Below are 72089 nucleotides of genomic sequence, written 5' to 3'. Positions count from 1 at the left end.
ATTCACATTCAGGCATATGCCGACGACACCATTATCCTTGTACCTGGTAAGACAAGTCGCGAGTTATCTACAAGGGCAACCAGCGTTCTGACTTTAGTCCAGCAATGGTGCACCGAAAATCGTGTTCAGTTAAACGCACAAAAATGCTCTTATGTTTTATTTCATAATGGAGTACCAGCATTAGATAAGCGTAAACCCACCATCAGTCTTGGATCTCACAGCCTTAAGTGCGAGCCAACTATCAAATTATTAGGGGTCGTTTTTGATTCGTACCTTACCTTTATTCCCCATGTAAATCACTTGCAAACTAAAACTTTGGCCTGTACCACTAAGCTCCTTAATTGGTTTAATTTACACTTTCGCGTTTCACCTTCTCATTTGCGTCAAATTTATCACCAAGTCATTCTCCCCTCGATTACATATGCTGCCCCTGCATGGTGGTATCACTGTCCTCTTTCTAGACTAAGAGATCGCGTCCTATCACTACAGCGAATACCACTCCTCGCTCTTACTGGCGCCTACGCTACCACGCGAACAGCCGCACTTTGCGTGCTTGCAAATGTTGTTCCGTTGCCTATTCATCTAGACCAGTTATGTGCCGAGTTCAAGCTTTTTACACTCCGGCAACCTATAGTTTATGGCAACGTTACATACAACCCTTCTAAAATACAGCCATTGTTCAATCCCTGGGCTGATCATCCCTCAATCAAGTTTAAATTTCATTTTATTAAACTCACCTACCAGGAAGCCATGTTTTGTTCTTCCCAACGCGCACTGCATATCTATACTGATGGGTCCTTCACACTTCACTCCGCGGGCGCAGCTTTTGTAGTACTTAAATCAACCCAAAACATACTATTTGTTCATCGCCTTTCTTTGCAGCCACCTTCCAGTGCGTATGAAGCGGAACTTGTAGCCTTTAATTCTGCGGTTGAATATGCTCTTAACAACCCTCCCACTACGCCTATTCATTTCTATACAGATTCTCTGTCTCTGCTCTCTGCCATCTCTTCAGTAAATTCGTTTAACCCCACAATTCTTACCATTAAAAAGAACCTGTCGCGCTTATCGTCTCTCGCTCAATTCATGTTATTCCATATCCGGGGCCACTCCGGCATTTATGGCAATGAGTTGACCGACCAAGCAGCTGGTAGCGCAGGACAGTACGGCTGTTTACATCCTTCTAATCTTTCAAAACGTTATGTCCGTTCACGCTTACATCGTTCTTCCCTTGTTTTGTGGAGCACATATTGGCGCGAAAATAATGGCGGCACAGAATTATTTAATTGGATACCCGATACCCTCAATATACCACGCATTTGTCCGCCCCGTAATGCGATTTCCTTTTTATTTTAAAAAAAGTACGTCTATCCTCCTCTTCACTTTGTTCCTGTCGCAAGATGTGTAATGACGTCCGTCACTACTTCCAAGACTGCTCTCTTACTGCACCTTTTGTTTCTCGCCTGAAGTCTTTTTGCTCATCAGATATAACAACGTCTTAATACCCGACGTTGCTTCGGAATCCTGTCGCTTGTGCAATTTTAATTCAAATGGTTAAACACATAAGCAGCACTATACCTGACTATTGTCGCTGACATCATTCTGTTAAGTAAACCATTTGCTTGTTATTTCGCATTCTTTAAATTATATGCCGCAGGGTTTATTTTTCTACGTATCTCCTCTGAAAGGTTACCTATGCGTTTTCTTTTTCTCTTTATTTCTGTCCTAATAAATTATATATATATATATATATATATATATATATATATATATATATATATATATATATATATATATATTGTAGTGAACTACACGAGGATATACGAAGACGAGGATTAAGTGGGCGAGAATATCACGAAGACGAGGATAAGGACGACGAAGTGCCGCTGCGCTTCTCGTGCTCGCTTGTGGAGACTGAGACTGGCTGTGTTCTTGTGTGGTTCGCCGTGAAACTTCGACAGGGCTATTATCCCTGTTAAAGCACAGTAAAAAACCCCTTTCACTTGGTGGAGGTGCTGGGCATTTCCTGCCGCCCTGGAGCTCCGCAGCCGCACACTCCCGACACAAGCAATGACCGACGCTACCACCCCCAGTCCAACCGGCCCCTCATCCGCGGTGTTCTGCGCTGGAGCTTTGCGCCAGCGTGATCCTCCTATCTTCAGCGGAACCGGCGACCATGACGTGGAAGACTGGCTGGCCTCATATGAGCGGGTCAGTATTCACAACCACTGGGACGACAACCAAAAACTTAACAACGTCATTTTCTACCTAACGGACGTTGCAAACCTATGGTTCCGCAACCACGAGGCCGATATCACATCGTGGTCTACTTTCAAGTCTAGTTTTGCCGATATTTTCGGCCGGCCTGCAGTGCGCAAGTTGCGCGCTGAGTAACGCCTGCGCGGCCGTGCACAGCTTCCTGGTGAGAATTTTACCAGCTATATTGAAGATGTCGTAGACCTGTGCAAGCGCGTGGACGCTTCAATGTCAGAGAGCACCAAGATTGATCACATTATGCAAGGAATTGATGATGGCGCGTTCCACATGCTTCTGGCTAAAAATGCAGCCACCGTCGTCGACGTTATCAACGCATGCCCCAACTTTGATGAATTACGCAAGCGCCGTAACATCACTCGCTCTTCGCTCTCAAACCCCGCGCCGCTTGCAGCTTTAACACCTGAAGCAGACCAGTCCACCTTGCTACCACAAATACAGCAGTTCGTTCGAGAAGAAGTTGCCCGTCAACTATCCCTCGTTCGCCAACGTCCTGACGCTCCCACTCCTTTAGTGCCAAAGCTGCAGCCAGTCATCCGCCAGCAAGTTGCGGAAGCACTCCCCACGCTTCCTGAAGCTCCTTCTGTTGCTCCTTTGACATACGTCGAAGCACCAGTCCAGTATAGCCAACCTGCTGTTCCAGCCCCTTTGACCTACGCGGCTGTGGATGCGCGGCCACCGCCTGAGCCGTCACAACCCATGCAGCCTGTTCTACGCCCTGCACCGCTTCCTCAAACGGCCCCGCTTCATCCGCCCACTGCGCGCTATTACAACCCTTGGCGTACTTCGGACAATCATCCTATTTGCTACTACTGTGGTTTCGCTGGACATGTGGCCCGCCGATGTCGTCGTCGCATGGCCGAGCCTGCGTCTTCTGATTACTCGCCACCGCTGCTTCGTTCTGCCCACTCTCCGCCTGCGTATGCCCCAGAACAGCGTTCATATACAACTCGTCATTCTCCTTCTCCGCGTCGCCGGTCACTGTCACCAATGCGCCGGCGCCCACCACCTGCTGACGAGGGAAACTAAGCTCCGCGGTTCCTGAGGCAAGAACTGCGTACTCTGCGAAAAGCTCAAGGCCTCATATTCCGCCCACGAACATTATAATGATTTCCATCGATGGTCTGTCCGTATATGCGCTGGTCGATACGGGTGCTGCTGTGTCAGTGATTCATGAGCAACTCTGCCGACGATTACGAAAAGTTACGACGTCATTTAACGGTTTGTCGCTCCGCACTGCCAGTGAAGAGAGGATTGCACCTTTAGCAGCATGTACAGCGCGTGTCGTCATTGAAGGTATTTTGTACACTGTCGAGATCGTAGTTTTGTCATCTTGTTCTCACGACGTGATCCTTGGATGGGACTTCTTGTCTAAAAATAACGCCGTGATCGATTGCACCCGAGCTGAAGTAGAATTTTCTGCACTGTGCGACGCACTGCCCGACGACAACCGTTCAGTGTGTCCTCAAAAGCTGACCATCGCTGAAGATGTCGACGTAGCACCAGAGGCTTGTACCCTTGTGCCTCTTTCGTGTCCTGCCGTGTCAGACGTTAGTGTTTTATTTACACCGTCTGCATCCTTCATCCACCGCAAGCACCTGCCGCTGCCATCTGCTGTTCTCGATATTCACGGTGGCTTCACGAAGCTACTCATCTACAATCCGTCCCCACGCCCGATTACTCTGCTACGTGGGGAATCTCCCGGTTCTATTCAACCAGCCCACGTTCTCTCTGACCTGGATGCCTCCGAGACCTACCGCAGTAACTACATTGATGCTCTGCAGTCCGATTCGACGCCTGATTCGTGCCAGACGACTTCTTCCGAACCGCCATCGATGACGCTCTTCCTTCCACCTACCGGACTCAGCTCGTGGCCTTTTACAGACATTTCGCTTCGCTTTCGACGCCGCCCACACACCTCTCGGCCGCACTTCCACAGTCGCGCATTACATTCAGACCGGCTCTAACTCACCTTTTCGACAGCGCCCCTATCGTGTGTCAGTGGCAGAGCGTCGCGTGATCAATGAACAAGTTTAGGACATGCTACAACGTGGTGTAATTCGTCCATCACAAAGCCCCTGGTCTTCACCAGTGGTGCTAGTGAAAAAGAAAGATGGCTCGTTTCGCTTTTGTATTGATTACTGGCGCCTCAACAAAATTACCCACAAGGACAATTACCCCCTTCCGCGTATAGACGACGCTCTTGATTGCCTCCAAGGAGCCGAGTACTTTTCATCTCTTGATTTACGTTCAGGTTACTGGCAAGTACCAATGGCCGCCTGTGACAGAGAGAAGACCGCATTTGTGACGCCGGATGGCCTCTATGAATTTAATGTGATGCCCTTCGGTCTGTGCAATGCGCCCGCCACATTCGAGAGGATGATGGATAACATCTTGCGGAAGTTCAAGTGGCACATCTGCCTCTGCTACTTGGACGACATTGTTGTCCAAGTAGCTTCCAAGTAGCTTCATAGGTCTATGCTCCTATTTTCGGCGCTTCGTGCAGAATTTTGCTTCGATAATTGCACCCCTGACGAAACTACTCGGAGGAAACAGTGACTTTAACTGCGTGGTCGGTCGAGTGCGACGAAGCGTTCAACGCATTGCGCCGTCTTTTGACTTCGCCACCAATCCTTCGCCACTACGACCCGACAGCACCCACCGAGGTCCATACTGATGCGAGTGGCGTTGGCCTCGGAGCTGTCTTGGCACAACGGAAAAACGGTTTTCACGAATACGTCGTCGCGTACGCGAGTCGTACTCTCTCTAAAGCTGAACGCAACTACTCAGTAACGGAAAAGGAGTGCTTGGCAATTGTGTGGGCATTAACAAAATTCCGACCCTACCTTTACGGTCGCCAGTTTGACGTCGTCACGGACCACCACGCGTTATGTTGGCTGTCCTCTCTTAAAGACCCGTCCGGCCGCCTCGCACGATGGGCTCTCCGCCTACAGGAATTTGACATCCGCGTTATATATCGCTCTGGCCGTAAACACATGGACGCCGGCGCACTATCTCGTTCTCCCGTCCCCAACGAACCTGCTTGCTCTACGGCGGCTGATCCCGTCCTCTCCTCTCTAACCATCGCTGACATGCCTGCGGAGCAGCGAAAAGACCCGTGGCTCGCATCTCTTATCGAGATCGTGTCCACTTCTAACGCTGCTGCGCCTTCTCGGGCTTTACGCCGTCAAGCACCACACTTTGCCCTACGAGACGGTCTTCTCTACCGCCGCAATTATATGACTGATGGTCGACGGTGGCTTCTCGTCATTCCCCGCCATTTACGACATGAAATTTGCACCTCTTTCCATGCCGACCCTCAGTGTGCCCATCCTGGTGTAGTGAAGACGTTTCAAAGGATCTCTCAACGCTACTATTGGCGCGGCATGTACGGGTATATTCGCAAATACGTCCGCTCCTGCATCGCCTGTCAGCGCCGGAAGTCATCCACACCTCGTGCTTCTGGCCCCTCACAACCACTTCCATGCCCGGCCCGCCTTTTTGACCGCATTGGCGTTGACCTTTACGGGCCACTTCCCTGCACGGTTTCTGGGAACCGGTGGATTATCGTCAGCATCGACCACCTCACCCGGTATGCCGAGACCGCCGCTTTACCCGCCGCTACTGCCCGTGAAGTTGCCCTGTTCTTGCTACATCATTTTGTTCTTCGCCACGGCGCGCCGCGAGAGCTGCTGAGTGACCGAGGACGCGTCTTCCTTTCCAACGTCGTTTAATCTCTATTGGCCGAATGTCGCATCATACATCGGACCACAACAGCCTACCACCCTCAAACAAACGGGTTGACTGAGCGCTTCAATCGCACTCTCGGAAATATGCTGGCGATGTACGTTGCCGCCGATCAGACTAACTGGGACGCTGTCCTTCCTTTCGTGACATACGCTTATAACACCGCCACGCAGTCAACTACTGGATTTAGCCCTTTCTTCCTCCTTTATGGGCGTGAGGCGTCGTCCATGATGGACACTATTTTACCATATCGTCCCGACTCCTCCGAGTGTACTCTCCTCTCAGACGTTGCCAAACATGCGGAGGAATGTCGCCAGTTGGCCCGGTGTTTTACATCGGAATCTCAAGGCCGCCAAAAGCATCACCGCGACAAAGATCAGACGCCACACGTGTTTCCTGCAGGATCCCTTGTTTGGCTTTGGGTTCCCGGCACCCCACAGGGATTGTCATCAAAATTTCGAACCGAGTATCACGGCCCCTACCGCATTGTCCGTCAAACCTCCCCTGTGAATTACATCGTGGAGCCACTCACTACCTCTTCGGACATGCGTCATCGCGGCCGCGAAACTGTGCACGTGAGCCGCCCCAAAACGTACTACGATCCGCTCCTCTTGCCCTCACCATAGGTCGCCAGGATGGCTCCTCCTCGCTCCGGGGGAAATTGTAGTGAACTACACGAGGATATACGAAGACGAGGATTAAGTAGGCGAGAATATCACGAAGACGAGGATAAGGACGACGAAGTGCCGCTGCGCTGCTCGTGCTCGCTTGTGGAGACTGAGACTGGCTGTGTTCTTGTGTGGGTCGCCGTGAAACTTCGACAGGGCTATTATCCCTGTTAAAGCACAGTAAAAACCCCCTTTCAATATATATATATATATATATATATATATATATATATATATATATATATATATATATATATATATATATATATATATATATATTCTTTTCGAAACTTGCGTTCCAATTATGTACGTAATCATTTAGAGTTGATTTCCTTTTCTTTTCTCTCTAATATTTTCCTTGAATTCTTTGTTTTTCTTATCAGGTACCCTTAATTTCTCTTTTTTTTTTCTGGCTGCCTTATTATTTGGGTGCAATTTTGACCTGTTTCCTGTTGTGGCGTGCACGCTGCTGCTGCCAACAGTCCATCCCTGGCTCTACAAGCACCAGTGGATTTCCGTTAGATCCGTACTGTACATGAGACTGGGGATGAGGGACTCCTCGGAGTTTCCTGCCGACCCCCAACCACGCTCAGTACAGAGGAGGACGATTGCTCTTCCTTTCAGCCCGTCTGATTCGGACACGCCCACTTGATTGCATGGAGGCGCCTATGGCTGTAGTGCGCAGGTCACTTATGCCTACTGGATCACGTTTCTACGTGTGCATTGGTATTTCGTCGTGGCGTGCCCTTTGATGCCGCCAACTATCCATCTTGGTTTTTACAAGCACCAGCGGATGATCTGCTGATCCTGTGCTTGAGCCTGACGATGGTGGAGGCGAGGGTCTCGTCGGAGGGTCCTGAAGACCCCCTACCACGCTCTGCACAGGGGAGGGCTCCGTGCTCCTGTGTTGAGCAGAGTGCTTAAGGCATGCCTTTCAGTTTTCCTGGATGTGCCCGTGACTGCAGGCACTCTTGCCTACAGAACCAGGTCCTTATGGGCAGCATGCATACTGCTATGAAATGAGTAGAGTTATTTTTTGTTTTCTTATTCCTCTGTGATATGTGACATTTTACTTATTTTGCCTTTTCTGCTGCGGTTGTCACACGAGTCCGGTATAGTGGTGCAGTAGTTTTTTTTTTTTTTATGAATCTTCCTCCATCGTTTCTCTTACCCGTGCATTTTGCGGTTAATATAATCTGGCATAGCGACGGACGTCTTTTCGCATCAGACTAGATTTAATAGTTTTTTTTCTCTCTTAATGTTTTGTCTAGGTTTTGCCATTCTTTCTCATCCCCTACCTCTTGTCTGTGGTGTCGGCAGTTAATTTTTTTTCTTTTGCTTGATTCTTCTATTCCTAAAATCAGTATTTTCTGTCTTTAATTTGTGGACCAACGATTACAATGCCGTAGGAGACAGCAATTCTCTATTGTTCACCCGATTTTTATTTCTTTGTTGGGGACTGTCCTGTTTACTTTTCTACCCTAGTCTATCTTTTTTTTATGCTTTCAGTTTCGTACGTCTGCCTCTCTCCCCGTATTGTTATTTGTCATTTTGTGTGACGGTGGTTTTGCTGCTGTTCTCTTCTTTTCTGGTTCTGGTTCGTGTTTTGTTTCACTTGCAGGTCTGGATGCTACCTTCTGGGGTTTTCCTTTTGTTCTTCTTAAACCAGCGTGGACCACCTTTCGACATAAACCTCGTTTGTTTTTTGTTTTGTTTTTTTTTTAATACCTTCTATCGCTTTTAAAAAGTTTTTTTTATTTCGAGCTGCTGCTCGTTTTTATTTATTTTTAATTGGTTTAAGCCTGGCAAAGCTTTTGCTGGTCCGGGCTCCCCCTCATTTTTTTTATGTTTCTTTTTTCCTCAGTTCGAGGGGACGAATAAAATGGTAAAAAAAATGGAACAGGATGTGGGCGAGGGTGGCGTTGGGGTTGTTAGAAAGGGTGCAGGAGGGATTGGCTAGGGTTTGGTGGTAGCGAGACGCACTATACAGGCCGGAATACATGCGGCGTTTTTTTCCACGATTTTCGCGCGTCGAAAACTGCCGCGCCGACGCGACGCCCAGCTCGAGATACATGGAACGACGAAGCGGCGCCAGCGCCGCCGCGGATCCCCCGATGCGAAAGCAAATGCAGCAGCGAGCGGAAATAACCGCAGAGCGAGGTACGTGAGAGAAGCGACGCTGTCCCTTGTGGTAAAATCAAGAAAGTGCTCATTCGAATGCTACTGTGCTAAATGTAGAAAGCATACATAGATGCGCAAGGATTTGGCTCGCTCGAATGAACGAAGATACTTCGGAATGCTCGCTCGGATACCAGCGGCACGGTTTTCTTTTTTATTTTTACAAATTTCGCTCCAGGAAGCAAACACACAGCGATCCGAGAGTAGGTCGTATACTCACAAAAAAGCGACATTCCGTGCTTGATTAAGCTTTTATTTTTACGATAATCACATTTCTGCGGCCAAACTGCCCCATACCTCGTCGGCCATGGCGGCCATGTTGACAGCGACCGCTCAAACCGGAAATGCCAGCTTTCCGCGATCCTATTGGCTCGCGTCGACAGTCGTTTCCGGTTCGAGAGGACGCCACCCGCGCGTCAAATATCTGGCAGGGCCAGATCGGTGGCGGCGGGCGTTTTTTCTGACGCGGGGCGTCGAGTGCGCGCCGTCGGGCGTAAAACGCCGGTTTGACGCGGCAAAAACGCTCCATGTATTCCGGCCTTAAGGGGACGGGAGGGTGCGCGTTTGTAGTCGTCGCCAGAGCGGCTGGTGGTAGTTGTCTAATGATGGGTGAGGTGTAGGATAGAGTAGTCGCTCGGCCCGATAGGCCTGCGTTAGCTCACTGAAGGAGTGCATGCGATCGCGCGTGAATCCCGGATCGGAGGCCGCCGGCGCCCGGTTTAAAGAACCTCGGGCTAACGCATTGGCGGCCTCGTTATAGGGATTCCCGGAGTGCGCAGGCACCCATATCAGCTCCACACAGCGGGGTGGGTTAGCGGCGGGCGAGTTCAGTATGCTGAATGCAGAAATGTGAACTCTACCACGCGCAAAATTTAGTAGCGCAGTTTTTGAGTCTGAAATTATGTAGCATGCTTCCGTGTGTGCAAGAGCGTAGACGATGGCTGCTTCCTCGGCTGCCTCCGAGGAGGTGACCGAGGGGAGGGGGACAGTAGCAACAGGCTGCAGGAAGAAATTTGTGACGGCCAATACGCTCCCTCATTCGTGCATGCGGCGTCCACCCATACGGCGTCCGTTTCGGAGCCGTAGTATTTGTGGAGCGCCGCTGCTCGGCCTCGGCGGCGTTGCTCGTGATACTGGGGGTGCATGTTGCGAGGGAGAGGCTTGATGAGAAGGTCTTGGTGGAGGGGGCGAGGTATGGGATGGAGGGCAGGGTCATTCGCTGGGACACGAATGTCTAAAGTCTCCAGGATATGGCGACCGGTGGAGGTCTTGGTGAGACGCAAGTATTCGGCTTGGCGATGGGCCTCCACAAACTCCCCAGTTGTGTTGTGGAGGCCAAGCTGTAGCTGGCGTTCTGTGGAAGTATTAATTGGGAGATGTAGGGCCGTCTTGAATGCCGTGCGCAACATGAAGTCCAAGGCGTCCGTTTCCTGCCTGTTGAGTCGGAGATAGGGGACTGTGTATAAATAACGGCTGAAGACGAAGGCGCGCGAATTAGACGACATAGGTCGTTCTCCTTCATGCATCTGTGATGGCCCGAAACTCGTCGGATGAGGTGCGATATCACGCCTGTCACCCGCTTTAGTTTCTTGAGAGTTAAGGTGTTTTTGCCATTGTTCTGGATGTGAAGTCCCAGAACCCGGAGTGTATTCACCTCTGGGACGGGACGGCCATCGACTTCGATAACAATCGGTGTGGTGGGGCATCCGCGGGTCGTGGGTCGAAGTATAAGTAGCTCAGACTTCTCTGGGGAGCATGAGAGTCCGATGCTATGGGCGTGTTCTTGTGTGAGGGACGCGGCGCTTTGCAAGGTACCCTCTATGTCGCCATCACTACCGTGTGTGGTCCACAGTGTGATGTCCGCATAAAGGGTATGTCTAAGATGAGGTATCGTGGACAGTTTCCGGGCGAGTGGAATGAGCGTGGCGTTGAATATTAAAGGAGAGAGGACGGAACCCTGTGGAGTACCGATGCTTCTGAGGGTGTAGCGTTAGGAGATAAGGGGGCCGAAATGAACCTCAGCCATGCGGTTCGTTAAAAAAGCCCGGACATAAGTGTACATCCGTACACCTATCTTCAGAGGAGAAAGAGCAGTCATGATCGCCTGACGTTCGACGCGATCAAAAGCTTTGGACAGATCCAAAGCCAGGACTGCCTTTTTGAGGCCCGGGATAGCCGGGTCGAAGATGTGAGTGAGCGGAGAGAGGGGGCGGAATCCCACCATGCTGTGTGGCTGTCCGCCATGTGAAGGGTCAATCTCGCAAGTGCCACGTGCTCGAAAAGTTTCGCGAGACACGAGGTGAGCGAGTTTGGGCGCAGGATTTCTAGTTTAAGAGGCTTGTTCGGTTTTGGTATAAATATTACCTTGGCGTGTCGCCAGGGCTGGGGGAGGGTGCCCTCCGCCCAGCATTTGTTGAAGTAATCTGTAATCTGTGTGACTGATTTGTCATCAAGGTTGCGGAGTATAGAATTGGAGATTTTGTCCAGTCCCGATGCTGAATTTGTGCGGAGCGTCAGAAGGGCCGCTCTTATCTTCGTTTCCGAAATATCAGCGTCTAATTCCGGGTTCTGTTTTCCTGAGTAGGGGGGCATGGAGTCGGATGTGCCGGGTGAGGTGTATGTTCGCTGAAGTGTGTCAATGAGAGCGTCCGGGTCGCTGTTGTGTGTGTGTAAGAGGCGTGTAACATGTTGTTGTGTAGCGGATTTGGACTGTGTTGGATCTATGAGATGTCTCAGAAGTTGCCAAGCTCGCTTGGTGTACAGTTTTCCGGCGAGTTCGTCGCAAACTTGCCTCCAATTAGACCGGCAGACCTCCTCTGCGTGTTGTTGTATCTGTGTCTGCAGTGCGGCTAGTCGCTTTTTAAGCGTTCTGTTTAACTTGTTGCGTTTCCAACGCTCGAGTAAGCTGTGGTACGCCTCCCAGAGGTGGGCGAGGCGGGAATCTAGAGTGGGGGTGTCCTTTGTGGTTGTAATTAGCCGGGTATTGTGTTGGACATCGGTCATAAGTGATTCTACCCACTCTTCGATGTCTGTGATAGTTGTGTTTGTGTCGTCCTTCCGTAATGCACGGATGGCGTCCCAGTTCACCAGTTTGTGGGTGATGTGTGTGGCGGGATTGTTTAAAGGGGAGAGAGATGATAATGATGTAGTGATCGCTTTCCAGCGTGTGTTGTGTTCTTGTCCAGGTGACGCCACCGAGGAAGCTACTGAGCGTCAGGTCCGGACTCGTGTCATGCTGACGCTGGTGCCGATCCGCGTGGGTGTGCGGAAATTGTTGTGTGTTGTGAGGCGCAGCTCCTGGACTAAGGACCAAAGACATCGACCACGGCCCGTAGTATAACTGTACCCCCAGTCGGTGTGTTGGCAGTTGAATGCTGACGCTGGTGCCGATCCGCGTGGGTGTGTGGAAATTGTTGTGTGTTGTGAGGCGCAGCTCCTGGACTAAGGACCAAAGACATCGACCACGGCCCGTAGTATAACTGTACCCCCAGTCGGTGTGTTGGCAGTTGAAGTCCCCTCCGATGAGGAGAGGGTGCTTGCCAGCGAGTCGGTGGAGGTCCCGTAAGAGCGTCTCCAGGGAAGACATTGGATGAGATGGGGGGTGGTATATATTGGCAATGAAGATGGAGGGCACTGTGTGTGGGTGATGCATTATTTCCGTGATAACGCAGGGTGTCTCTGACGTAGTAGTGTGTGTTTGGTGGGTGATTGAACGGTGAATAAGAGTGGACACCCTGGGCTTGTCCATGGTACCTGAGTGGTAGGGCATAAAACTAGACAGTGATGATCTAGTGGCCATATCCTGGAGAAGGATGATTTGGGGGGGGGGGGGGCGGGGTGAGGATGGGAACGAGTAATTGGAAAGGCGCACGCTTGCCCCGGAAGCCGCGGCAATTCCACTGGAGAATGGGTAAATTAAGTTGCTGCCCCGCCATAGTGGAGAGATTGGGAGCCAAGTGCGCTAGGCGTTGAAGAGGGTGGTGGTTGCGAGAGATGAAGAGGAGGTAGTTGAAGATTGATGTGCTTCAGGATAACGGTTTGCGTGTGCTCTAAGGTTTGAATTCGGGTGTCTATGCTGGTCATTCTCATGTCGAGTGTATGAACCAAGCGTGAGAACATCAAGTCAATTTTGTTCTCGAGTTGGGTGAAGAGGGAGTCGATTTTGGAATCTATCCGGGCTCCTAAAGCCTTTAGCTTTGATTCAAATTTTGCCTCAACTTGCTCAAGAGCATCATGTGTGACAGATGGGGGTTCTGATGTACGTTTCTTTTTGGGCGGTGGTTGCGTGGCTGGGGATGTTGGAGAAAGGCGGGAGGTACAGCTTGGGAAGGGAGGGTGGATTAGGAGGATTGGTGTGGTGTCTGTATAAGGGAGGAAAGGCGGCTTACCTCATCCCGCAGGGCCTTGAGCTCCTTGTCGCCTGAATCCTCCTGATGTGGCTGGGGTGGCGGGGTTTGTTTAGAGATGCCTTCAGCTGCTTCGTCGGCCCATGACATCTTTTGTGGGTCCTTTGCGCGTTCTCCTTTGCGAAGCGACGTGGATCGAGTGGCGTTGAGTGCTATCTTCCGAGTAGCGTCTCTGGGCGGCTTGTCCTTACAAGAGAGGTGTTGAGTTGCAGGGTTGGTTGCAGGTCTTCGCCCTTTAGCCTTGCATCTCCCCGTACCCGTCATGTGTGCTTCTCCGAGGCATAAAATACATTCCGGAGTGCAGGAAGGGATAGTCTCCTTGGGATGTGGTTTCCCACACTTCGGGCAGTTATTCGTACGTGGCAGCATGCACACATCTGTCCTGTGGCCTGGCTGTCTGTAGTTGATACAAGCGTCCATGTGGCCTCTGTAAGGGGTGCACCTGTGGAGTCCCTGGCCGTAAAGAACTGTGCGAGGAACCGGTCCTTCTCTAAAAGTAATTAATATTGATCAAGTGGCACCCATGCGTGGAGCGTCCACTATTGGAGCACGGGGATTGCTGTTCACGAGATCCTCCAGTAGCTCCCTGGGAGTTTCATTCCAGTAAGCGTTCGAGATTACTCCTCTCACCGCGCCGTCCGGGGGAGCGATGTAGGCTGCTACGGCGTAGTCGGTGTCTTGGTAATTAATTTTGGTGATTTGTACCAGCATAAGTGCGTCGGTCTGATGTGGCGTGCTCATTGTACACGTGTTATTGGTGGGATGAACGCGTAGCTGGGTGCGGGTGGGCTCCTCGAGTGAAGAGGTGGCGTTCAAGATTGAGACGCGCAGCTGTCGTGGCGGTACTGAGGTGAGGTGAAGCCCTCCACGGGAGCGGAAAATCACCTTGTAATTTTCAATCGGTAGTGGCGGCTGCTGTCGTGACCTTTTTGCGGCAGCGCGGGCGGCGCGCAGCTGCTCGGATGCCTGGGCCTTGTTAGTATTTGGGGTGGCAGATGATGCCGCTCTAGCATGTGTGGTAGGCTTGTCTGCCTGATCGGTCTGCATAGCGAAGATCTGGTGAATCTGCTGTTGCTCCTGGGTGCGTGCGGGAACGCTGAGGATGTGAGTCCAGTCCCGCGGATTGAAGTCCCGAGGGTCAATAGCTTCGCCTGGCACTTGCACCTTCATGATGGCTTTGTACTTGGAGGCCGCTTTCAGAGTAGGCCTAGCTCCCAGCGGAGCGAGGCCTAGCTCGGGCGACGGGGCGGCTCAAGGCGAAATGGACAGTGGGGGCCCAAAAACTGGCCAGATCGGGCCGAAAATTGATATGGGCGTGGCGCTCACCTTCACAGGGCTATTGTTGGTAAAAAAAAAGGCCACTGGTTCGGGCTACTGGCGAATTTCGCCGTCTTTGCACGGAGCCGACGTGAAGCGCATCCGCACTCCACGCAAGGCGGAACCGGAAGTCGCGAGGAGGAGGAGGATATGAAGAGGCCTTGTAGTCTAGGCGATGTTGGCTGAGCCACCTCCGGTGCCTCGTGCTGACAGAAGAAAAATAGACATGAAAAAGAAGAGCGAGCGAAAGACGCGCGTACAACAGCCGTCGTCCACCATCTAAGCGACGGCGGGGGCAATGACGGCCTACAACAGATAAACATTCGGTGGCAGGCAAGCGGCAGGGGCTAGGCTGCCACTGGTGTATTTGGTAGTAGTCTGGCATAGTTGGTAAAGAAAAAAGTGGAATGGTTGGTAAAGCGCTAGGCTGGGGATCCAAGGAATGAAGGTTCGATTCCCGGCGGAGATAAGGTTTATTAATATATTTTGAAGCAAAAAGCTTCACTACGAGGGTTAGAGCCAAGCTTTGTGTGGGCCGTATGCTGCAAAAACCATATTCTGCGCATGCGCAAAATCGAGGGACGTCACGCGCAGTAGAGGTGGTCGCCGTCGCGATCCTCTAAGGCCAGATGCGCAGCCCCCTAGCCAAGCTCTGCCAGCTTTGCCTAGCAACGCATAAGAGGTGTGCGGCTCCTCTTCATTAAAAAAAAATTCGCAGTGGCTTAGCTGTAGTTATGCCTAGGAGATTGCGAAAGCAAGAGAGGCGAAGTGTCTGAAATAGAAGATGGCACCACCTGTTAGGGTGCCTCGATGCGCACGCCCTCGCGCCCTCGAAGGGTGGAGACAAGCACCTTTCCTCCAGAAGTCTCATCTTGTCTAGCGTTCCTGCCATCTGCAATCCCAAACATGAACGCGCGCCAAAGAACGCCACAAGACAGCCGCCGCAAAAGCGGGACACACTTGCGTGGGCTCAAATATGGAGGCGTAGAGGTGGTGGTGGTGGTGAAAACGTTCATTGCATATTTGGAGGTTTGACGCGGAGCCTTAAGAACTTCGGCCTTACAATACTGGGTGGAGACCCTAGTCAGGGACACCATTGGCGGTTGCCGCCGCCCGCGCACGCCGCGTTAAGGCCCTTTGGGCCTGTAGGTCGCAGCAGCCGAGCAGGGTCGCCTCCCAGTCCTCCCGGTAAGGATTAGGGATGGGGGAAGGGATGGGTTTCGTTGGCAGGCCCATACCATGTGGTAGGTGTCAGCCACCTCCCCACAGTACTGGCACTGGCCAGTGAAGTACTGCCGAGCACAACATCGTGTTAGTGAAGAGGCGCAGGAGCAGCCTCTCGTTCGCTTTTTCTAACGCTTTGCAGGGGTTAGGGTATTTGCGATGCGAGTTTTGATAAACAATTGCAATATCTTTGAATGCGTTGGCCGGATTGGAATCAATTCAATTCAATTCAATTTATTTTCAACTCAAGGTTGAAGGCCCTCAGGCGAAAAAAGCTGTTCTAGAACAGCTTGAAGAGTGCCTGAGGGCCCATACACGGCAGCAGTTGTCCCACAGTAAATTACAGTGTAGACTCACATAAATTTAACATCCGTTCAAACAAACTCTAACAAAAATTCAAAGTACAGTAGTTAACAAAACAGTAGTTATTCACGGAAAGTATAAGAAATTTGCGTTAGGCCTCAATTCACAATGAAACTTATAGAGCCCTACAGAATTCTAACACGTCAGTACAACTCTAATCACAAAGTGAGCATGGTTATTGAAACATAAGTAGTTCATTTGGTTACAAAATAATGTCGCAATCTTTTTTTATTGAAAGTCCCGAAATATATTGCCCTCTTTTCATAGTCATTGAGAAGAAGCGGAAGTTGGTATTGTAAGGATTGACAGAGATATTCGGTACGCCGATGCGGAACAAACCACTTGTCACAGCTGCGGGTGCGGTCGTCGCTTTTTTGTTTGCTTAAACTTGCGGAGCTCTTTAAAAACGTTTGAAGATCATTGCTTGCAAAAAAGAAAGTATATATTAAGCGATATGGTAGGTGATATTGTGCTTTTATTATATGATACTTGAGAAACAGTGCTTCTGTCGGATGGTAATACGATACATTAGCAATATTACGAAGAGCTTTTTTCTGTAAAAGAAAAATTGCGTTAATGTTGCCGATCGTTGTTGTTCCCCAAACAAGCGAACAATAGTTTAAATGTGATGTGAATAATGCGTGGTAAATTTGAACTTTTATTTTTTCAGGCAGATAATAACGACATCTGGCAAGTGCTCCCACAGCTGATGACAGTGACTTGCTCAAACAATCAATGTGGTGCGACCATGTCAGGTCAGCTGAAAATGTCACTCCTAAAATCCTATGTTGGTTAACAACTTCAATAGCAGCTGTACCGTGCGTTAAAGGACGATCTATTGCAGCCTGTTTGTTTCTTGGTTTAAAAATTATGGCTTTAGATTTATTTGCGTTGATCTTAAGACCATTGGCGTTGGACCAATTGATTATCTTAGACATCTCAGTTTCCGCTTTTGCAACTACTTCCTGTATATCATGACCAGAAACAAACATGCTGGTATCATCGGCATAAAAAACATAACAGGCATCAGAATTCGGTTGAACAATATCGTTTACATATACATTGAAATGCAGTGGCCCCAGTAGACTGCCTTGTGGCACACCAGAAGAAATACTCTTAAAAGATGAGGAGTGGTTCCCAATACTGACACACTGTTTCCGATCACTCAAGTATGATTCAAACAACACATGCGATGCACCGCGGATACCGTAAGCACTCAGCTTTTGCAACAAAAGCTTGTGGTTCAGGAAATCAAAGGCTTTGCTAAAATCCACAAAAATACCCAAAGTAAGCATCGATGTCCTCAGCCGATTCTTGTCCCGAAGAAACTGCCCGGAGAGAAAGCACGCGGGCGGCTGCGTCAGCTGCCTCGTTCCCTGCAAGACCATGGTGGCTAGGAGCCCAGACGAGATATCGGCACGTGGGGTCCGTGTCCCGGCAGCAATTTTGAAATATTATATAGGCTAAGGGGGTGGTCCACCCTTGGGCGACGTTCCGACAAGCCCCTCGTGAGTCGGTGATGATATATTTAGAAGTGTGGTCTGAGGCGGCGAGTGCAATTGCTACCTCTTCAGCGTGTGTTATAGATTTCGCCTTGAATGTAAGGCCATCGACTGTGTTCCCGTTGTGAACGACTGCGGCCGTATACCAGCCCCTTGGATGGGGGCCCGAGGCATCCACGTAGAACACACCTGATTTGCTGCCATAATGGCGGGCCAAGGCTTCCGCCCGCGCCAGGCGCCGCCCATTATGGTCTTCTCGTGACATGTTGGCAGGGAGAGGCTGCACTCTGAGGGCGCGTCTCCAGAGTTCTGGGATGCGGAGCCTCTCCTCTGTTAACTGTTTATGTTGAATGTTCAGCCGGGCAAGAAGGCGGCGACCGGACACTGTCTGTGTGAGGCGGGTATATTGGTTCATCAAATGTGCTTCCCGAAGCTCCCTGAAAGTGTTCACCACCCCTAGGGCCATGAGCCGACTGTTAGAGGTGGAGATTGGGAGGTCGAGGGCACGTTTCATGATTTTTCGGAGGATCACCTCGAGGGTATCCTCCTCGTGCTTCCGCAAGTGGAGGTAAAGAGTCGAATACAGGAATCGACTGGTTACGAAGGCGTTTGCCAGCCGCAAGGCATCCTTATTTCGCAACCCCCCGCGTTTGGTAGACACCCGGCGGACCATATGGCTGACCTGGTCCCCCACCTGGCGGAGCTTGGCTAGTGTTGTGTCAGGGCATCTTTGGTGATGGATGAAGAGACTGAGTACTCTGATCTCTTTTGATTCATGAATTGGACCGCTCGCAAGCGAGAGCGAGATTTGTGTACTGCATATGCACAAACTGTGATTTCTGGGGGAACATTGAAGACCACAGCGCCGGACATAGCGGCCCACTATGTTCGCCGCTTTTTGCAGGCAGGTTTCAATGTCGCCCACACTGCCCTGCGTTGCCCATAGGGTGATGTCGTCGGCGTAGAGCGCGTGCTGCACGCCTTCGACCTCAGCCAGCTGGGCCGGCAGACGCATCATGGCAATGTTAAAAAGCAGCGGGGAGAGAACTGCGCGCTGAGGTGTGCCCCGCGTGCCGAGCATGAATGGTCCGTGCTCCTTGTCTTGTATTTTGATGTAGGATTGTCGGTCTGTAAGGAATTGTCTTATATAATTGAACGTATTGCTGCCACAGTGTGTTTCACTTAGATGGGTAAGTATGACTTTGTGTGTGATGTTATCGAAAGCGCCTTTCAAGTCTGGGGCGAGTACAACCCGGTCATTGTGGGGGCGTTCGAATGGGTTGAGAATGTCTCTGTTAAGTTGGAGAAGGACATCCTGTGCGGATCTGTGTGGGCGAAATCCGAACATGGTGTCCGCGCAAGTGTGCCTGTGTTCAAGATATTCGGATAGCCGATCGCGCACCATAGTCTCCCTTAGTTTGGCCACACAGGAGGTGAGAGAGATGGGGCGGAGGTTATCCGTGTCTATTGGTTTGCCAGCTTTCGGGATGAAAGTCACAAGTGCCGTTTTCCAATCGATGGTTAAGGGTGTTTCCCCTGCCCAGATTGCGTTAATGTAGTCGAGTAGGCACTGGTACGTCGAGTCAGGCAGGTTCGCCAAAAGCTTGACGGTTACCTTGTCCCGACCAGGCGCGGTGCCTCTCTTCATTTTGACTAGACTGGCCCGAAGATCGTGAAGCTGGAAAGGTTTGTCCAGCTCCGAGTTCTCCTTGCCTGCGTAGGAGTAGACCGATCCTCGGGGGTCTTGAGCTGTGCACAAGTAGCGGTCCCGGAGCGATTGTACCAGCTCCATAGTGTTGCCTTTAAAGGAGTGGATTGCTCTGTGTAAATGTTTTTGGATTTCGGTGCGGGTCTGCGATGGATTGATGAGAGCTCATAAGAGCCTCCATGTATTAGAGCTAGACATTTGTCGGGCCGCTGTGTTGCAACGATCCACCCAGTTCGAGTCAGCGAGCTAGGCTGCGTACTCGGCGGCTCGGTGGATGATATCGGCAATACGTTCTTTAAGTTTGCGGTTGGGTTTCTGACGACGCCAGCGGCGTGTAAGGCTGCGGCGAGCTTTCCAGAGGTGAATGAGGTGATTATCCATGTCCGTTATTGCCTCTATGAGCTGGATCTGCGTTTCATGTGTGCGAAGGGGTGACATCAGTGACCGGGACCAGTTGGTGTACCCTTGCTCTACTATGGCAGTGTTGGTAGTGGCGGGAAAACTTTGTCGGAAGGTAGTATAATTAGAGATGTGGGCTTGTGTGGTAGGACGCTTCAGGGGGCGTGTGTAGATTGTGGTATTAAGAAGGCAGTGGTCGCTGCCGAGGGTTTCCTCGGTGTTAACCCAGTCTGCGTGTCGTATGTTGCGAGTGAAGGTAAGATCCGGACACGTGTCCCGCGTCACGGAGTTACCTACGAGTGTTGGGTAAACAGGGTTGGTGTGGAGGGTGAGGCCCACTGTGGACACAAGCTCCGCCAGTTTGCGTCCTCGCGCCTCCTCTTTACGGTGCCCCCACAGCTGACTGGTGGCATTGAAGTCACCCAATATCAAGAGGGAGTCTCGACCCGCTGTCTTCAGCGCACGGCTAAAGATGTCTGTGAACGTCACTCGCTTTAGTTTGGGCGAGTAGTATATGTCCAGTATGTGCGTAGGAGGATCTGAGTGGCGGAGGGGTAAGATCGTCACCATGACATACGAATAGGGAAGTGTTAGGTCTAGATCCACTTCTGTGGCCGTGTATGATTTGTGTACGAACAGACAGGACGAGGGGTCTCGCTGGAACGTCGTGTAGTTTGTTAATTTGGCCGCCGCTCCTGGCTCCTGGAGGGCGACCACGCCGGGCACAGTTTCGAATGCTTCTAAGTAGAGAAGTAGACTCGCGCGTTTTTGGCGGTTCCTGAAGCCCCTACAGTTCCATCGCGTTACCAATAATGATTGACATGATTTGGGGGCAGGGACTGCTGGTGAGGTTGTCCCGCCATGAGTGATATTTAGTGAGACTGGTACAGACACCACCCCGGAGCCGGCACCTGAGGTTGGTGCGGGGTTGGAGTCCTCGTTATCCGAATACGCAATAATTCGGGCGTATTTTGCGAGAAGGGACATATGTTTAAGGTTCCCTGCTCGACGGCCTGTTTCTGTGAGACGGAACATGTTTTTAAGGTCCCTAGCCCGACGGCTCGTTCTGCGATGATCGTGCATATATTTGGAGAAAGTTTCAGGAACCATTAACGAGCATTTGGCTGCGACGTGGTCCATGGCGGCCTCCACCATGTTTTGCAGTTGAGAGGCGAGACGCGCCTCCATAGCGGCCATAGCTGCCGCGAACGCAGCCGGCAGCTCCGGTTCACTCTCCATGGCGTCTGAGCTCTGGGGACTCGACGCGGCTGTGAGTTTAGCTTCCAAATTTTGAATTTAAGCGAGCTATTGCTCATTCTGTGCCCTGAGCAGCTCGATTTGTTTGCGGCTCTCGGCGTCTATGCCGGGGACTGCGCGCGGGAAGGAAAGTGAGAAGGGGATAGGAGACGAGGCAACCCCTGCCCAGCTGCTCACCTGCTTATGTTGCGGCGCGGAGGCATGGGTGCCGGCAGCGCCGTCTGTCTGAAGCAAGGAGGTTGTCTAAAGGGCCGGGAAGTGTCTGCCATTCTTGCCGCTTGGAGGCGGTGGGGGCGCCTTCTTGTCTTTCGATGACGTCAGGTTGCGGGAGGAAGAATCGTTGACGTCACTGTCACCTGAGCCGGTGGTCCGGTTGCCGCGCTCAGCCAACACCACCTAGACTAGGTGGTGTGGCTCAGCGCTGTCATTGGCTCCGCGAGTGGCGTGACCTGGCTTTTTGGCAGGTGTGTCCGTTTTCAAGACGCCACATTGCCGAGGCTTGCTTCTGGGCATCAGAAGTCATCGAAATTTTGCCGCGCAATCCTGTGAGCCCGTGGGGTGGGCCAAGCCGCAGATTACACTCGACGGTTTACAGTCATGTGGAGCTGGACCTTCTGGAGTAAGCTCCGCACATTGACCACACAGGCCGTACTTTAAGGGGTTCGAGGGAGGACACGTGTCTGCCCGATGCCCGATAGTAACGCACCTCACACACGCCGGCACAGTACGCTTGTATTCACGAACAACAGCCAGTTCCGAATTGTAATGAACAAAACGTGGCACCACCTTCCCCACAAAAGTGAGAACCGCGACGTTCGTCTTTCCCAGCTTGCGTAGTTCTGTGAGCTCACCAGCTCGCCACTGCACTTTCTCTTTCAGGGTGTTGCTTGCCTCCTGGTTGGCCACAGAGATCACACCTCGGCAGATTTCGCCAGTCTGTTTCAAATGTCCCTTGTCGGTATTCAAGTTGAAGTCGCCAATTATGCGGTCCGCTGTGGGTGGGTCCTGGGTTCCCACTACTACAAGATTTTGGTCCTATGCCGGGATGATGTTGAGCGTGGCTGCCGCCTGCTTGCCAAGGTAGGCTGTGAGCGCCGCTCCCAGTTCGCCACGTAGGAACACATTCCGCAAGTTTGACGTGACGCGGGGCTTGAGGATTACAACAATGTCTTGGGGGTGCGGGTGTGGCATGGGTCGTGGACGCCATTGCATGCCTGCAGCAATTTTCGGTTGGTGAGCAGTTTGGACAGGATGGGCGTGGGGCTGCGCGCCAGCGTCCTTGTTGGCTTGTGGTTGGGAGGCCGCTGATGTGTCGGCCACCATCTTGCGTCCGCTCTGGACTGGAAGCGGCGTTGTACAAGTTTGAAAAGGTTCTCGTTCTCAAGGGGCTGTGAGACTGAAGAACCAGTATCTTGGACCGTCGAAATGGTGGACCAGGACATTTGAACGGATCATAGCCGCGTTGCAAGGTAGAAGCCATATTGGAGAAGGAGGGGTGAGCAAACTAGTGGCGGAAAGCGGCGCAGCCGTTAGGCTTAGCACCGCTGCCGCGATGCACGGGTGAAACTCAGCCCCTAATTGGTGAAATTGGGGCCCACCTGGATACAACTAGTGGCTCCAGATCGGGTCACTTGCGTGATGCAGTCGCTCTGATTTCTTCAAGGGTCGAGTTGCTGGGCCACGATCACAAGCGAAAAATCACGGAGCTGATGCACCATGCTTCCGCTTGCGAGAAGCAACGCGTTCCATCTCGTCGTAGAGGCGGCACTGACCCTTTCAAAGAATGTCCCCATCCTCCGGAGCGGCGGAAGGGGGCGCGCGCATCGAGGCACCCTTAGAGAGCCAGCATGGCACCCTACCTCCTGAAATCTGGAGATACGCCCTGCACGTACGCCCTCTTCCGGCCATGATTGTTTGATTAAAACTTTAATTTCCACCTATTGAGGAGGCCCCCTACTCCCCGCTCCTGGCACGCAGGCCTGAGGAACAGGGGCTGGAACCTCCGCGACTAAGGACTGGCGAATATACATTGGTTATTCGCGGCCTCAGCAGCCAGGCGGACGGCTTTCTGCTGGTCAGCGGGGACGTCGCTTCGCAGCAGGATTACCCAGGCTTCTCTACTTTTAACGTTGTCCCTAGCGCCTGGAGACTTAGGACATTCCCAAAGTATATGGCCGAGGGTCCCCCTCGCTTCGCAGGCTTTACAGTTATCATTTTTTCTCTCATCTATCTGGGTGTGAAACAACCAGACAGGGTTCAGGAAATTTCCGGCTTGTAATCGCCGCCAGGCTATGACCTCTTTATTATTTAAGCTAGGATCCGGCGGCGGCATCAGACGTCTTCCTAATCTGTAATTTTCGATTATTTTTTTAAAGGTTTGCAAACGTTCGTCCATCGCCTGGCAGTCGGGCGGCTCCGCGTTTGCCCGGAAGTAGTTATCTCGGGCTAAATCATGGGCCGCCTCGTTGCCGGGGACGGACGTGTGTGCTGGGACCCAAATTAGGGTGATTTTGCGATCAATTTTAGCTGCAGCTTTTAGAATTCGGGCGGCTTCTTGCGAGACCCTGCCTTTTCCGATATTCCAGAGAGCAGTTTTACTGTCGATAAAGATCAATCTAGCCTTCGTTCCGACGCAAGCGAGCGCTATTGCGACCTCCACAGCCGTGTCTATGTTTCTGCTCCGGATGGTGGCGGAGACGACTGGTGCGCCGCTACCATCGACTACCGCGGCGACTGCCGCCCCTGATCGCCCGCTTGCAGCGTCTACGTAGGCAACTTCTTTTACTCTGAATTCTTTTGCACTTTTAACCAGTGCTTCTGCTCTCGCTTCCCGTCTCTCCTTGTGGTATTCTGGGTGCATGTTGCGGGGGAGAGGACGGACAATGATGTTCTCGCGACATTGTGGTGGTAGGGCAACCTTGTCGGCTGTGCCCCTATCTATTTTTCGACCCACCCATTCTAAGATGGTTCGACCCGTGCTCGACCTACTTAACCTCTCATGTTGGGCGATTCTCACCGCTTCAGCACGTTCCGTCCAGCTATTATGCACTCCCATTTCTATCAGGCGTTCCGTAGAAGAGGAGATGGGTAGACCCAGCGCCCTCTTGACGCAACGCCTGATGAGTGTGTCTATCTTATCTTTTTCATTGGTCCTGATGTTGAGGAACGGTGTGGAATAGGATATTCTACTTGTTATGTACGCCTGCATCAGTCTCATGAGGCTTCACTCTTTCAGGCCTCTGCCTTTGAATGCAATCCTCCTAAATATCCCTGTTACTTGCGTCGCGTAGGTAGTGAGTTTTTTTATCGTTCCGTTGTTATACCCGTCTTCTTGAATAAAAAGTCCGAGGATTCTGATTTGCTTGACTTTTGGTACGGTTTTGCCGTCGACCTTAATTTCTACGTTAAAGTCGCCCTTGCACCTCATTGATTTTCGATTATATATGAAAAGTTCGGATTTTTGCGGAGAGCACGCAAGACCCCTTTCGGCCGCGTAGGACACAATGGTGTCCGCCGCCGCCTGCAGGCGTTCCTCTATGCTGCCATCGCTGCCATTGTTCCTCCAAAGAATAACGTCGTCCGCGTAAATGCTGAACTTTAGGTCTTTTATGACTTTAAGAGCGGCAGGAAGGCCTCTCATTACCACGTTAAAAAGGAAGGGGGAGAGCACCGAGCCTTGCGGCGTTCCTTTACTTCCCAGGTGGACGGTGGGGGATTCTAGGTCCTGAAACTTTAGTTTCAACGTCCTGTTTGTCAGGAAATCTATTATGTAATTATATGTCCTCTCGCCGACTCCTAATTCCTGCAGTCCCGTGAGAATTGCCCGGTGTTTTACGTTGTCAAATGCTTTTGTTAGATCTAGTGCTAGAATTACCTTCGCGTCTCTGGATTTCGCGTCAATTACATCATGTTGTAATCGGAGCATTACGTCCTGTGTACACAGGCCCGGTCGAAACCCGACCATCTTGTGCGATAACACCGATGTTTGGGCCAGTTGGTAATGATCCATATTAAAACCCATTCGCAGCACGAACAAAACAACGACAGGAAGAAAACACACACGACAGGACGAATGCTGCATTCGTCCTGTCGTGTGTGTTTTCTTCCTGTCGTTGTTTTATTCGTGCTGCGAATGGGTTTTAATATGCATCTTGTGCGCCCACAGGTCGTTTTTCTCCATGAAATTAGTTAGCCTTGTTTGGATTACGCGTTCCATAAGCTTTCCAATGCATGAGGTTAGAGAAATAGGTCTGAGTTTTTCCAATTTCGGGGGCTTGCCAGATTTTGGAATTAGCACAACGTTTGCAGTTTTCCACTGCTGGGAAAGACGACCGCTACTCCGTACTTCTTGCATGTAGTTGGTGAGTGCCGTTATAGAAGCGTCGTCTAGGTTTCGTAGCATTTTATTTGTTATTCCATCGGGACCGGGAGCTAATCGCGTCTTTAAGCTCAGGATTTCGGCTCTAACTTCCGCTTCTGAAATGGGCGCGTCGAGGGCCTCGTTCGGAAGGTCCGCGTATTGCCTAAGAGGGAGGGATGTTGTATCGCTGAAATATGTGTCTACAAGTTTAGTTATTAGTTCCGCGTCAGTTCCCTCGAACGCGTGTCTTGCCTTTGCTATTGTTGTGTTTGATTGCGTTTTCGAACTGTCGGGATGAAGAAGATATCGTAGCAGGCTCCACGTATTTGAAAGGCTCATGTTGCCCTCCATTTCATCGCACCTGTTACACCAGTTTTGCTCGCAGAGTTTAATTGCATAATTCTCAATTTCCTTCTTGTGCCTGGCTATTTTTCGCCTTAGGTTTCGGTTCCATCTCTGACGCCGGAGGCGTCTTTCCATACCCTTTTTTTCCTCCCACATGTGTAGGAGTTTCATGTCGACTATTTTCGGTGCATCGTCCCTCTCTAGGGTAATGGTAGCGGATTTAACGTGGTGCATAAGGGTTTCTGCCCAATCGTCGATAGTATCAATATTTTCATCCATATTTGCGGATTCCCTAATTTGTCTGAAATTCTCCCATTTGATTGCGCTGATGATCTTTTCTCGTCGTACTTTGACTCCCCGTTTAAGAGTTATTTCGAGGACGTAATGATCGCTTCCAAAGTTGAGCTCTGTGTTCTTCCACCTAAGCTCCTCTATGTTTTTGGTGAATGTTAAGTCTGGGATTGTGTCTTTGCTCACACTGTTTCCCACCCTGGTCGGGCAGCCAGAGTCTGTCTGCAGGGTGAAGTTTAATTCGTGAAAATCTTCCCATAATTGCCTGCCCTTCGGATCTTGCCTATTATATCCCCACTCTCGGTGGAAGGCGTTGAAGTCTCCTACAATTAGCAGGGGGTTAGCTGCGGCTGCCTTCATTGCTTTGCGAAATAATGTCTTAAACCTAACTTTGCGTTTCTGAGGAGAGTTATATATGTTTAGGACGAAAATACTGGGTTCCTTCTTCCTGCCCGTGATGATTTCAACGAAAACCACCTCAATGTGGCGAGAACTTATTTCATGTTCGATCACCGCTACAATCCTTTTGACGAATGTAGTGACCCGGGATTTGTCTCCCCGGCCACCAGCAAACGCTTGATATCCTGATAATTTAATTACTCCTTTGCCAGTTTCCTGTAGGGTTACGGCTAGAGGTTTTTCAACTATTTGCTCGAGATGTCCTTCAACATGACACGTGACGACCACAGTGGCAGGCGCCTTGCGCGGGCGGAGACACTGGCCCGTCACTATGGGAACAAACACGGAAGTTTCTACGTGGACGCCTCCGGCCCTCTCCATGGGGGGTGGTACACAGCCACAGTCGTCCATCAAAAAATCACGGTGAATGGCCTAACGTTCCGAGCTCAAGACATAACACATGCCATCGCGTTAGCCGCCGCAGACAGGGACTCACGAGACATCATCACCGACTCGAGAGGGGCCTGCAGAAATATTAAACAGGGGTACATTCCTCTCTTTGCGCACCGCATTCTTCAAAACAGTGACTACCTCGGGGCCCCCGCGTCTCGAACGATTGTATGGACTCCAGCTCACATGGGCCTCGAAGGCGATGAAACAGCCGACGCCGCCGCCCGCGCGCTCACTCTCCTGGCAACGCCTTCAGACCCTTATGATACGGATCTCGAACCCAATCCGGCTCTCACTTTTCGAGAAATTACTGAATTATTTCAATTCGGCCATGCAATTTATCCTAAGCCTTGTAAGGGCCTTAAAAAGGTGGAGGAACGCACACTCCTTCGCCTTTACACTAAAACGCTGCTGTGCCCGGCAGTTTTAAAACACTTTGATCCTGCCTGTACAGGAAAGTGCCCGCACTGTGCGGAGAAGTCTTCGGACATCTTCCACATGGTGTGGGCATGTCAGTCAACCCCGAACCTCACCCCCAAACCCAACCCCACCCGGGTGGACTGGGAGGCAGCCCTGCTCGGCTGCTCCGATCTGGCAAGCCAGAAGGCCCTGGTCCACCGAGCCCGAGCCGCAGCGCCAATAGGTTCCTTTAATGAGGAGCCCAACTAGTGTTTCAATGAGGTTGCCCCGGCTACCTCAAGCTTCCTCCAAATAACGTTTTTACACACACACACACACACATGTTAGACCACAGCAAACATAGTGGGGGAAGCGCGAAACAGCCGACTTGAATGGTAGCCCATCTTCACCTCGCTTATGACGTCACACCCCTGTTAGACTACAGGGCACCTAGTGAGAGAAGTGCGAAACGTCCAACGTGGCTGCGAGCGTCCTGACATACTCGTAGCCGTCGATTTACACAAGGCGTTCGACACCATCAGCCATCAAGCTATTGTCGACGCGCTCATCCACACTGGAGTTGGAGCCCGCGTCATCAGCTTTGTGAAATATTTCCTGAGTAACAGAACCTATGAAACTCAAATCGATACCAACCATACGGCACCACATTTTACAAACCGCACGGGTGTGCCTCAAGGCTCAGTCATTTCTCCCACCTTATTTAACATCGTCATGGCGAAAATCGCATGGCAACTAGACAAAGTCGATGGCCTATGGTTCACAATATACGCGGACGACATCACGCTCTGGACCACGTACCGTAATACGGCTCGAGAACAAACGGAGGCCCTGCAACTAGCACTAGATACAATCGACATTGAACTTCATTCTACGGGCATGCGTTCATCCCCGGAAAAAACTAAATTTCTGATCATACATCCACCGCCTGGTGGTCTGGACGTCAACCTTCACTTCGGCGGTCAAAGCATCGAACAACCCGCGGAAGGTCATCTCCGAATACTTGGCGCTCCCGTCAATCAACATTGTACTGCTAAGGATTGGATCCAACAGCTAAAATCTCAATGGAAGCCAACGCTCCACTTAATCAAACGGCTCAGCAGCAAGAGTAGGGGCGCAGGGACGGAGGTAGCGCGTCGCCTCACCGTAGCTATTCTGCTCGCTAAGCTCCGTTACGGTGCCCCTTAGTTTGACTTCACTGCAGCCAATTACAAGACACTTGGCTTACTTTATAACTCTGCCTTGAGGGTTATAACTGGTCTACCCGTACACACACGCATCACGGAGCTTCACAGATTCGCTCAACTCCCACCAGTGGATGCACGTATTGCTACTCATCGAGCCAATTATGAAACTCGCCTGCGTCACACACCCAACGGGCATCGCCTCGTCACTCGAATCTTTGACGAAGCCAACCTACATTTGCCCATACTGGACCACCTTACAGCACCATGGACAAAAAAATTGGTAACGGATCCAAAACCCCTTCTAACCAACACCAAAGGGCCAGGAAGAGATCACCGACAATGCAACATAATTGATACACAAGACCAACACATCGGTCTCTGCATTTATGCAGACACCGCCCTATATCATGACGATGACACCGGCATCACGTTTGCAATCACCGCTTACTACCGGCAGGGTTCACAGCTGCACGCTACTAGCCGCAGTGGTCGCAGGTACTGGTCCGCAACTGAACTCGAGTTAACGGCCATCGACGAGGCCCTTCAACACTGCACCAAAGGAACAGATTGTTTCATCCACATCTACACCGACAGTCAAGAGGCTATAAAAACCCTGCAAGCCTGTTCTTACAAGACTTCACTACAACACCGCATCAAAAAGCGCTGCCGCTACCTGTGAGAGACCTCACAAGTCTCGGTACGAATTCATTGGACACCTGGACATCACGCACAAGGAACTGGGATAAGAATGGCCCCCGAGGCAGCTGGTGCGCAGCTACAGGAAGACCGCCGGTATACCCTTGATGTGGGCCCGTCCAACTGGGACCACCCTTAGCGTTCTTCCGTCTCCTTCATCATACCGGACTCTGTCATCACGCGGTTTAAACATGAACGGAGAGGTTTGTTGTGAGACCTTGTTCCCGATATTACTCCTCCGATCCCTTCCGGCCTCTCGTCCTGCCCTAGTTCTAACTCACAAGGCGCGAGCCGTTGCAGCGTACACACTGGACACCCTAAGTCAATGGCGCCGAAACACGATCAGCTGCCCAACTGCCCTGCTGGCTCTGTTGACCTGCAGCACCTGATCTGAACCTGTCCTGGCACGGCTGGCCTGCGTGCACCCTACACATCTGCTCACCACATTCAGAGTTACGAAGACTGGACAGCCCCCAATACCAACGCCAAGCGCAAGCTTAGTGCGCTGCTAGACTTCATGCCGGAGTCTGGCGCCCTCAAACTCACCTAACCCACCCCCTTCCCCTCTAAGCCTCAGGTCATCCTCATAAATGAAGGTTTTTGAATGAATAAAGCCACGCTACGGTGTTGTTGTGGCTGTAGGAAGAAGGAAAAGAAAATGCACGGGCCTGCTACTGGTTCTGTAGCTGAGCCATTTCTGCTGCCTCGTGCGGACAGAAGAGAAAATAGAGAAGAAAAATTTGGAGAACGCTTAAGCTTCGCCTTTAAGAATGGAACGCGATAGCGGCGCCCCGTTCGCACCGTCTACTCACTTGCTTGTCGCACTTTTGAGTGACACAAAGGCGTAGTTCTCATGATATAACACTCGTTAACTTGTCCAAAGCATGAGACGCAACCGCTTTCATTACACGTCTCTCAAGAGCGAACTCATGTTAAGACGCTTCATGCCCTAGCGGTGACGTCATCGCTTCCCCTAGCGACTTCTGCGAGAGAACCTTTCGGCTCACGGCCTTTTCGTCCCCGCGTTGCCGGAGCTACTCCTCACTCTCTTAGGAGTTAGGCCTACTCCGACGGTGGTGGTGGTTAAAACATTTATTAACTATTAAATGGATACATAGAGGTGTTTGGGTTAGAGACATATTGGTCTCCTCCTCTCACAATACTAGGTGGCGCCACTGTTCCGGGGCCAAATTGGCAAGTAACGCCTCCCGCGTCCATTCAACCAAGGCCTTCTGAGCCTTGAGGTCTTGACAGCTGAGCAGGGCCGCCTCCCAGTCCTCTCTAGTTGGATTGGATTTGGGTGGAATGGATGGGTTTGACAGGCACGCCCATACCATGTGGAAGGTATCCTCTCCACTGTACTGGCACGCACCATCAAAGGACGGGTTGAAATGTTTAAGCACCGCCCGGCACAGTACAGTAATGGTAAAAAGTTTAATGAAATGGCACTCATCAGCGCGATCCAGTCCCTTACAAGGGGCCTGGTAGCGCCTCTCCTCCTTGTAGTAATCGGTGATGTCTTTGAATGTAAGGGCCAGATTGTCTGATTGGCAGTAAGCTTCCAAGGACAGGGAGACAGCCCGGGGAGAGAGTGCGCGGGCGGCCTGATCGGCCTGTTTCCCTTCCCCTGGTGACAGGGTGCCCAGATGAGGTTATGCGGAGTTGGGTCTATGTATAGGCAGCTAGATTGCAGTATACGCCGGGCAAGCGGCGAAGCCCATCCCAGTCTATAGTTCCGATAGGCCCCTCGCGAGTCGGTGATGATATGTTTCGACTTGGGAATACTGAGAGCCAGAGCGATAGCAATCTCCTCCACGTGAGTTGTGTTGTAGGCATTGAAACTTAGCCCGTTAACCATGTTTGTGTTGTGTACCACTGCAGCCATATACCACCCGCCGTGTTATGGGCCGGCAACATCTACATAATACACCTGTTGGTGGTGACCATAGTATCGCTCCAGCGCTTCCGCGCGCGCCTGGCGACGACCGGGGCCTCTGCTGCCAACGCCGAAATGCTGGTGCGTGTGACGTGAGAGGACCTAAACTCCCATGAGTATGATCCAAGAGACTGGAATCACATTCTCAGTGTGCTTTCCCGCACCCTTGACCATCATTTGTTACCCGGATGCCAAGATAACGCCGCACTTGCAACCGGTGTCGCCATGCCGCCTGCTATCCAAGGCACCTCAGCTCAACTGAGAGCTATGCGTGTGGCTGCGCAACCCACGCGGCAACGGCTGCCGATTCCGGTGGCTGACTACAAAATGGCATGCAGGTCCCGATGCGGGCTGCAGCTGGCGCTATTCCGCCCAGATAGCTATGGAATGCCGTCTTGAAACCAGCGCCCCAGCTTCAGTAGCCCATGCGTATCCAAGTCAGGGTACAACCGCTCAACAATACGTGCACTGTGAGCACGCCTTTACGAGCCAATGCACGCACGCTGATTCGTATTGCCTCCATCCAGTTGGACGCCAACAATTTTGCAGTGGCAGCCTACATAGCCCCACCGGATGGATCAGTGCGCGTAGTTATCTCCAATGCGTATTGGAATGAGAACCCAGAAGCGCTCCTGCAAGACCTCATCGTCGGCAACCCCGAAGCACCCACACTTGACGCACGCAGCTACGCGTTCCATACTGATTACCTTCCGTGCCGGCCCTGTCCCACGTGCCATCATCTATGGAGGAGCTCTCCACGGGTGTACCCTTACAGAGGGCACATAGACGCTTGCACGAACTGCCGAACGCCCGGACACCGAGTCGACGTGTGCGTAATTCCAGATCACACAAGTGCTATCGCTGTGGACCGTCCCATCGCCGGGAAGATGTCTCCACGTGCACCGCCAGCTGCAATCTTTGTGGAGGCCGGCATATAACTGGGACTGGAACCTGCAAATCACGAGGCCGCAAACTAGCATCCTCCCGGAACACGATCACTTCATCGTCGACGCCGTGGCAGTCGCGCAGCGATCAGTCGGAGCGCAAAACCAACAGACGCAACTCCACAACTTCGAGATCAAATTCCAGACGCCGGCAAGACAGCTGCAAGAACGGACAACTGAGCTGGGCTGACCGCGTTTCCGGCGATGCCACCGGCCATCTCCCGCCAGCCCAGCCCTTGCAAGAAGATCCCAGGGACTGGGAACTCCGGGCCTTGCGGGACGAGGTAAGCCGCCTTTCCTCCCTCCTAAGTACCCCCTCCACAGCCTCTCAATCCGGCCCACCTCTCGTTGATCCCACCTCCTCCTCCATAGAATCTTCGAGTATCCCCCCTGCAAAGAAACAACGCACCTCAGATGCCACACCTATCCTCACGTCCCCAAAAACATAGACGCTAGATTTGCCGCAATCTATGCTAACTTCGATCACAAACTAAAAGAACTAGATGCCCGCCTTGAGGCTGAATTCAGTCACCTTGCCGCCGCCCTTACAGAAACGCTGAAACAACGCATGGACGCGATGCTCAACAAAATGGTCCAAGTAATGCAAAATGCTTCACCCAACTTCTAACCCCTTCCACTCCCCACACCCTTCCTCCGCAAGCTCAGCCGACCTTTTCCCCTAAAGAACAAATGCCAGTAGACGCCTGTCGCTTTCCCCTCCTTCAATCTCCTACACCCCGGTAAGGCGGGGTGGACCAATAATTTCCTCCCCATCTTAAGTTGGAATTGCCGCGGCTGCCGGGGCAAACATGCACCTCTGCAACTTCTCTTCCCCACCCCTAACATTCTTTTTCTACAAGAGACTGCACACCAAGCAACACTCCCTGGCTACACATCGACACACACTGACAGCGCAACCACACCCAGGGCGTCCACACTCATTCATCGCAATATCACGTACAAAACTCATCACATCACGTCGAAGACACCATGCGTCATCACAGAATTAATACATCACGCACATACTCGCCCATCAATCTTCATAGCAAATATAATACCACTCACCATCCAAGCCGATGGCCTCGCTAGAAACACTTCTTCGAGAGCTGTATCAGCTAGCAGTGAAACACCCGCTGCTGATAGGTGGAGATTTCAACAGTCAGCATAATTACTGGGGATACACAAAAACCACACATTGAGGTCGCAGGCTCTGGTTGTTCCTGCAAAACCTCCAAATCAATGTGCCCAACACGTTCCATACTCTCACGAGGATTGGCAACAGTGTCAGCATGGACACTAGCCCAAATTTGACGCTGAGCCGCTATCTACACAGTGTTACCTGGAACAGAACGCAACATACACTACGTAGAGGTCACTGGATTGTACAGATCACTGTCCCGTACAAACCTCCCCGTCACACATACACAGCACACAAACCCATTAACTGGAATGCCTTTCGCGCTTCGAGAACCACCCATTGAGGGGCTCCTATGAAAGACATCGACGATTGGTTGCAATCACTTCTGGATGGTGTTCACTACAACACGCGAAGCATAGAAACTGCAACCAAAAACCATACCCTTGACTCACGCCTAGCCCATCTCTGGAAGGCTTATCATGGCATCTTGAGATGCTGGAAAAATAATAAACTCAACAGACGACTTAAAAAGGGGCTGGCCGCGCTTCAGACACAAAAAGAACAATATTGTGAGGAGCTGTGCAGATCTGATTGGGGACAAGTATGTGATATAATCACCGGAAAACAGTCCACCAAACACGCATGACTTCTCCGATATCTCATTGACCCTACACGCACCACGTCAACAACTCAACACCACGTGACACGCCGCATACACGAACATATTGAAGATACCGGCGCCCTCTTAGACACACTTCAAAACACATACACCTCTCCAGGAGCCCCCACACCTCTACCCCCGTATGCAGGACAGCCCAATTCCACACTGGACATAGAGTTCATGGAGACGGAAGTCAGAGCAGCCCTTCTTAATCTCCGAACAAACTCCGCACCTGGTCTGAACCAAATCACAAACACCATGCTTCGTAATCTGAAGGCCAGTCGATCACCAACATTATGGCACATTTTAACCAGTACTGGCTGGAGGGTGTCCTCCCGCAGTCCTGGCGTCATGCGAAGGTTATATTTATACCCAAACCTAACAAACCACTTACACTTAAAAACCTTCGTCCTATTTCGCTCCTCTTGCCTCGGGAAGCTCTTCGAACAAGTTGTGTTAGCGAGACTTACAGCACATATGGCAGACAACAATCTATATCCGCACAGCATGGTGAAATTCTGACCCCATCTGTCCGCACAGAATACCATGCTGCAACTCACCCACGACATTTTATTGCGAAAGCAATACAATTTTCACTTTCAAGCCTTTGCGGTGCGACGGCGGTGCACATGAAATGACCTTTCGTATATCTCTGTGTGACGCCACGCCTCAAAGCTGGGCGACCAACTCGCGCCGTCCGTAAGAGACGGCGGTGCGCATGAATGGCGGCCTAACTCCCGCTCTCTCCGCCAGGAGCGCCACAGGTGTTATGACGTCACGCCTCAAAGCCGGGCGACCACCTCGCGCCGTCCTTGAGAGACGGCGGTGCGCATGAACGGCGGCCTAACTCCCGCTCTCTCCGCCAGGAGCGCCACAGGTGTTGTGACGTTATACAGCTGCATAAAGCGGCGACCGACTCGCGCCGTCTGTGAGAGACGGCGGTGCGCATGACTACGATGCCACCTACTGCTAAGGATGCTTTCGCAACCTACCGGGCTTAACCAAGCTAAGCCTCTGCCAACTTTTTTGACCCACTTCTTCCTTGTCACACCAAGGCAGCCTTAGCTTTCGATCTTTCCAAAGCTTTTGATCGCATCGAATATAAGGCGATCATGACTGCCCTATCCAGATTGAATGTTGGTGCTCGAACGTACACTTATAATCGAGCATTCGTCACTCACCGCACGGCTGAGGTACACTTAGGCCCTTTTTCTTCCTCCTCGTACACGCTTCAAAGTGTCGGCACCCGGCAATGGCCATCCTCTCCCTCTTTCAGTTTAACGGCACCCTAATCCCCCTCTCCCGAAAACTGTCAGACATCCCGCATCTGAAACACACCCTCTATGCCGACGACATCACGCTGTGGACCACTCACAGAAGTGATGGCGGTATAGAAGACACCTTACAGGAAGCAGCCACACAGACCGAAAATTACGCAAGGAGCATCGGACTGTCTTGCTCTCCAGATAAGTCCGAACTTCTGCTCATCCACCCCAAGAACCGCCATTCCCCCCACTCCCCTATAACTATTGTACTGAATGGGAGCCCAGTACCCGAGGTTGAAATCCTTCGCGTATTGGGCCTACACATCCAGAGCACTGGTAAAAACACCACCACCCTAAAGAAACTCAGGCAGGTTGACGGTGCGATATCACACCTCATCCGCAGAGTTTCTGGCCACCATAGGGGCATGAAGGAGCGCGATCTTTGTCGCCTCATCCATACCTTCATCGTCAGCCGTGTGCTTTACACTACTCCTTACCTACAACTGTCCAAACATGACATAAATGCTTTGGATGCCTTGATCCGCAAGGCCTACAAGGTCCCACTTCACCTTCCCCTCAACACACCCACAGACAGATTGCTAGGCTTGGGTCTACACAACACGATTGGGGAGCTCGTGGAGGCCCACCCACAGGCCCATTACATCAGACTCACGCCAACATCCACTGGACGGTATATCCTAGACTCTCTTGGAATCAGGATACCGGCTAACGGCCCAACCCTTCTCTCCATCCCACGACACATCCACCAAGGACTACTTATCAAGCCACTCCCGAAAAATATATATCCATGCTACCATGATCAACGCCGCAGAGCCCGTGCAAAGGCGCTCCACTGATGTGAGTCGGCGCCGTATGGGTGGACGCTGCATGCTCGGGTGATGAAGCGACCGCAGCCGTGGTGGATTCCCCCTCATCCCATCTCATCACGTTACCTCTCCCCCCAGAAACCTCCCCAGAAGCTGCAGAAGAAGCTGCCATTGCATTAGCCATAACCCGGACGGAAGCCCAGTACATTGTAACTGATTCAAAAACAGCAATTCTAAATTATGCACTTTGCCGAGTCCATGTTCCTGATTTTAGCCTACTGGACTCGCCGGATGCCCCCCCCCCCCACCCCGCCATGTGGAGCTGATATGGATGCCTGCGCACTCCGTGAATCCCGGAAATGAAGCTGTCAACCTTTTAGCTTGAGGTTGTTTAAACCGAGCTCATCATCACCATCATCAGCCTGACTATACCCACTGCAGGGCGAAGGCCTCTCCCATATTTCTCCAATTAACCCGGTTCTGTGCTAGCTGCATTCACTTGACCCCTGCGAACTTCTTAACCTCATCCCCCACCTAATTTTCTGCCGCCCCCTGCTGTAGTTTGCTTCCCTTGGAATCCAATTTGTTACTCTAAGCGACCGTCGGATATCTTCTATTCGCACTACATGTCCTGCCCATGCCCATCTCTCTTTAATTGCCACTAGAATGTCGGTAATTTGAGTTATTTTTCTGACCTATTCGGCACGCTTCCTGTCTCTCAATGTTACACCTACCATTTTTCGTTCCATAGCCCTTTACGTTGTCCTCAACTTAAGTAGACCCCTCTTGGTTAGCCTCCACGTTTCCGCCCCGTAGGTGAGTACAGGCAAGATGCAACTCTTGTATACTTTCCTCTTGAGCGATACCGGTAAGCTGCTAGTCATAATCTGCGAGTGCTTGCCAAATGAGCTCCATCCCAAACTTCGTGTTATTTCCTTTTCATGGTCCGGATCGGCAGTTACCTGTCCTAAGTAGACATATTCACGTACTACTTCCAGTGCTTCGCTACCAATCGTAAACTGCTGTTCCTTCCCGAGGCTGTTGAAGATTATCATAGTCTTTTGCATATTGATTTTCAAGCCTACCATTCTACTTTTCCTGCCTAGGTCACCAATCATTCTTTGCAGTTCATTCCCTGAGTTACTTAGCAAGGTATTGTGATCAATAAATCGCAGATTACTGAGGTATTCTCCATCTAATGTTTGCGGATAATGTTTGCGTTCTTCCATGATTCTGGTACAGTCGATGACACTAGGCACTTCGTGTCATTGCAGCTCAGGTGGCCTCTAATCCGGGATTTACGAAGGAGCGCATGCACTCGTACAGCGAGCTGACGCAGGCCTACAGAGCCTCGCACCAGCTCTACCCCACCCCACCCTTTCCTAGACAACAAACATGCAACACTACGGCGCAGAGTGCAAACACACACTCTTCCTTCACCCCTTACCCTTTCCAACTGCCATCCCTCCTCTCACACTCCTGCTTGTACCCCTTTGCCTCTTCAATCCACATATTGTCCCTCTGCCTGGCGGACTCTCCCCCGCGGGCCTTAGAGCAACTGAAGAACTGGGAGGACTGGGCGACCCTGCTGCGTCCGGAGGACCCGGCCGTGCAGACAATCGCCACCGGCCGGGCTGCCAGTGTTATAATACTGAGGGACATAAACACTTGAATTTCAGTGGGATCGTGCGGAGACCCAGGGGCCTGCGCGCCCTGAATTCCTACGTGTAATAAAGGTTTTCTCTCTGTCTCTAACACGAAAGAAAATAAAACGGTTAACCATTTGGCGCAAATACAAATGCACCACATCAACACATCCAGAACGGACGCGATGAAACAAGCTGGTTTGGCGGGTGCGCTCTCAAGTAATTCCCCACACAAAAGTGGCGAACACACGGTGCGAGCTCCGCACATTCCCACGTGTACAATGCAGTACTTGTAACACGTACCATATCTTGGTAACAAGAAATAAATTACAAATCGTAGCACGTGCAAACATAAACTAACCGAATCCTTTTATTCTGGCGGCCTTCTCACGTACGTCTAAAACCTGCTGGTTCCATTATGACTCGCTGTCTCGGTAGCTTTCCAGTGGTACTCCTAAAGACGTCACTGGGATGGTTACCCAAGGCATGTTCACGAAATTCGCTGTGCCACGCCCCGCGTCGAGGAACAGCTCTTCATAATTCTGCTTGTCTACTGTGAGGATAATAGCGGGATTCCGCGAGTGGCAGATACTGTGATTGGTGCGCAATTTGAAAGTACAAAAGAAGAAAATAATCAAGTTACTCAATTAGGGTGACGTCAAGGATGTGACGTCACCCATCTGTCGTCAGCTATGAGGACCAAGCGGCAACGAGTGCGCGCTAACGCTGCCAGGCGCCGCTTTTTGCCTTCCGCGAGTGACAGATGCTGCGCCTTTCCTTTTCTGTAAAGAAACTATAGAACTCCGGTGAAAGACGCGCTTGACATGGAAGCCAAGGAGAGTTTAGCCTGTGGCTGTAGGAAGAAGGAAAACGAAATGCACGGGTAGCACGGCCTGCTACTGGCTCTCTAGCTGAGCCACCTCCGCTGCCTCGTGCGCACAGAAGAGAGAAAGTAAAGACAGAAAAAGAGGAAGGAGAGAAAGACGCGCGCCGCAACAACCATCGTCTACCATGCTTCCGCGATGCAGGTGAAGGAGACGGCCCTCAATCGTGCCCGGCACACGTCGAATGAGCGCCTTCCTAAGATGAGTGTACACAATACCCTCGCCGAAATCACCGAGGCTCATCGATCTGTCCAACTTGATCGGCTCTCCTCCACCCTAGATGGTTTTCAAATTGTTGATGCTATTGGCCTACATCCTCCTGAATATTACTTCCACACCTTTTCCCTCCCACGTCGCACACAAGACCTTCTCACCATTCACCCCCTCCCCAAGAACATGCACCATGCACCCCGAACAACACGTGGCTCGTCGTGCTGCTAGGATTGCAGCCCTACACAAACACTACGGCATACAGCCGGAGACGGTCTACGTCGATGCTGCCTGTTACATCTCTTTTTCCGCCTTTGCCTTGGCGGTAGTGTCAAACTCCATCCCTCTTACAGCAGGTACTGTCATCGCTTCCACTTCCGCGGAAGCGGAGGAGGCAGCAGTAGCCTTAGCAATCGCTACTACACCGGCGACCCTCATTTTCACCCGATTCGAAGACAGCGGTACGAAACTTCGCGAAAGGCCGTATCTACGAACCCGCGCTCTCTCCCGTCCCTATCCGACCTATTCAGCTTCCTTGGATTCCGGCCCACGCCAGCCACCCAGGTAACGAGGCGGCTCATTCTTTAGCTCGACGTTTCGTCAGCCGAGCAGGAGCCGCCGACACCTGGGAAGACGCTCGACCGCGAAATCACTGTGCACTACCGTAAACAACGTCTTGCCTATCCCCCTCCACACATATCTCTCATTATTGCAGCAGGTGACATGGCGCCAGCTACAATCCTGCATCTTTCTCTCCCCTACCTACTTAGCCCTTGCTCATCCGGGAGTGTTCACGCCGGAGTGCATCCTCTGCGGTGCTCCCAAAGCGGATTTTGCTCACATTCTTTATTCTTGCTCTGAGCATCTTCCACCAGCCGAATGGCAAATCACAGACTTCGAGCGATGGGAGGCTGCGGTGTCCAGTTCGGACCCGGCTGCCCAACAGCAGCTGGTGGACTGGGCTTTGGAGTCGCCGCGAAGCATCACCTGCCGGCCAAGACACGCATCCAAGAACCATCCCGTCACTAGGATCTACAACTAAGGCTCGCCTTAATCAAGTTTGTCACCCCCATTACCACAGCCGTCATCCACCACCTAAGCTGTGGTGGGCGCAATGACAGTCTACAACAAATGCGGTGAAGGGTGGCTCATAGGGAAAGAGATTGGTAAAGAGCGGACACTCGGCGAAAACTGGCCCCAGGAAATGACGCGCCACTTGTTGCACTGCCGCCGATTGATGGACGGCGGCACCAGCGTGGACATGCGCGGACGCGCGCGCGACGTCCCTCGCTGCAGCGGTAGCCCGCCGGAGCAGACGACAGAATGTTGTGGAAGGGAGCGAGCGGTTGTCTGTTCGTGCCTCGCCGCGCCTCTGCGACACAGACCGCATATTTTTATCTCTCGTGGGCTGCTACGCGGAACAACTGTGGTTTGGAATGACGGCAAGGTGAGCAACGTTTTTTGCTGAACTACGCTGCATTTCAAGCAGTTTACGATGACCACGCCGGCCGGTGCGAATTAAGTTTCGCAGCTCGTGAACAGGCGTGCCAGATGTTCAAGTATAGAGAAGTTCAGGCGCAGTTCGTGACGCTCGTGCAGTTTTCAACCGCGGCGAAATTTAATATCCTGTGTTCCTGCGAAACTGAGCTGCATTTCGAACAGTTTATCTCAGCACGCTGGCCAAAGTAGCATGTGAAGGCAGCAAGGCGCGTCGTCCACAACCGAAGTGGTGGCGGGTGCAATGACGGCCCACAACAGATAAGAATTCGGTGGCAGGATAGGCCCCGCCGCAGGGAGGCGTTGGCCTACTAGTCCCAGCCCCGTATGGCCAGGAACAGCCACCATAGCGTTGCTACCAAGCGGGGACGAGTGCGCTCTAACGTCGCCGGGCGCGGGCGCTTCTTGCCTTCCGCGAATGGGTTGAAGAAACATCTAGTCTGCAATCGTCGCCAGACGCATTCCTGTGCCTTCACCAATTGCTTGTCCGGGGGTGGGTAAATCCTCCGCTCAAGTTTGAAATGATTAATAATGTCATGAAAGGATACCAGCCCATCTCTCGTGGACCTTCCCGGAACGTCCGGCTCACCTACTCGGCTGACGAAACCTCGAGCATTCATGAGTCGTCTCGTTCCCAGGGTTCCCAGAGTATGCAGGTACCCAGACAATTTCCGCCTCCGTAGTCCCTCGCCCCGTGGCCGGATTCAGCAATCGCGCCCTTCAACCCATACGTGTTGAGCAAAATCTACCCGGACATTCAGCCGGAGTGCAAATGGTGTCAGGAATTGGCAACATATGACCACATATTATGGAGCTGCAGCATAGCACCGCCACTGGCGGATTTTATGCGTGACCCTTCCGTCGAGCAGTGGGAGGCCGTGTTCGCCAGCTCAGACCCGGTCGTCCAGACCAGGGCCGTGCAGTGGGCCACCCAGGTTGCCGTCAGCCATGGGTTGATGGCCATCTAACACGGAATTGTCCACACATGCGCTCTGACGAAAATAAAGTTTTTCCATCCATACATCCATCCATCCATCCATTGCCTTCCGTGAGTGACAGATGCTGCGCCTTTCCTTTACTGTAAACGAATTTGGAACGCGGTGAATTTAGACGCGCTCGACATAGAAGCCAAGGAGAGTTTAGCCAACGTTCTTAGATATAGTGAATATTTAAGAACGTTGGTTTAGCTGCTGGCGTACGGCGCAGAAGACTAGAGAAAATAACTACTTCTGATCCCGAAGTAGTCATTGCTTTTCGCTACGTCTATCCAGGCATAGCAGAGCTAAGCCATCTTTTATTTTTTAACCCGCTCTCGACAGCGTGACACGTCTGCTGACAACCCTCTGTTGAAAAACGATAAAGCATTAAAGGCTTTCGCCTTAATATAAGACAGGAACGAGCATGATTTGTTAGCGAGAAAGCGCAGTTGCATATAGTACCATCTTAAACATACCACGCCTGCCAGTCTAAGAATAGAAGTAGACGCTGCTCAAATGTATTAGCTGAAACGATGTGATTTGTTTGTTTTATCCCCGTCTGTACCTAAACTGCATGCAGATTTAAAATGAACCGTTAAATACATACAACTGCTATAAACTCAGCGCACTATAAGAAAGTAAACCGTTCACCGCATGTTGCAGCAACTTTGGTGGTTTACCTTTTCTCAGCCTCTTCAGGCCCTGCGTCCTCATATGCAGAGCTGTTGTTCATGTGAGAGGATCGTGGAGCGAGCGGACGCATCTCACATGAGCTCCGTGATTTCACAGCAAAATTTCGTATTTCTTGCCACTTGCGTTCACCAACTTTGCCCTAAACGTTCGTCTATCGCTCCGGACCCGGTGTGCTGATTTCCAGACCAAGGCAAGCAGTTTGATGATTTTTCGACCAAATATTTTTGGCCGCAACAGCTGCGACAGCTAAGCCTATCGCTGCCTCACGACATCGGCGCGTTCGCGCGCAGCGGCGGTGGCGACGTCGCGTCCCGCCAAGCCCAACACCGCCTTGACTATGCCTTACACTGTGGAAGGCACCGACATCACCGCCGCGGAGTTATCCGATGGCTCATGGACGGCATTCGAGATGCAACGCCGGTACCGAAGACCATCTCCGCCCAAGAAACAACCTCCCGAGGCCCAGACGCCAGCCACGACATCGACTGTACCGAATCCGCGGACACGCGGACGCCCCCCACCTTTGACCAAAAAGCGTCCTCTGCCCCGCCTGCCCTCGGAACACCTCAAGATCGTCCTCCGTCCACAGGGCACGCTGAACCTTCACACCGTAGGCCCCGCACGACTTGCACTTGCTATCTACGCAGCCGCCAACGTCGACCACCGCCTAGCGGTTACTGCCGACCAAGTCCGCATACACCCCACTAACAACACCATCACAGTGAGCACGCCTGACAATGCCCGTGCAGTGTCTTACGCCAAGATCGGCACCATCACCATCGACAAGACAGTAGTCCCGGTTGCCGCCTGCGCCCCAGCCCCGGACAATTCCGTACGGGGGATTTTGTACCGAGCCTACAGTTACGAAAACGATGCCGAGATCCTGGCTGAGCTCCGCGCTCGAAATCCCGATCTCCCCATCGTTGCTGCGCGTCGTAAGGGCAAGACGCAGCACTTCGTCGTTACGTTCGCCAACACCGAGCTGCCCCGATACGTGCGGTACTTGGGGTTTACTTTCGAAGTCTTCCCTTTGAAGCCTCGTCCGGAGGCGTGCTTCAACTGTCGCAAGCTGGGTCACCGAGCGGACGTGTGCCCCCAACCACGAATACCTACATGCCGCCGCTGCGGCGTCGCTCACGACTCCCCACCAGCCGGCCAACCACCTACCTGCCAAGCCATGTGCATCGTATGCAAAGGCTCACATCCAACAGGCAGCAGAAGCTGCAAATACCGCTTCGTGTCTAGCCACAGGCGCAAATCTTCACAGTCCCCCACGGACACTGCCACTGACCCAGACAGTTCGCCAAGCGGCCGCCAGTCCCGTCCCCGAGAACGCGGCCACCAACAACCACCTCCAAGGGATGAATCCTTCCCGCCACTGCAAAGCAGCAGTCCCCCAACTGACCTCGCCACAAGTCCACCACTTCAGCTGCAGGAACCAAGAGATGACTCTTTTCCCCCTCTACGTGGACGCAGTGGGAGCAGAGATAGGAGCAGGTCATCGTCCCAGAGACGCAGCTCGCGGATCAACTCCAACTCCGGAGAAGAAGGAAGACCTGCCAAACATTTGGCATGGAAGACTCCACTTACAGACAAGCAACGCCGAGCACCCGACCCACAGGTAAGGGAGCTGGCAGAGTTAGTCCGACAACTGCAACAACAGTTAGCTCAGTCTAACGCAAAAATCAAACAGCTAGAAACTGCAAATGCGCAATCAAAAAATGAACAGTCGTCTGTGGCTTGCGCTCGCCTTGAAGTCAGCCGCAATGAGGACATGGAAGTAGATCAAAACCGCCGTAACAAACGAAAGGCACCTTCGGTACCTCGGCCAGATACAGATGACTTAGAGAGTAATTATGAAGAGAGATTTGCAAAAATAGACCAAAGACTAGCCAAGGTGGAGGAAACTATCCAGAAATTAATACCACAGCTTAACAAAGTAACTGACACAATGGAAACGTTTCCGACTACTTTCGAAACTGTCCTAGCTAAACTCGACACGCTTACAACCAGGGTTAACGCACTAGCATCCCCTAGCAATCTGATATCTCCAACGCCAAATGCAGGCTCTTTGCCTCCCGCCAACACAGCATTATCACGCCCAGCTGACGGTGCTTCGGCGCGTCCGTCCCCCAGCAGCATTCTCCGACCCAGCGTATTGCAACCCGCGCGAGCGGAACCTTACCCGATACGCGATGGCTAGTACACCTGTTATAGTGTGGCAATGGAACTGCAGGGGATTCCGAGCCAAGCGCAAGGCTCTGGAATATGCAGTTTTGGCCCAAACAAACAGGCCGGTAGTCATAGCACTTCAAGAGACGAATACAGAAGTAAAGCTTGCAGGGTATACAGCATACAATGAGAAAGTGTCGGCTGAGTGCCGGCCGATCACAGCTACACTTGTACACCGTAATCTAACTGCAAACCAATTAGATTTGGAAATACCGGAGGTCTCTCATACATTTATACAAATCCTGCCGAACAAACGAACAGAATCTCCCCTTTACATTCTAAACGTATATAGTCCACCTAAAGACAACAGCACGAAAATAGCCACACTCTTCCGTAAGGCGCATGTAGCCGCTCATAATGGAATGTTGCTGACTGTTGGAGACTTTAACGCACCCCATGCAGAATGGGGCTACTCAGTTAACAGTAGAAAGGGAACTAAATTATGGGAGACAGCCCAGGCGCTAGGGCATACCTTACTCGTCGACCCTGATAAACCTACGCGCATTGGTAACAGTGTAACCAGGGATACGTGCCCTGACCTTACCTTTGCCAGAAATATCCCCGATGCGAGATGGGAAAACCTAAATACAAACATAGGAAGCGACCACTATGTACTATGTACCACTTTCCGAGCTACGCATTGCAAAATGCGTCGCCAGGAAGTGAAGCACACGAACTGGGACGCCTTTAGATATGTCCGCTCGCAAAGGCCAGCGGAAAGTATAGTAGATTTAAGACAATGGACGGAGCGTCTGTTGCAAGACGCCGCAAACACCTCAAAAACTGTTGCCCTTGAGGACAGCAGCCCCAGTCCGGACGCTAAGCTAGTGCACATGATTGAAGCACAAGGAAGTATCCATGCTCGATGGCGTAAAAATAAGCATAACCGACGTTTAAAAATTCGGTTAACCCGGCTTGAAAAGGAAATCGAGGCTTACTCGTGGGAACTTAGCCGAGAACAGTGGCATCAGACTTGCGACCGCCTTAATGGGCAACTGGGCAACAAGAACACGTGGTTTTTACTTAGACATTTACTGGACCCTACGAGAACTAAGGCAGATTCCCACAAGAACCTACATAGGATCTCGCAATCTTTCCAAGGCACCGACGAAGAGCTCATGACCACTTTAAAAGATAAATACATTAACACCTCCCAGGATATACCCACGCCAGATGGGTACTCAGGATTGGATAATCCTCGCATGGATAGCGTCTTTACCGTAGCAGAGATTAGGGCTGCTCTTAACAAAATTAACACCACCTCGGCACCGGGGGAAGATTGCATCACCAATAAGATGTTGCGCAATTTAGAAGACCAGTCAGTAGAGGCTCTTACGGACCTCTTCAACAGGTACTGGACAGAGGGCAGCGTCCCTGAGGAATGGAAGCACGCTAAAATTATTTTCATACCTAAACCGGGCAAAAGACTCGAGATGGGGAACCTCCGCCCAATCTCGCTAACGTCATGTCTCGGGAAGGTAATGGAACACGTTGTCTTAAACAGGCTCCTTATGCACACCGATGCGGAAGGCACGTTTCCCCCGTCCATGATTGGGTTTCGAGCAGGTCTTTCGACTCAGGACATTATGTGGCAAATTCAACGAGACATTCTAGATACAAATCGCATAAGAGCCACGCGAACCATCCTGGGACTCGATGTGAGTAAGGCCTTCGACAATGTGTCACACGCTTCCATCCTCAATCACCTCTCACAGTTACACGTAGGCAAACGGACATACGACTACATCGCTGCCTTTCTGAATGCGCGTACGGCTACGCTCCATTTCGTTGACAAAGTTAGCGACAAAATTACACTAGGGACGAGAGGAACACCGCAAGGCGCCGTACTTTCACCTTTTCTCTTCAACATCGTTATGAGCGGCCTCCCGCGTCTGTTAGATGATATCCCACACATACATCATTCCATATACGCCGACGACATCACCATATGGACCAATTCTGGCTCCGATGGAGATATTACAGATTCATTACAACGAGCTATCGACACGGTACAGTCTTATGTGCAGGAAAACGGCCTTACCTGTTCACCGGCTAAATCAGAACTATTAGTTATAAGGAACAAACAAGCTTCACAGGTAAAGCCAGATTCTCTAGAACCTATCCAGTTACACATTGACAACCATCCGATACCCCCGGTAGCCACGATCAGAGTTCTCGGAATGTTGATTCAGAATAATACGCAGAACACAGAAGCTATACGCCGGCTACGCGTCACGGCGCACCAGATAGGTGGGCTGGTGAGACGCATTGCCACACGTCGCAGGGGTATGAGAGAAGCCGACCTGTGCAGGATTATCCAAGCCTTTATGATAAGCAGAATCATGTACGCTTGCCCGTACTATCATCTGCGTCGTAGGGACGAACATGCACTTAATAGCATAATTAGAACAGCATACAAAGAGGCCCTTAGCTTACCAGTATACGCTAACTCAGATCGACTACTGCAGTTAGGAATTTTTAACACACTATCTGAACTAATTGAAGCCCATAAGACAGCACAAGTGACCCGCCTGTCACGCAGCCTTGCGGGACGCGTAATTCTCGACAAGCTCCACATCCACCCCACTGAGGAGGTGTGCGCAACATCCCATTTATCGGCTGACATAACTAGTAGACTAGTTGTTAAACCAATAGCCAAAAACATGCTACCAGGTAGACATGATGCCCGCAGGAAGACAAGGGCACAGACCCTTGAGAAACAGTACGAGGACGATCCACAAGCAGTGTACGTGGATGCAGCTCAGCACATCAAAAACGGAGCATACGTGGCATGTATGGCCACTCCAAAGTCAACCTTCATTAACGCTATAACATTTCACGCTAGCTCCATATGCGAGGCAGAGGAAATAGCTATCGCACTGGCCATCGCGGATCCCCACACCAAAACTATTCTAAGCGACTCAAAAAGCGCCGTTCAAAATTTCGCCAAAAATTCTGTAAGCGCACTCGCGGCGCGAATTCTGCGCAACCGATCTCTCAATCACAACATCAATCTCGTATGGGTTCCGGCTCACGCGGGTAACTCCGGAAACGAAGGGGTCGACCGTCTAGCCCGAGGCTTAACCAACCGGGAGACGGGAGATCTATCGGGAACGGACGCGCCTGTGGAGGCACCGCGCACATACGCGGAGGTAACAAACTTTTATCGCGAGCTAAGATGCACGTACCCCGCCCCTCACCCCGACCTCGACCGGGCGCAAGCCACGACACTCAGACGCCTACAAACAAAGGCCATTCTTAGCCCCTACCGACTATCGTTAATTACAAACGGAGAATTCAACCCTGCATGCCGGCACTGCGGTGACGGGACGCAGGCCACTCAAGACCATATACTGTGGGAATGCGCCAGCAATCCCCCTCCAAAGACACTCTTGCCAGCTCCCTCAGCGGAGGAATGGGACAAGCTGTTGGCCAGCCCAAGGAAAACTACGCAACTGGCCCTCGTCACGCGAGCTCAAGAGGTCGCTCCCGACTGGAGGCCACCCTAGACTCGCCCCAGCCCGAAATAATTCCTTTCATTTCGTGGCAATAAAAGTTGTTACCACCTGTTGTTGATGTTGTGGCTGTAGGAAGAAGGAAAAGAAAATTCACGGGCCTGCTACTAGCTCTGTAGTTGAGGCATCCCTGCAGCCTGATTGATTTATTTATAGGAAGGGAAAGGCGCGGTAAACCGTCTCACTTGTTTTCTCTGGACACCTCTACCGCGCCGTAAGGGAAGAGAGAAAGTGGAAAGAAAGAGGAGCCATAGTGGAGGGCTATAATTTCGACCACCTGGAGATCTTTTAACGTGCGCTGACATCGCACAACACACGGACGCCTCTACCTCCGCAGCCTGATTGATTTATAGGAAAGGAAACGCGCGATAACTGTCTCACTTGTTTTCTGTGGACACCTAAACCACGCCGTAAGGGAAGGGAAGAAGGTGGGAGTGAAAGCGGTAAGAGAGAAAGAGGAGCCGTAGTGGAGGGCTATGGTATAATTTCGACCACCTGGGGATCTCTAACATGCGCTGACATCGCACAGCAGACGGACGCCTCCTCGTTTCGCCTCCATCGAAACGCAGCCGCCGAGGTCAGGTTCGAACCCGGGCAGTAGTAGTAATATCATTTATTTTAACAGAGGAGTTCGGGGCGCGCTGGCCCCTGGGCCCCCGCACGGCCCCACTACACTCAAACGTTCATGTTCTTATGGTTCATGACGTCGGCAGCTCTGTCTGCGGCGGTCTTTTGCCGGACCGAGTCCTTAGAGCATAGCAGGGTCTCCCAATCCTCCCAGGTGGTGAAGTGCTCCAGACCCCGCGGGGGAGGACACGCGGGCATTGGAATAGAATGTGGGCGAGGGTGGCAGTGGGTGGTTGCAAAGGGTGCAGGAGGGGTCGGTAAGAGTGGGGTGGTAACGGGACCTAATGTAAGGGGATGGGAGGGTTCGCATCTGGAGGCGGCGCCATAGTGTTTGATGGTGACTGCTGAGGGAGGAGTGAGGTGGGGGGTAGGTCTGTCTCTCGACCCGGTAGGTCTGAGTCATCTCTTTAAACGTGTGCATGCGCTCCCGGGAGAAGTTCGACGTGGGGACCGCCCGTGCCCGGAGTATTAGACCTCGGGCTGAGCTGTTAGCGGCCTCGTTTCCAGGATTCCCCGAGTGCGCAGGCACCCAGATAAGCTCCACTTGGAGGGGCGGGTTGGCAGTGGGCGAAGTCAGTATGCAAAAAGCAGAAACATGAGCTCGCCCACGTGCGAAATTTAGTAGTGCAGTTTTTGAGTCTGTGAGTATATATTTAGCTTCCGTGTGGGCAATTGCAAGGGCGATCGCTGCCTCCTCGGCCACTTCTGAGGAGGTAACAGAGGGGAGGGGGAGAGTTGCAATGGACTGAAGGGTATTGTTCACCACGGCTGCCGCCGCCTCCTCGCCCGAGCATGCGGCGTCCACCCATACGGCATCCGTCTGGGAGCCGTAATATTTGTGGAGCGCCTTTGCCCGGGCTCGGCGGCGGGGCTCGTGGTGTTGTGGATGTGAGTTATGGGGAAGGGGTTTGACAAGAAGGTTAGAGTGGATAGGGCGTGGGATGGGGAGGAGTGTGGGGTCGTTAGCTGGGATGTGAACATCGAGAGTTCTGAGGATGTGACGTCCGGTGCCAGTCTGTGTCAATCGGATATACTGGGTCTGTCTGTGGGCCTCCACAAGCTCCCCAACAGTATTGTGGAGACCCAGCTGAAGTAATTTCTCTGTTGAAGTGTTGAGGGGTAGGTGGAGGGCGGTTTTGAACGCGGTACGAAGCCTCGCGTCCAAGGTGGAGATCTCTTCACCTCTAAGTCTGAGGTAGGGGAACGTGTATAAGAATCGGCTGACGATAAAGGCATGAATGAGACGACATAGGTCGTGCTCCCTCATGCCCCTATGTTGGCCCGAAACTCTGCGGATGAGGTGCGAGATCGCACCTGTCACCAGCTTGAGTTCCTTTATTGTGAGGCTGTTTGTACCGTTGCTTTGGATATGAAGCCCCAGGACCCGAAGAGTATCCACCTCCGTAATGGGGCGATCATCCAAAGAAACGGTTATGGGGGTGCTTGGAGGGTTACGGGTGGTGGGGCGGAGGATGAGGAGCTCGGACTTCTCTGGGGAGCATGAGTCCGATGCTTCGTGCGTGTTCTTGTGTTAATGTGGCGGCGCTTTGTAGTGTGCCTTCTATGTCGCCATCACTGCCGTGGGTGGTCCACAACTTTATGTCGTCGGCATAGAGGGTGTGCCGGAGGTGTGGTATCGTGGTAAGTTTGCGGGAGAGTAAGATCATTGTCGCGTTGAACAAGAAAGGGGAGAGGACAGAGCCCTGGGGAGTACCGACCCCTTTAAGGGAGTAAGGAGGTGATGTGTGTGGGCCAAAGTGGACCTTAGCCGTGCGGTTGTTAAGAAAAGCTCCGATATAGGTGTGCGTACGCACACCCACATCAAGACAGGAGAGGGCTGTCATGATCGCGGTGTGATCAACTCGCTCAAATGCTTTAGATAAATCTAAAGCCAGGATGGCCTTTGTATGGCCCGGGATAGCCGGGTCAAAAATGTCGGGGGTGAGCTGCAGCATGGCATCCTGCGCGGACAAATGGGGGCGGAAGCGGACCACGCTGTGTGGGTAGAGGTCATTGTCCGTCATGTGCTGAGTGAGTCTCGCCAGCACGACGCGTTGGAAAAGTTTTCCCAGGCACGAAGAGAGGGAGATGGGTCGGAGGTTTGCTTGGAGGTTTGCTCGGAGGAGGGAGATGAGTCGGAGTGGTTTATTTGGTTTAGGAATAAATATAACTTTGGCATGACGCCAAGACTGGGGGAGGGTACCTTCCGCCCAGCATTTGTTAAAGTAGTCCGCAATCTGGGTGATCGATTGATCATCCAGGTTGCGAAGCATCGAGTTGGAGATTTTGTCAACACCAGGAGCGGAAGAGGTGCGGAGAGTCAGGAGGGCCACTCGCACCTCGGCTTCCGTAATCTCAACATTGAGAGTAGAATTTGGTTGGCCTGTAAAGGGGGAAGGGGGTCGGATGTGCCGGGTGATGTATGCGTTTGTTTTAGGTTGTCCAAAAGGACGTCCGGGGTTAAGTCCGTGTTGTGTATGAGCCGAGTGACGTGATGTTGCGCAGCTGTTTTGGACTGTGTAGAGTCGATGAGATGTCGAAGGAGTTGCCAGGCTCGCTTGGTGGACAGATTGCCGGCCATGCTGTCACAAACCTGTCCCCTGTTGGACTGGCAGAGCTCCTCTGCATGTTGGGTGATCTGTGACTGCAGTGCGGCCAGCCACGTTTTCAGCTTGCGGTTAAGTTTGTTCTTTTTCCAGCGCTCTAGGAGGCTGTGATAAGACTCGAAGAGGTCGGCGAGTCTAGAGTCTAATGTAGGAGTATCCTGTGTTGTTTGGATGTGTTGGGTGTGTGTGGAGACATCGGTCATAAGTGAGCTCACCCATTGGTCGATGTCTGTGATGGCTGAATCTAGGTAGTCCATTCGCATTTTGTGAATGGCATCCCAGTTTGTGAGCTTGTGTGTAAGGAATTTCTTTCGAGGCTGCGTAAATGGTACCGCGAGAAATATAATGTAGTAGTCGCTACCTAGTGTATGGTGTGTCCTGTTCCAGGTGATGTCCACGAGGTGGCGGCTAAGTGTCAGATATGGACTGGTGTCCATGCAGATGCTATTGCCGATTCGCGTGGGAGTGTGAAAATTATTGTGTACAGTGAGACGGAGCCCACGTACCAAGGACCAGAGGCGTTGCCCTCGGCTCGAGTTGGCCCGATAGCCCCAATCTGTGTGTGCACAATTGAAGTCCCCCCCAATGATCAATGGATGCTTCCCTGCGAGTCTTTGGAAGTCTCGCAAGAGCGTTTCCAGTGAGGACATTGGGCAGAAGGGGGGTTGGTATATGTTGGCTATAATAATAGATGGCATAGTGTGTGTGTGGTGTATAATCTCGGTGATGACGCAATGCACGTCCGATGTTATGTCATGGGTTTGAAATGTGAGCGAGCGGTGTAAGAGGGTAGATGCTCGAGAGGTAAGGGTAGTGTCGGAGTGAACTGAAACATGACTAGGGAGCGTGGCGGGCGTATTGGTGTCCTGTAGGAGGAGGATTTGGGGTGTGGGGGTGAAGGTGGAGAGGAGAAGTTGAAGGGATGCGCGCTTGCCCCGGAAGCTGCGACAGTTTCATTGCAGGAGAGGTAATATGTTGGAATTAAAGGTCTGCTCCGCCATATTGGAGCGTGGGGGGGTTTGAGGATTGGGGTTTGGGGAGGTACTAAGCTCATTTCAAGCGTCTGGAGCATTCGGGTGAATAATTGTTCCATCTGCTGTTCAAATCAGTGGGTGACCTGATTTATGATGGAGCTAAATTTTGCCTCGAAGCGCGCCTCCATTTCTTGGAATTTTGCGTTCAGTTTTTCTTCTAGTTTCCTGTGATCGTCTTGGGTGGTCTGAGGGGATTCTGTTGTGCATTTCTGTTTGGCGGGTGGAGGGTCGGGTTGAGAAGTTGGTTGGCTAGGGACGGGTGATGAGAGGGCTTTTGTGGGATGGGATGAGTGAAGAGTGGTAGGAGAGTGTGGGGGAAGGGGTTGAGGGGATGAGGCAGTTTGTGTTGGAAGGGGTGTGGGAGCAGTGGTATGAGAGTGTGGGGGGAGGGTTTGAGGGGATGAGGCAGTTTGTGTGGGAAGGGGTGGGCGATCAGTGGTTTGAGAAGGTGCTGGGATCAGGGATGAGAGGCGGCTTACCTCCATCCTTAGGGCCCGTAGCTCCTCGTCTCTGGGATCCGCATGGGATTCGCTGGATTTCTTGCCTGCAGCTTGGTCGGCCCATGAGAGTTCGTGGGACGCAGTAGATGGCTTTGAGGAGTCCTTTCTCAGATGTGATCGTGATCTTGAGGCACTGGAGCGACCTCTGGCATGGGTGTTCTCGCGTTGCTGTGGAGTGTCCTTGCGGGATGTGTGGGTCGATCGTCCAGCTCGGGTGACTCGGCGACCACGAGCCTTGCACCCAGCAGTACCCGTCAAGTGAGGCCCCTCACAGAGGATGCATACTGGCGTGCACTGAGGTGTGTTTTCTCGGGGGTGTGGAGTGCCGCATCTGGGGCAGTTGCCCGTGCGGGGTAGTGTGCAGACATCTGTTCGATGCCCTGGCTGTCTACAGTTAGTGCATGCGTCCATATGGCCTCGGTATGGGGTGCACAGGTGCAAACCTCCTCCATATATAATTTTTTGGGGGCTGGCCCTTGTCGAAAGGTGATAAGAATGGAGGTTGTGTTGCCCATTCTTCTGGCATCCACTATAGGGGCCTGCGGGTTTCCTGTTACCAAGTCATCTAGGAGCTCAGTAGGGGACTCTTTCCAGAATGCATTGCTAATTACCCCACGTACAGACCCGTCGGGGAGAGCAATGTATGCCGCTAATGCATACCTAGCGGCTTGGAATTCAAGATTTGTTATGGCGACCATAGCTATGGCATCTTCTTGGATGGGCGTGCTCGCTGTGCACGTGTTGTTAGTAGGGTGAATGCGTATTTGTACCTTCTCTGGCGCCTGGAGCTTTGGTGCTGCGAGGAGAAGGGTGGACCGTAGTTGGCGGGGGGGCAGGGTGGTGAGTTGGAGGCCTCCTCTGGAGCGGAAAACCACCTTGAAGTCAGTAGGCGGGAGTGAAGGCTGCTGTCGTGACCTTTGGGCCATTAGGAGTGCAGCACGCAGCTTTTCTGGTGTTGGAATCTGGGACGCCGCGGGTGGCAGTCAAGCTGTCGAGCTAGCGCTCACGGCGGCGTTCGAGCCGGCTGTCGCACCAGCGTTCATGGTGAGAGCTTCCCTTGACGGCGTTGTCTGGCAGGCAGCCCTTCTGGCAGGGATACTCAAAATATGGGTCCAGTCCCGGGGGTCGTAGTTCCGCTGATCCCGGGTTTCACCTGGCACATGCACCTTCATGTTTGCGGCTCCAGGCACAAGCGACGATTGCAGATCAGAGACGGCGGCAGCGGCCGGGCGGAGGAGGCAGCAGGCCCGCCTTCACAGCCACGGAAGCGCGAGGTTCGCCAGACGCAGACGCTTTCCTAGGAAACTGTCGCGCGCGTTGCGCAGGGGCTCGGTGGCGAACGCCGGACGCTAGGCTTAGCGCGTCGGTGGCGTGGCAGAGCACAAAACGTTGTCCAGAAAGTTCAGAGATGAACGGAATTGAGCACCGAAGGTGACCAATGGATCCTCTCAACTTCACGAATTCATCGGTGGAGATTCGAGTGGAAAGGTTGGGGAGAACCGGTAGAACAGGTCAAAAGTCCTAGAGCCCATGCAAAGCACGTCCGTTCAGCTCCGCGTCGGCGTTCGAGTCTCCTGCACAGTAGTCGGGCGTCTTATGACTGCACCATCCCGGCGGGGCGACCGCGCGAACAGAAGAGAAAATAGAGAAGAAAGCGAAAGAAGAGGGAGAGAAACACGCACGCCTCAACAACAGCCGTCGTCCACCACCGAAGCAGTGGCGGGTGCAATGACGGCCCCTCCTACAAATCAACGACGCGCTCGACTGTCTCTATATTGCTAAATGTTTCTCCTCTATGGATCTTCGGTCCAGCTATTGGCAAATAGCAGTGGATGACATGGAACGCAATAAGACTGCGTTTGTAACAGCTGTTACGAGCATGTTCGGGCTTTGCCGAGAAACGTACCGGCCCAGCGGACGCTGGTAGCACACCGCGTTTAACTGCGCACTCGCAACATATCGCAACATATGCACTGTTCGTGCCCTACCGCCTTTGTATTATCGCACAATCTGTGGCGCTTCCTTATAGTGGCGCCACGTGAAGCGACTGTGTGAAAGCGAAACAAGAAAATGAAACTGCAACAAGACCGTATGGGATTTGAGCGAATTTAAAGTTATGTCCTTTGCTTATGTAATGTGCCGGCCCCATTCGAGTGCATGATGGACGCCTTTCCTGCAAGGTTTCAAGTGGCATACTTTGCTCTGCTATCTCGACGACGTGATCGCCTTCTTCAGCCCTTTTTCTTCTCCCTTCGCTGATCATCTTAAGATTCTCTCCCTCTATCGTCATACCGGCCTGCTGCTCAACGCCTCCAAGTGAAGTTGTGCCGTTTTGTGCGTCATCAGTTTGCAATCTTGGGCCATGTCGTCGACGCCACTGGCATTTATTCCAACTCCGTAAAGCTTCAAGCCGTGATAGAATTTCCACTGCCTCTTTCCTGCAACCACGTAGGCAGCTTCCTGGGGCTGTGTTCATACGTTCCTCGATTTTTGCTAGGATTTGCCGACATCCCACGACCTCTCAAATATCTTACGCCCCCACACATATTACATGTCTGCTTTTTCAAAGCATACATGTGATTAAACAAGCCACTCAAGGATCCTTAGCCAGAGGCTAGTCATGGATCTCAAAATAGATACAGTCCACTTATGACTCAGGAAGAAACATACCAGTGCAGAGTGAAACAACTACAGTATAAGGCAACATTATACAAACTGAAACCGTACTACATGGCAAACATATACGCAAACAAGAAAAATGTCCTTTTATATACCGATTGCTACGCACTGGTAGAGTATGCAAATAGAGTCATTTTATTCAGACACTTCTGAACGGAGGAAAAAATTCTTCACTGCTCTAAATGCATTAGTTGAGTGTATCTGAGCACTGGATAGCACTGCAAATTCTAACACCACAACAACGGAGACATCGATGAGCATAATGATTATTAGATGTTGGAAGTACCCACTTTCCATGTGCGGCTGAACTAGAACTGGAATTGGGGGATTTAAATAAAACTAATGGAAAGGTGATAGGGTTCCAAATAATAATAATAATGATAATAATTGGTTCAGAGGAAGGGAAAGGCGTAGTATCTGCCACACTTGCTCTGTGCACACCTGAACCGCGCCGTAAGGAAAGGAAGATGGGAGTGAAAGTGGAAAGAGAGGAAAGGGGAGCTGTAGTAGAGGGCTATGGAGTAATTTCGACCACCTGGGGATCTTTAACGTGCGCTGACATCGCACAGCATATTCATCCTACTAATTCCATGATCCTCTACACAGATGCATCACGAACTGACGTCGGAGCAGCTGCTTACTCATTTGAGAGCTTCAGCGAGGTAGTGACGCATACTCTCAGTCCTTACATAGATCCTCCTTCTACAGCGACTCTCGAGACCCTACCAATAGTCGTCAGTATTGAAGACCTCGCACAAGCACCCTATGACCCTTCAGGATATACAATATACACTGATTCAATACAGGCTATACGCGCCATTCACACGGGTCGCGTTCTCTTAAGAACTGCAAGATGATCTACGTAGAGCTCTCACCAAACTACGTCCCAACACCGTCACACTGAGGTGGATTCCTGGTCACGTTGGAATCCCAGGCAATGAGGTAGTCCATCGCTTCGCCCGCGAACTTCAGCACCGGGCGACTGGGATTCCCTGGCCTTATCCACCCACGTGGGACGCTACTCTCCACTAAAAAAAAGAAAACACTCCCTATGAGAGCATTAGAGAAACTCTTCGTAGACTTCCTCTTCCCGATAAATCTCTCATCACCACGCCAATACGCATGCTTAGGCGCATACAACTAAATACAATCCTTACTCCTGCGCGATCATTTATTTACCGAATCAGACATTCCCCCACATGCCCAAATTGTTCTCGAACATTATGCGAACTTAGAACACTGCATGTTCTCCTGCCCTGTTTCAATAGAGTCATCTCACTTTCCACATCCTCCTCCACCAACCTGGCGGGCTTGGTTAGCCTTTGACCAGCCGAAGGACCAGTTGGCCTTGGTGACCCTGGCCCAGGACATTCTCGACGCATAATAGTGCGTTGAATAGAGTTGTTTCCTTTTCCTCCTCCTCGCACAGCACACGGACGCCACTTTGTTTCGCCTCCATCGAAACGCAGCCGCCGTGGTCGGGTTCGAACCCAAATACTCCGGCACAGTAGTCGGGCGTGTTACCACTGCACAACCACGGCGGGGCTGTTTACAAAAATTGCTAAGCGATAGTCTCTTACCTTGTGGCATGATGTTATTTTGTTTAAATAAAGGCCGCGGGGAGCTCTAGGTGCTACGAAGTTGATCAATCTAAGAGCATTTGTTGTGCCCTTACCACATGATCAATATACAATGAGTATTAGTCTGAAAATATTTAGATGCTTTCGCTAATGCATAGCAAGAATATGAGAACTTTTACACAGGCCATCAATGTGCTGGTGCCAGTTGAAGGCTTTATCGAAATTGCTCCTAAGTACAAGGATTTGTCAACCTGCTGTAACTTAGCTTCTCAATATGCAAGCTGCAGGCTGATATGCACGAGGACCTATGCGGTGATTTGAAAGTAATATATTTTGTTGTTTTCTCAGTGTTCTACAATAGACGGTTAGATTGGAACCAGATGTTCATGCACTGAAGCTCGTTATTAGGCACGATTGGTGCATCTTCTATAGATTTGGCGGTAGCTACCGAAACACAGTCGTCCGAATACATAATGACAAGTGATTTGTGTGGATATACAGAAAGGCCGTTCGCATAAAGGGAAAAAAGAATAGGTCTCAGAAGCGAGCCTTGCAGAATGCCCACGGACACCGTTAGCACATTTGAGACATTTTCATCAATTTGGACTCTTTGAGGACACTCGCATAAATAGGTTCTCAGAAACTTCAAGGCCAAACCTTTAAAACCAAGTCTGAATTTTTTTGTATACAATTTCATGGTCCACAATACCAAAAGTTTTTTTTTTTTATGTCTAAGAATATTATGTCCAAGAACCCGCCTACTGCTGCAAAGTTTCTGTTAAGTGCGTCATTAACGAGTTCGGATAGGGACAAGATTGCAGATCGACTCCTGATGCCCATGTTGTTCAGTGCTTAGAATGGCATATTTCTTCAAAACGATCTGAATACGTTTGACAAGCAGCTTCTCGAAAAGTGTGTTAAAATAGTTGGAGATAGAAACTGGTCTGTAGTTGCGTATATTATCTGGATTCTCATTTTTGTATACTGATACTGGGACGACTTTCGCTACCTTCGATGCATTCATGTATGTGGAACTATAAAGGACTTGTTAAATTAAGAAAGCAAAGTAGGTGCTAGAACTTCAATATTGTTTTTCAATAACGACACAGGAATCCCATCTAGTCCGCACGCTTTTCCTGTCTCCAGTTGCCTACCCACTGATATAAGTTCATGACAAATTATGTCATCATATCTGGAGTTGGATTCCTGCCATGGATAAAGAAGAGGGGGCTCCTTTCTGGCTTTGTGCCTTGGGGATCACATTTCGAGCTATGGGGCAAAAAGTTCTGATAAATTATGTGACATATGAAATGCGCTTGGAGACAAGTCTTTTGACGATAGTATCCTTTTTGCTCCCTGAATGACAGAAATTAAAATTTCCTGGCTTTTTCGTATTGCTAGCATTAGCAAGAAGTTTTAACTGTTAATGACACCTTTTTAGCAAACGCATCAACGCAAGTGCTTTATTCCCGTGAGTTCTGTATTGAGTTGCGTAATAATCGTTGCCCATGTTCTGTTACATTTCGGTATGCCAATACTAACGTTGTTTTATGACTTCGAGCACGGAAGAAGTCATCCAAGGGCAAATTTCCACGTGAAAAGTTCGCTTTTTTTAAGTAACCTTGCATGCATTTGACATATTTATTTGTTCTATGCAGCATTCGCAGTGTTCGTTGCCATTTGAATGTACAAAATCGTCAAAGTTAACACTTAAAATCAACCGAAAAAATGTTTCGTGGCCAATCCGCGTAAATAATTCGATGGGTGGTTCAGGGCGGCACAGAGTATTGAACCAGTACTATAGTGCAATAAGCAAATAATCTGTAAGCGCAGTAATGAGCACTCCAGCGAGACTACGGGTAGGTAGAAAGTTCGACAGGATGAGATCTAAAACTGTCGAAGTGTTACTCGCAATGCCGATGAAGGATGTGACATAGCTTCCAAGGTATACTGCGCACACAAAAAACAAGGATGAGAAAGGTACACAACAAGCGCAGACTCGCGACTGAATTTTGTATGGAAGGAAACACTCTTATATGCCTTCAAGCGTCATATCTATACCCATGTGCAGTTCAGAAATCTGCCTTCTTTTTCAAAAGGGTGATTGAACGGTCACTTACGCAATCATCCCCACGCTGACCAATGATATAATTATGGAAATCGAACGAAGAGAGGTGGTTAGATTAGTCGCTATGACTTGCTCCCAGTGTATCAACGTTCATATGCCCAGTAATATTAGCGTTTTTTGAGCACTTATGTAAATGATTATAGAATATTGCCGCGAATTATTCCATACTTCATTCTTTTTCCACAGTCACCGGCATGCGGCCTTATCACTGCAATTCCAGAACACAAATCGATTATTTATAACTGTTTGTTCATTTCAACGTACAATGCCCCGCACCCCAACTCCATGCCTAAACCGATAGACTTAAATCCTTACCAAACAATGCTCACTAAAGGCTCCACTGGCAGATCGATGATGCACTGTATACGCACCAAAATAAAACACGACAGTAAGCTTAGATTACATGAAGCGACACCAACGCCGGTGTTTGAGGACACGAAAGGGCTCACTCGACCACAAGAGATATTTCTCAGCAAAGTGATAACAAACGCTGCTTACACACCGCACATACTTGACAAGTGGTCTCTCCGAAGACACGAAACACTCAAACACAACATATGCACGCACTGTCAGGAACAGTGTACAGCAGACCTAGAACATCTTATATGGCAATGTCCATTGTTTTCACGAGGAAGAAACAAAATTACGCATATTCCACACGACGACATGCCCACATTAGCAGGTCAGGTTATATCAAGCACCGAAATACAACACTCCGTTGCTACATACGGCAGTGAGAGCGGCCTGCTTCGAGTAGTGTGAGAGAGGTCGACTCACAGCGCGATGATCGACCGCATGGCAAGCAACAAGCAACAGCTTGAAGAACCGTTAAGACGAAGTTACACTCCCATCACTCCTAACTCCCCAAGAACCCAAACAGCGGCCGAGAGCCATCCCTTCCCTTCAATAAAGGCTTCATTCATTCATTCATTTTGTAGCGAGAGGTAACCTGATCATTTTCTTTGCCACGCAAGATGTTCCGAGACATATCTGGACGTTTCCAGCCAATCGCGTGTGTTTCTTCAATGTTCCAGGGTATGCTAGTCACCGGTAGCAGTATTATCTCGATCTTTTTCCGTAGCCTTTAAATTGAGCGCCGACGAGTGACGCGGTATTCGTAGATCGACGATAGCCGAGCACACTTACTGCTATCGGCGAGGCCGATTGCTCAGTTTTTTGGGGGGCCGCAAGGCAGTCCAATAAAGAGTTCTTTCAAGTCACGTTCAAGCATTCTCACTTTTGCCAACGGCAATGTCACCACTACGTGACAATATGTTACGATTATTAAGCTGTGCTCGGCAAACAACACCGGTCATTCTCAATCACGATCAATTTCCAGGAAAATTGCCTCTGCCGTCGTTTGTTCTTCACCAATATAATGGCATTCTGTAAAACTTTGAGAGTTTTCATTGAAAAGGCCGACTCTAGCACCCCTATTTCTGGCACAAGGGCGTGAAAAAACATAATTCGGTATATTGAGAAATTGATTTGGAAATAGCCAGGTTTATGAGACTGCAATGTGCAGGACCCTATTGCAGTTTGTACTGACGCTAGCGGTCAAGACATTGGCGCTGTACTTTCTCAGCGACAATCCAGGTACGATTGTGTCATCGCCTACGCCAGCCGCCTACTTACTACCGCAGAGCGCAATTACTCAATCATTGAACGCGACTGCCTGGCTTTAGTGTGGGTCATTGGGAAATATTGCCCGTATTTATACGGCCGCTCTTTAACTGTGATCATAGACCGAAATGGCCCTGCTCTGAAAAGACCTCATATGATGGCTGTGTCGTTGGGCTTTACGACTACAAGTCTGATTACACGGTGGTTTATAAGTCTGGTCGGCAGCGCACCGATGGCGATGTTCTTTCCCGTTATCCCATCGACCCGCCAGAAAATTCCACCAGTACCTGCAACGCCGAACTGTTCTCGCTGTCTTCTTTTGCAAACTTTGGTGACAAGTCTGCACCAGGATTTCGAGCTCCGCTGTATTATCGCCCGCTTCACATCTTCCTCTTCTGACAGCTCGACACACCAGTTTGTCCTCCATGGCGAAACTTTACGCCGCCGCTATCTTACTATTTCCGGCCCCGACGTCCTCCTTGTTGTACCGAAACACTTTAAAGAATCCATCCTTCAAGAAGTGTACGTTCTCCCCAATGCTGGTCACATGGGCGTGTCTCGCACTTACGACCGCTTGCGGCGCAAATTCCATTAACCCGTCTCTCTATCGCTCTCTACGCCGCTATGTAAGTACCTACGACCTGTGGCAACGTCGGAAACGTCCCTGAATTCATCCAGCCGGCCTTGTGCAGTCCATTAACGTTCTTTCGAAACTTATCTGTGTCGGGTTGCAACTTCATGGACCATTTTTTGAGCCCCTTCGGAAATCGATGGTTGCTTTTTACCGCAGACTACTCTACCCACAACGCAGTCACGCATGCACTTTCCACCTGTAGGCTTACCGATGTCGCCTATTTCCTTATTCGTGACCTCATTTTACACCGTAGTGCACCACGTCAACTCGTTACAGGCCACAGTCGCTGCTTCTTTCATACATTTGTCGAAGCCATCCTCCGTTCATGCTCCACCAAATGTAAGCTTGCCACCGCCTATCATCCCCAAACGAACGGCCTCATCTAGCGCCTCAACCACACCCTCACCGGCATTCTCGCTATGGACGTTTCATTGGGCGACCGTGACTGGAATCTCGCTCTCCCTGCGTTACTTTCGCATACAATTCCTTTCACCACGAGTCTGCTGGTTAATCTCCTTTATATGTTTTGTATGGCCGCGACCCACAAATGCCTCTCCGCATGCTACTTGTGACGTCTGTTGGCCCAGCTTCTTTATACGGCCTCGACGCTATAGCTCGCACCGACCACGCCGGCAAACAGCTGCTCGTCTCGTATGTCTCGCCGCAGAATGCTTACAACCACCGTCACCGCATGGCTTTTTTCTGCTGGGTCCCTCGTCTTGCTCTGGACACCGTCTCGCTGCTCCGGACTCTCAGAAAAACGTGTATGTCGTTATAGCGGCCCATACCATGTGCTCCGTCAGGCCCTTACTGTCATCTATAAAATTTATCCCGATATCTCTGAGTCTACATCGAGTTCTGCCCCGTCTGACGCCGTGCATGTATCCTGCCTAAAACTTTACTTTTCACCGCATCCTGCAACTAACTAACCGAAACCGGAAGATATTTTTCATGCCGGGTAGTCATGCTGCGAAGAAGGCGAGGGAATAGGGCAAAGGGCTGGCGCGTGTCGTTCGCTCTGTGCTGTGAGGTAATCTAGGAGAAGCCTTATCACGCACGCTGTGAAGAGTACAGTAGGTAACCGGAGCCTCTCTGTTACTGCGTTTATAGTTTTTCTTTGAGCGGCAGGGCAGTGATTTCAAAGGTGGCTCACCGACCTGGTTCTTTCTCTCTCTAGCACGCCAAGCAACATTCAGGCAGATGATCGAAAATTCCGGAGCCGTCCACTATGCCGACATATGTAGTCTGGGTCATTTTGGTCCATTTAATCCTAATGCCACTCCTTACATGCATGCCACAACATACCAAATCGTAACCATTATTCCTACACTTCGCTGCTAGCATGCGCATGCGCGTCAGTGGGCTCGGACCAATCAGTGAGGACCATAACAGTAATGCTGTGTGTTACATACTGCATGCGGCCAAAGTAGCATATACGGTCGTTAGACCAAGGCCAGGGAAGTGCAACAATAAACTTGCTCCTTGCAGCAGCCACGTAAAACCAAACTATTTGTTTCGGCCCGTTTGCGCCGAGTAACTGCCACGATTCAAAACGCCTTACTCGTCAGTTAGAGCAGCCTTCAGAGCTCAAGGGTCGGAAGTTCCTAAACACGTTCTGGCACACAGCGTGCATTGCTGAGGGTACATTAGGCTGGTGTTTGGGATAACCAAAGGGTTTCGCTACGCGCAATTAAGAAGAGCCTCGTGGGTGACGAAGCGGCCATTTAAGTTCAATCCTGGCAAGTTGCATAGGACATTCAAATTAAATTGCTAGAGTCGATGGCAACCTAATTGTTATTGGGAATTTAATATGAAGCAGAATCAATTATAAAGAAAGATTGTTGCTGACTTGGTGCGATCGAAAAAAGGAACGACGATTGAGTCGACGAGGGTTTCATCGCATTCCGAGTATCCAGAAACGGACAGACGCATTAACAGACGTGCAAACGAGTTTCTCTCCTCCGCAAATGGCTTTTTAATGAGGAGTTTTATAACGAAACTGCTGCTTTTGATAGATAGTTATTTTGCCCTGGATGCACTTACCCATCTGAATAATGAGGCAGCCCGACGATAAGCCCAGGTAGCACAAAGTGGGCTATGAAGGGTGGGCCCCGGTGGGCCCGATGTAGGCAATGCAGGACAGCCCCGGTGGGCTCAATGCGGGTGCTGCAAGAGGGGCCGACGTAGGCCCGAAGAGGGCTGTCGACAAAGCCCCAATTGGCCCCACTAGGGGCCGATGCAGGCAGCCCTAGCGGGGCTGCCCACATTTTTCCGGCATTGTTAAAAGGGCACATCCCGCCAACTCCCCGCGATGGTCCTACTTTGGACCGATTTGGGCAGCCGCTTTGGAGGAACAGTTTTTTTTTTATTTCAGTTAGCCCCTCAGAAAATGACAGGACCAAGGCGGGTTCTATAGCGCTAGCCGCACTTGGGCTTGCCCACATTATTCTCATAGGGGTCCGACGTAGGAAATTGATGGAAAGCCCTAGTCCAAGTTTTCCCAATCAATATTTGTGCACATAATTAAGTAATTACTTTATACATGTCTGCACTTTCTAAACAGCCACAATATTAAATTTTACAATAATTCTTAACATTCATCTAGCCGAAATGACTTCATGTACATCTTGTTCAGGCTATGGAGATGTGTGTTCTGAACAGTAATATTGTACTGCGAGTTGCAGGCTGTCCAAAGCAACCACATAAGAGGCAGCAGTTAGCAATCAGTTTGTTTTAGTATATGTAGCGCAATTTGCACGAGCGCGAGAACTAAAGCCATGTAAATTTCTAATCAACTAAACGTGGCCACAACTGTTATACAAATCATCTATAACAGTAATTTAGGGCAACATCTAATGCAAATAAAAGTTGGAAACAATGATTACGCAATTGCACGCACGCCTTCTAGCCCCATTACGGCCGATGTGGGACCTACAGCGGTTTTGTGTGGGCAGCCCCAATTGGGCTGGGTGTTGGTTTTGAACCTAAAGCCCACTTGCTATTGCACGTGCCTTCAAATTCCCCACAAGGGACCAATTTTGGTATCATGCGGGCCCTCCCGCCTTCCAGCCCTATTACGGCCCATGTGGGATATAAAGCAGTTTTATGTGGGCAGCCCCAATTGGGCTGGACGTTGTTTTTGAACCTAGAGCCCACCTGCTGTTGCACGGGCCTTCAAAGCCCCCACAAAGGACCCATTTTGGCACCATGCGGGCACGCCCGCCTTCCAGCCCCATTACAGCCTATGTGGGACCTAAAGTGGTTTAGCTAAGGCTGCCTCATTTGGGCTTCACGAGGGCTTGCCCAAATTGAGCCCTTATTCATATTTCACCTGCCCTCAAGTAACCTACAAGGGGCCGATTTGGGCAGCATGTGGGTATGTCCGTTTTCTTGCCCCACTACGGCCGATGTTGGTCCCACAAAGATTTAATGGGGGCGGCCTGACTTCGGATCTATGAGGGCTTTCCCACAAAAAGCCCACATTTAGGTTGGATTGCCCTCAAATATCCGGCAAGGGACCCTTGTGGTCTGGATGCAGGAATGTGCTCTGCATTAGCCCAAGAAACGCCGCTATGGGACCCATGCAGGCGGAGCAGGGGCAAGCCCAAATGGGGCTTGCCCACATTTGCCCCATCGGGGACCGATGCAGGTTTTATGATGGTTGCCCCAGCCCCACTTGCCTACATCGGACCCACTGGGGCCCCACATTCAGTGCTACCTGGGAGCCGCAATGCTTCGGGTTAACGACGTAAGAATAGCTTTAACTTCTGTTGCAGCCGTGCCGCGAATGATCGACTCGGAAGGTTAATAATGGTTGTAAACATATCACCAGGCGTTCGTTCACACATCATAGCCCTGGCAGTAGGCGGCCGCTAGAGGTATACGAATGTGCTTTTACCAACGACTGGAGTCATGTGCTCCTGCGCAACCCGTCATGGTCACAATTTTCATCGCAAGAAGATATGGAAGCACACTAAAATACTTTGGTTTTGGAAAATAGTAGACTCGTGCAAGTTGGATCGGCGCTGAGAAAGGGACAAGGCGATAAGAGCGCTTACTCGCAATTGAACCCATATAATTAACTAACCCTAAGCAAATACAGCAGATCATATGCGGTCCTAGCCGGAGGGGCACAAGCAGTCATTGTTTATGACATGAGATGACATGTGCAGATAATATTAGCAGAAACAAAAATAGAAATGAGCGCTCAAAATGAACAAACAACGACGGGTAGCAACACAAGACGACAAACTCAGTAAATTAGTTTTTGACTTTCCAATTTTGTTGCAATAATAATGGACCAAAAAATATGAGAAGGTAGAGCATTCCATTCGTGTATACAAATTTAGGAGAAAAGCTATCTTTAAATGTGCTTGTACGGGCGAATAATTGTGTCATGGTTTTCCTATCAGTTGTCTTATTTATTTGTTTCAAGTGTTCTTGCTGCAAACGTTATTTATACTTAGGTGCATGCAGTGCCATGATCCTTTAATTATAAGTAAAATGGCTAAATATCGTGTACAAAACACAAAGTACGTGCGAGTAATTACATGAAGCAAGCCAGTAAAACAAAATAAATCAATAAAAAGAGTAGTAGCCCGAGAGCGCATTAGTTACAGACATCAGTGCAAAACAAATCTGGTAGCTAAAACGTGGGATTGCCAGCTGAATTGGAAATCAATTAAATATGCGGATCACGGAGTAGGAAATGACGCATGTCAGCGAACATATATTAAAAGCAAAAAATAGAGCCGCATATGGATTAATATTGGAGGACTTGATCACGGTCGCTGCCATGCTATAAGATTCAGTTGCATTTCGTATTAGAGAAGTGCGCCGTGTCCAGGCGTCTTTTTTCGTTTCCGCCGAGGACAATGATACGCTGTGCGTGATTGTGGCGTTGTGTGTATACGTGGCGCCATGATCTCGCCGCGTCGGCATTCAGGAGACGGGAATGAAGGCAGCGGTTCTATGCGCATTTTTGGGCGCTTTCACATTGCTTTTTATAGCAATACTTCGTAAAGATATAGGAGGAGCGGTGATAGTTTCTTGCGCTTTCGACGTGCAATCATACCGAAAATGTTATATCAACAAACTTCTTTATGGATGTGTGCTGTAGGAAACAGCGTGGAAACGGCAAAAGGAAGGCCCATTGGACCACTGTTCGCACCTCTGTTCGCTGACATGCGTCATTTCCTACTCTGTGATCCGCATATTTAACTGATTTCCAATTCAGCTAACCAGCTGCGAGCTCACCGCCCAAAGGGCATTGGTGCAGCACGCATGCGAGGTAGCCAGGACCAGTGGAGCCCTGGAATGAGGGAACCACCCGTGCTAAGGAGTCTCCAACGGTGGCGAAGAAGCGGCTGCAGGAAGACTCTCCGAGACTAACCAAAAGACCTCAATAAACTTTTTTCACTCACTCACTCACTCACTCACTCGCACCTCTTTGTTCTGAATGCTTGGGTTGGGAGATGATGCGGCATGTGCAGCGTATCACTTCTCTAGGTTAAACGCAATGAGGCCCATGACGTCGGTGTGCTCTCTGTTATCAGAAAATGCATTCGAACCTAAGAGCATTAGCAGCCTCCCATATTGACCACAAAGTGCCATATTTTTGAAGTTAACATTTGCGAGTAAGCCCCACCCTTCAACTGCATCTGCCGCGAAAAGGCTACATCAGTCATAATTACACCAACTTCAGGATACCACGGCTCTTCATGCATGAACCATATGGCTCTGGAGCCAACGAAATATTCTGGAAAGGGTGCCTGCTGAGGCAAAGAAAAGTGGAAGTGGTGAGTTTGGGGACAAATTGGAAAGCAGAAACAAAACAGTTGTGCGCAAACTTACGTAAAGAGTTCCTTTTGATTAAATACGCGAACAAAGGCACAGCTATCGATCATATTGATACGTGGCTAGGTTGGCCCAAGTAGCACAGCAGCTGGTGACACAGCACACAGCACGCAAGAAGACAGGAGCGCCAACCTACTCTTAGACCCAACCGTTGCTCTCAATTCGTCTTCTGTATCTGTTGTTGATAGTCGACGTTGATAGTCGAAAGCACAGTCCCGGTGCGTACTATGTCAGAGTACGGCAGTTGGAGTATTACGGCTTCATTCGGGCGACATGAACGATATCGGTATGCGGCAAATTGGACTGTTGGGGCGGATGCACAAGGGTGATCTCGTATGTCCTGGGAGCGACTGGCCCTAAAACATGGTAGGGGCCTGTGTAGCGCGGCAAGAGCTTCTCACACAGGCCAACCGGACGAGCGGGAGTCCAGAGCAAGATGAGAGAGTCCGCAGAGTAGTGGACATCCCGATGACGAGAATTATGGCATTGTTTTTGAGCGTTTTGGGAGGAAGCCAGCCGACGCGAGCAATAAAACGGGCAGCGTCAGCTCGGAAGATGGCATCCCGAATGTAGGAACTGGCATTAGCGGTGGGAGGCAGTACGCTCTCAAAGGGAAGTGAAGGGTCGCGACCGAACAGAAAATGGAAGGGTGAGTAGCCCATTGTGTTGTAACGGGACGAATTATACGCGAACGCTAAAAATGGCAAAGTAATATCCCAATCACGGTGGTCAGCCGATACATACATTGACAGCATATCCGTGAGCGTGCGCTTGAGGCGTTTGGTAGGCCGTTCGTTTGTGTATGGTAAGCAGTGGTGAAGTAGTGCTTAATGAAGCAGTACCGGAGGACTTCGTCGACTACTCGAGCATAACGAAGAAGGATGTTTACCCTCTTCGCATTGACGACACACTCGACCGGCTCTGCAAAGCAAGGCATTCTCATCCATGGAACTGAAGAGTGGCTATTGGAGAATTAAGGTCAACGAAAAGCAGCGAGAAGACAGCATTCATCACACCTGGCGGCGTTTTCGAGTTCAAGGTGAAGCCGTTTGGCCTATGCTCCGCACCAGCGATGTTTCAACGAGTACTGCACACTGTGCAGGCGGGCTTGAAGTGGCAGATTTGTCTGGTATACTTCGATAATATCGTTCTCCTCTCCTCTAGCTTAGAATATCACCTAAAAAGGCTTCAGACAGTGCTACAAGCTATCAAGTCATCAGGACTAACTTGTAAAGCAGAGTCATGCTTCTTTGCCTACGAGGAACCGCGGTTCCTGGGTCATATCGTTAGCAAGGATGGTGTTCGCCCTGACCTTGAGAAAACGGCTGCGATCGCATACTTTCAACCGCCAGCCGACAAGAAAGCCGTGCGCAGATTTCTTGGGCTGTGCGCTTATTATCGACGATTTGTAAGGGACTTTTCGTACATTGTCCAGCCGTTAGCACAGCCTAAAAAGAGGGACGCAGTTTTTCAGTGGGAAACACAGCAAGAAGAAGCCTAAGTTACAAGCCATCTACAGAAAGAAAAAGAGAAAACTTTATTTAAAAAAAAACGAGAAAAAAAGTGTGGGGGGGGGGGACGCATTTCAAGACCCTAGTGAGTGGCCTGGGCGGCAGATCTTGTCTGGGTTATTAGCCTACGCTCGGTCGCTAGGTTAGAGCATAGCAGAGTGGCCTCCCACTGCGCTTCCGAATGGTGTGTGTTTATGTCTGCAGGGTTGGGTCCCGTGCACCCCCATGTGATGGGTAGGCGGTTTGGTGATCGTTGCACCAAGGGCATATGTCTGCGTAGTGTTCTGGGTAAATGATGATATATTGATGTAGGTTGGAGAAAGTGTTGGTTTGGAGCTATCTCCATTGCCGCGTTTCTTGCGCATTTAGCCCCTTGCGTGGAGGGGGATAAATCCTACGTTGTTCGCGTACATACTTAAGTCTCGCGCCGTAAGCCACGGGGCAGGAATGCTAGTTGTGAGATCGGGGATGGTGGCCGCTCGGTTTGCGTGACCTCGAGCTAGCCTATCCGCGACCTCATTACCTTCCAACCCGGAGTGCCCCGAGACCCAAGTGATCTGATGTTTCAGCAGCGAATTTGTAGCCAATGGATTAGTTGTGAAGTGAGCTAATTCTGTAGGTATTCTGCCTGCAAGAAGGAGCCGACAGGCCGCTTGTGTGTCAGTGATTACGTGAAGCTCTCGATTGGTCGCGTCTCCATAGGTAATGACCAGCAGGATTGCCGCCACTTCCGCTTCTGTGATAGTACAGTGCGGGGTGGACATGCTGGAGACTTCTGTGTAAGAAGAGCCTACCACCACGGCTGCTGCTGCGGCCGATGTATGCTTGTATAGAGCGGCATCCACATAGACAGTTTTGGGCTGTGTTCCACTGTGCGCTTAAGATAAGTCACTCGGGCGTTTCTTCTGCTTTAGTTGTGGACTGGGGACATGTTCTTTGGGAGCGGGGCCACATATACTCTTGCCCGGTACGAAACAGAAATGTTAGTCTGACTGAATGGCTTGTAGGTTCGCCGGATAGCCAACGCACCCGAGAATGAGCCGGCCTGTCTCAGTTGACAGAAGGCGTTCCCTCTGGGACAGGAGGGCAGCCTCTTAAATCTCTTAAAATGTGTCGTGCAGTCCAAGAGCTTCCAGTTTGACATTGGAGGTGTATGGTGGGAGGCCTAACGCGTTCTTGTCAGCTGCACATATCATTGCATTGACTTTGTTGAGACCTTTTCAGAGCAGGATGAGGTAGGGTAGTCCATAGGAGAGGCGACTGATGACAAGCGCCTCTACCAGACGGATCGTGTCTTCTTCCCGCATTCCGTTTCTGTTTCCAGCCACCCGGCGGATCATTTTAGAGATCTGCTGTGTTGTAGTCTGGAGGAGGTGGAGCACGTGGTCTACTTTCCTATCGCTCTGCAACCAGAGACCCAGGATCCGGATGAGTGGTACTTCCCAGATTGGGACCCCATGCAGGAGAATGCTAAGATTTCCTTGTGATGTGTATTTGTATCTATGTATGCGGATGACTTCGGACTTATCGGGGGAGCATAGGAGCCCGCATCGATAGACCCCTGTTTCCACGAAGGTTGCTGCTGCTTGAAGTGTTTCTTCCTTCTGACCTAACGAACCGGTGGTTGTCCAGATCGTAATGTCATCAGCATACAGGGTGTATCCGATCTTCGGGACCTGTTGCAGAGCCCTTGCGACTCTAAACATGGCGGTGTTGAAGAGGAGCGGGGAGATAACCGACCCCTTTGGCGTGCCCTTGTTTGGCATGTCTTGAAGATGGGATCTTATGTCACCGATTCGTATCGTTGCCGTTCGGTTAGACAAACATTTCTTGACGTATCGGAAGGTGCGTTCGCCGCAGTTTAGATTATTGAGCTCGGATAGAATTGCCTCTTGAGACACAATATCAAACGCGCCTTAGAGATATAGCACCATAATGAGGTGCTCGCCTCCTCTCGGAATATTGAAACGTACTTCCTCCTTGAGGAGAAGGAACGCGTCTTGAGTGGACCGGCCCAACATGAGGCCGATCATGGTGGGATGGAAGAGGCCTTTATTTTCTATGTGTTGTTGAAGTCGCGTCTTGATGACTCGCTCGTAGCCCTTGCCCAGGCATGAGGTGAGTGACATGGGTCGTGGCGTTTTGACCATCGACTTCTTGCGCAGTTTTGGAATTAAGATTATCTCCGAGCATTTGCAATTAGAAGGAATTTGATTCTTCTCCCACAGGGAGTCGTTCAGGTACTTGGTTAGGTCGCTGATCTTTGCCTTGCTGAAGTTGCGGATCATGACGTTGCTGATCTTGTCCGCTCCCGCCGCCGTGTTGAGGGTGCATGATTGTGCACCCGTAATCATTCGCAGATTATGACTAGCAGCTTACCTGTATCGCTCAAGAGGAACGTATACAACAGTTGCATATTACCTGTACTCACCTATGGGGCTGAAACGTGGAGGCTAACCAAGAGGGTTCCACATAAGTTTAGGACAACTCAGAGGGCTATGGAATGAAAAATGGTAGGGGTAACATTAAAAGATAGGAAGCGTGCAGATTCGGTCAGAGAAATAACACAAGTTACTGACATTCTAGTGGAAATCAAGAAGAAGAAATGGGCATGGGCGGGACACGTAGTGCGAAGAGAGGATAACCGATGTTCGCTTGGGTAACAAACTCGATTACAAGGAAAGGAAAGCGTAGCAAATGGCGGCAGAAAGTTAGGTGGGCGGATGAGGTTAAGAAGTTTGCAGGGGTCAAGTGGATGCAGCTAGCACAGAACCGGGTTAATTGGAGAAATATGAGAGAGGCCTGCGCCCTGCAGTGGGTATAGTCAGGCTGCTGCTGATAATGATGATGATGATGATTGAACTGCAGCTTACACCTCGGAATTAGAGATGGGAGCATCGAGTGCCGGATTTTCATCGGCCTGGTACGTCAAAGAGCAGAGTGGAGTGGTGCTGGTGCCGATGTATTTGTCCTTTAGAGCCTCAACCAGCGCGACGTCGTCCTCAGGAAAAAGGTGAGCAATACATTTCAGGGTCCGTGTAGATGCGGATTTTGATTTAGAGGGGTCAATGAGGTTCCGCAGGACTGCCCAGGCACGAGAGGTTCCTAGCGTTTCTCGCAATTACTCACAAAACCATTGCCAATTTTGTTGTGCTAGACTGGTGGCGTACGTCTGGGCTTCCTCCGTGAGTTGCGCAATCCGCAGTCGAACAAGTCTATTGAGGCGCTGTCTTTTCCATCGTCTCACAAGGCGACTGTCATAGCTTGAGAAGATGGCGGTCTACCTCTGGGGCTTCCAGTGTGCGTTGCACGTTTTCAGTGGCTTTCTTGTGTGCTTGTTTGATGTCTTCACTCCACTGCTGTATGGAATGGATTGGACCTGATGAGACGTACACGTTGCGGAATTTGGGCCAGTCGGTTATGTGGGCAGCGCCCTGCGGATTTCGGTAGATGATATGGGTGTGCTTCCCCGGGTTTCCCTTAGGTTCGTCCATGTAGCATCGGCAACGTTCTTGATCAGAGTGAGGTTGGTTGGTTGGGTTGGTTGGGAACTTTGGGATATTCACGGGGGGGGGGTCCGGACACGGGTTATGCCGGCCTAATGTCGCGGCGGCACTCTTGGTGTCCGGGGGATGGGGAAGTGGGATGTTGGGAGGGGTGGGGGGGGGGGAGATCGCCTTGTCGTCTTGGGCCGCACC

The 72089-nt window shown here is 50.9% G+C and overlaps 1 pseudogene; it reads right to left on the bottom strand.

Moving 5' to 3' along the window:
* Positions 1-22078: 22078 nt before the first annotated feature.
* Positions 22079-70745, bottom strand: LOC146187407 (uncharacterized; annotated as a pseudogene).
* Between the last annotated feature and the right edge of the window lie 1344 nt (positions 70746-72089).

Source organism: Amblyomma maculatum, chromosome 6 (genome assembly GCF_055883805.1).
Source record: "Amblyomma maculatum isolate TAMU_Amacu chromosome 6, ASM5588380v1, whole genome shotgun sequence".
Taxonomy (NCBI): domain Eukaryota; kingdom Metazoa; phylum Arthropoda; class Arachnida; order Ixodida; family Ixodidae; genus Amblyomma; species Amblyomma maculatum.
The sequence above is the reverse complement of the archived record's forward strand: the minus strand, read 5'-3'. Positions and strand labels throughout refer to the sequence as shown.